General features: G+C 44.9%; 1 protein-coding gene across 2 annotated transcripts; it reads left to right on the plus strand.

The window, feature by feature from the left end:
* Positions 1-668: 668 nt before the first annotated feature.
* Positions 669-31,267, plus strand: ACBD3 (acyl-CoA binding domain containing 3). Of its 2 annotated transcripts, none has more exons than XM_063082746.1 (8): positions 669-1,007; positions 15,110-15,251; positions 15,854-15,994; positions 18,661-18,819; positions 20,499-20,673; positions 23,531-23,717; positions 25,929-26,225; positions 29,258-31,267. In XM_063082746.1, exons 1-8 carry the CDS (start codon positions 722-724, stop codon positions 29,467-29,469), a joined length of 1,599 nt encoding a protein of 532 aa, XP_062938816.1. In that variant the 5' UTR covers positions 669-721; the 3' UTR covers positions 29,470-31,267. The 2 variants fall into 2 exon arrangements, with proteins under 2 accessions (XP_062938816.1, XP_062938817.1); XM_063082747.1 differs by having other exon boundaries at positions 25,929-26,213.
* Positions 31,268-71,680: the final 40,413 nt, after the last annotated feature.

Here is a 71,680-nt window from a genome sequence, read left to right on the forward strand (position 1 = left end):
GATGTTTTTGAATTTTGTTAATTTTTTAAAATATCATTTATGATTTTTTTCTCATTCTAAATATATATTCTTCTCGTAATTTTTTACGCTTTTTCCTAACGAGGGTTCCACAAATCGTATGCGCTTCAGTTCCTGCAAAACCAGGATCTGCCCCTGTCTGCAACCTCAGAGAAGCCACTGAATTTCTCTGCAGCCTCAGTTTCCCCTTTAAAAAAAAAAGCATTTGTCCTGCGTTTCCTCAACGAAGACCAAACGAAACTGTGGTGGACACGAGCTCTGCCAACTGCACAAGTCGCTACAGAAGTGACCCGCAGGGTCGGGCCCTTGTCTGCATAGCCACCCTCCCTGCACAGACCCCACGCCTCGGCCTCCCCCGCCCCTGTGACACCGACAGCCGCGGAACAGAACACGGTGGGGGCGGCGGGACGGGGGCCGCTGGGTACAGCACCCGCGCACCGAGAGCAACTGGGGTCCCGGGGACCAGGGAGCCGCGGGGAGGGAGCTCCGGACCTGCAGGAGCTGGGGGCGTGGCAGGTGGCTGCGGAGGGGGCGTGGCCAATCGTTGCGGAGGGGGCGGGGCACCAGGCCTCAGCCTTTCTCGGGAGCCCTCGCCCCTCCTCAGCAGCGGAAGTTCCGGTGTCGGTAAGTGGAGGTCAGAGGTCAGCAGGAAGTCGATACGTGGCCGCCGCCTGTCCCCGCTGAGGAGGCGCAGAAGCCGGAGATGGCGGCGGTGCTGAACGCAGAGCGACTCGAGGTGTCGGTCGACGGCCTCACGCTAAGTCCGGACCCGGAGGAGCGGCCCGGCGCCGAGGGCGCCCCGCTGCTGCCGCCGCCGCTGCCGCCGCCCTCGCCTCCCGGCTCCGGCCGGGGTCCGGGTGCCGCGGGAGAGCAGCCCGAGCCCGGGGAGGCGGCGGCTGGGGGCGCGGCGGAGGAGGCGCGGCGGCTGGAGCAGCGTTGGGGCTTCGGCCTGGAGGAGCTGTACGGCCTGGCGCTGCGCTTCTTCAAAGGTGAGCCGGGCCGGCCCCAGCTCCGACGCCTCTGCCCGGCCTGGGCTGTGGTCCCCTGGGGGGACGACCAGTCTCACCGCACCCACCCATACTGGGCCGCGGTGACTCGAGCGGGGCTCCGTCCTTGGGGACACCCGAAGTTTGTCACTACCCGTTTGGCCGCCAGGTCACACCCCTGAGAGGCTTGGAACCTGGGTTTAGTAGTCCGAGTCCCGCCTCCCCCAGGTTACCAGGACATTTGACCTGATTCAGCTTCTCGGGTTTCCACGAGCCAGGGTGGAAGAATGAGCCTTCTCTCTCCCGGAGGACCCCATTCTGGGGTGGCTTTTTTAATCGACACTTTTGTTTTCCTGTTTCCCAGGGTTTGTTGGCACATCACACTTCACCGATTTTAACCTATGGAAGAAATCTTTCCATAGGTTCCATAATACCCTTTCCAGACATTCTGGGGAACTATAAACTCGAATAGGACTTGATCGCCTGGCAGTAGTGATGTGGCAAGAGAGGAGGAAGTAAAGTACAATATTAAATTCATTCATCCCCTCCGGCTTGTCAAACTCGGAAGAGAGGGCATGTCTGGTGACTTATAAATGGTTAAAATTTTACCTTGTAAGCAATGTGTAAGAATGAATTCTCAGAGAAAGGCCTGAAAGTACCGTCTGTCCTCGTCGCATAATTGATCGTTAACTGTCTCTTGTCTTAGAGCAGAATTGTGGGGGGGGGGGGGTTGTTTGGTTTTTTTTTTTTTTAAGTTGGATGATTCACTTAGTCAGATGGTAGAGAGACCAGTCACATGGTTTTGTCAGTGGGAAAGATTGATCAGAAGAAGCCCGTTGGTTTGATTCTTAAAGATATTTAGGTCTTGTGGGGCTGATGGGCAGGGAGAGACATGGGCAAATGAAACTTTAAGCGTGGTTGCTAAGTTCCACTTACATTCCAAGACAGCGTATTTATGACACTTTTCCCGGAGGGAGTAGCTTTTGGAGTATTTTGCTAGCTGAAGTTGAGTAGTTCAATGTAGTGATACACACTAAAGTTATTTGTATTGCCTCAAAATAACTTTAATTGTGCAAACTAGTGAAAGTCTCACTTTTATTTATTTATTTATTTTTTCGTTTTTTGGCGGCTGGCCGGCATGGAGAGCTGACCCCTTAACCTTGCAAGGTGGTGCTCTAACCAACTGAGCTAACTGGCCAGCCTAAAAGTCTCATTTTTGTACACTTTACGGAGAATTTGATCATTCCACATTCATGTCCTTTTTTATTAAAAAGTTTACCCTTGAAATACTCATTGTCGTTGCACGATGAGTTCAGCCGTCTGTGTACTAGCTTGGAGAAGGGATAATGGGTTTTGGACCACTTGACTTTTAGGTCACTGGCTTGAATTTAGAGTTTGCTATAGTGATGATATATTACCACTTATGTGAAAATCTGGTGGTTTCGGTACAATTCATATAACTACATTCTACCTTCAATTTTTATTAAAGTATATTTTTATTAAAGGGTATTGTAGCAGAGAGAATAAGAAAAGAACCAATTTCTAATCATAGCTTTTGCCACATGACTAAAAAAAGAAATAAATGGGTAGTTTCATTTTCTGAGGCTGTTCAAAAATAGTAGTACTGTTTTCTTTGAAACATTAAAACAGTGCACAGTGTGTGATAAACTTAGTATTGCTTTGAGAGTCAGTAAGCTCTGGATTCTAGTTATCATGTAAACTCCTGGACAACTTTTCCAGACTCAAAAGGAGTCTGGATTAGATGACAAAGGGAGCTGGATTATATGAAATTTGATGTCTCAGTTTTAAGGTTCAGTGGTCTAAACCTAACAGATTATTTTAATATGTTCTTGACTGGTAGGAATGCTGGGGAACCTATAACTTGGGAGTCTGGTTACCATCCCCTTAGAGAAAAGCTACATTGATAGGTATGGTTCACTCAGTTGCTAAATTAAGATCTCAAAGCAATATCCAAGTACTTAAAAGGATAAATTGCTGGGTAGCAATTAAAAGCTACCTTTCTGCATGGAACATTACATCAGTTAGCAGTGAAGAGACTGTTGGTGTATGAGATGCTAATTGAAAAAAAAAAGGATGTAAAAGCAGTCAAAAGAATTATGGAAAGTGAGCTGAGCCAAGTAATGCTGCCTTTGTTTTAATGTATGGATTTTTCTGTTGGAATACTTGGGGGTTTTATCAGTCTTGCAAGGACTTCTGATCACGTTTTTGTAGTTTTACACCAGTATCTCATAAGAATTAGAAATAACATATTTTTTCTTCCACGGTGGAATTAATATGAATCTTGAAAACATGGATTTTTTTTCCATTAAGAATAGCTTGGATTGGGAATCAGGAACCATGCTTATCATTCCATCTTTGTCACGATGGTCATAGGACAGTGACTGAACCCTTTGTGTCAACTACCTACCCTTTTAATTTTGTGAAAGTAAAAGTAAAATGACAGATGAAAATACATGTAAATATTAGTTAGCATATTACCATCTAAACTTTAGACATTGCTGAATCCTTATTATGGATAAAGTTTTATATTAGGTTACCACTATAAATGAATAGTACATTTTTTTTTGCTATTGAAGAGGTTAGAGTTCAGAAGACCCAGTGACAACTGCAATACAGTGTGGAGCATTGAGAGAGCAGGTGCCATTCCAGAATGGGGAAAGGCCAAGAGCCTTAAAAGGGCAAGACATGTGTGTCTGGGAAATGGCAAATAGGAAATAGTTTGATGGTGAGAGCTGGAAAGGTAAGTTGGGTTCAGATCCTAGAAGGTTCAGATCCTTGAAGGCCATTGTGAATAGTTTGACCTTTTTTGTCTGTAGATGGTGAGGAACCAATGAAGGTTTTTAAAGGGAGGAGCAAAGTTGCCCAAGTCTATTTTAAGTAAGGTTCCAGATACATTACAAGTAGTTGATATATTTCTTTCCTCTTCCTTTTTTTCTTGCATTTTGTTTGTTGAAGAAATTGGGTGGTTATTGGGTAGATTTTGCTGATTGCATCCCTGTGGCTTATTAACATATTCCTTTAATCTGTTTCCTGTAGTTGGTTCTGTTTTTTGGCAAGACTACTTCATATTCTATACTTTCCATGAGGCAGATACTGGTGGGTTGTATCTCTTTTTGTGATGCTATGGTCATTGATGATCTGGATTTGTTAATTCATTAGGGATTAAGAAATACTGATATTCTAATTGTCTTTCCTTTACTGGAATACTTTTCCTCATAAGCTATTTGCTTTGGGGTATACTTCACATAGGAGAGGAAAGGTAAGTGCTTCTTTCCTTTTATTTACTAGTTTTCAAAATAATGAGTTTCCCTGACAGCCTCAAAAGATGACAGTTTGGGCCAGCCCATGGCTCACTCGGGAGAGTGTGGTGTTGATAATACCAAGGCCCCGGGTTTGGATCCCATATAGGGATGGCTGGTTAGCTCACTGGGTGAGCATGGTGCTGACAACACCAAGTCAAGGGTTAAGATCCCGTTACCCGTCATCTTTTTAAGGGGAAAAAAAAAAGGGGGTGACAGGTTTTTTTTAATGCCATTGCATACTCATGCTTTTAAACGTGTATGATTTTTTTTGTCTTGTTATTAATGCTCAAATTGTACCATCTATGGCAAGTGGGAGCCTCTTCAGATTGGCTCCTGGGCTGTCTGGTTAGCTCAGTTGATTAGAGCACAGTGTTGGTAATATCAAGATCAGGACATCTACAAGAACTTTTATGAATGGCTTCATTAATGTTTTAAAATGCTGTACAGCTGTAATTTATTCATTGGTAACTTATGTATAATTAGGGTGTGCCTCCTGGACTTGATTCAAGTTTGTTACTGTGGAACATCTGTTAACTTTTTCTTTTTTTGGTTGGCTGGTCTATGGGGATATGAACCCTTGCCCTTGGTGTTATCAGCACCACGCTGTAACCAAGTGAGCTAACTGGCCAGCCCTTATAATTTTATTTTTCCCTTCGTTCTTTACTGTCTTTACCTTTAGACACAAGTGTGTAATAGTATAAGACGATATGTAGACCTAAAACACAGTTGTTAGACAAAAAAAAATTATAGCTACCAAGTTTGTATTAAATTTGAGCTGAACTAAAATTTTCCTTTGAAGATTGGATTCAAAGAGGGACTATGTGTGTGTGTGTATTTTTTTTTAAATATAAATGATTTTAACATTTGCCTGAGGCCTCCCCCCCTTTTTTTAATCATACATGCATAAAAGTGCAGAAATTGTGTGTAGCTTGATGAATTTTCACTATATGAACACTCTGTGTAGCCAACCCCCAAAGGAGATATTTACTTTTATCGGTTAACTGAAATACTGGCTCAATGTTTAGGAAGGTGGGCTCAAGAGTCTGTACTACCCGGGGTGTTTTTTCCTTCCCTCTCCTACTGAATTGGTTAAATGCTTTGTGTGTTCCTTTACTCAGAGGATTGTTTTAAGAATTATATGAGTTTCTATGTATGTACAAACTCTTAGCACTGTACCTGGATGTTTGGTATTCTGTGGCTGTTTATGTTGTTGAAAAGGAGGGATTAGTGAGAATTAATTATGGGCTGTGTTGAATTAATGTGGGAGAATCTTAAAACTTTTACTAAGCACTTAGTGCATGCTAGACTATTTCCAAAGTATTTCATATTCATTGACTCAGGAATACTGCATTGTATTATCCTTTTGTTTTTTGCCACTGGCCAGTACTGGAATCTGAACCCATGGCCTTGGTGTTTACCACACCACACTCTAACCAATTGAGCTAACCAGCCAGCCTATCCTTTCTTATAAGTGGTACAAGAATTTGTCAATCATGTTTTTTTCTCAATCCAACATAGGAGAGATGTGGTTTTAATTTTAATATTTATAAAGGATGGATTTTATTTAGTGTATTCTCTGTGAGGAAACAGTGTGATATGGCCATGAAAGAAAGCAAATTTGTTTGCTGTTTGGTGGACATATGGTATCTAGGTTGAGAGAAGGAAGAGATGGTTTTGATCTCTTGTGCACAGATCAGGCAAGCCCTGGATACTGCTTTCAGTTTGAGGTATCATCCTTTAGTGTTAAAGACAAAATGGAGCTCATTCAGAAGAGAGCAACTTGTATTGAGTGGGAATTCAAATCCCTGCCATCATTATCATAATGGCTGCTGTGTAGTCAGTGTCTGCTCTGTGCAGGCAGTGTACCAAGACTTTGGAACACATTATTTCTAACCCTTACAAGAATCCTAAGGAGAAATATTATTTCCGTTTTATTGATGACAAAATCCAGGTTCAGAAAAGTTAAATAACTTGTCCATGTTATATACTAAGTAAATAGCAGAGCTGGGATTTAAACTTAGGCCTTTATGCGTTGTGATTGAATAAGCTAGGGTTGTTCAGCATATATAGAACTCAGGGCAAACATGATGGGTATTTTGTTACTTTTATGAAGTCTGATCTGTTATATGTGGTTTATTTAACGCTGAGGACTAGAAATAGACCCTGTGGATGGAAATAGGAGATATCAACTCAATAAAGAACTAAGAATCACAGCTATCTAAAGATGGAATAGACTGCTTTGGGACAGTGAGTTCCCATCATCAGGAAGTATTCAAGCACAGGTTAGCAGTTGCTAAGTGGATATGTAGAGGGAATTTGAGGTTTGGTTTTGCAATTCAGTCATCTATCTTTAATACCCCTTCCAACACATGGAAAGGGCATTGAAATAACTTGGTAAATTTCTTTACCTTTACCTCCAGAGAGAAGAGAAGATTTGGTTTCTCTTATAAACTTCTAGCAGTTGAGGTGTGAGCCTAATAATCTTTTATATAATTAATTTTAGGTCGAAGGGGCTTAATTTTACTCTTGAAGTTTTGGGTTTTATACCTGATTATAAAACAGTGATTAAATTATTTATGCTGTTTTATTAGAACTGTAAAGTTAAATACTTACAAATGTAATAAGAACATAACTTAGATACCACATATGTTTTTAATTGCTTGGGAAAATGTGTTTTGTTTGTTATATTAGTTTCCTATTGCTCCTATAACAAATGACCACAAATTTAGTGGCTTAAAACAACACATTCTTACAGTTCTGGAGGTTAGAAGTTCAAAATGGGTCTCGCTAGGTTAAAATCAAGGTGTCACCCAGGATTTGTTCCTTCTGGAGGCTCTGGGGAAAATCTGTTTCCTTGCCTTTTCCACCTTCTAGGGAACACCTGCTTGCTTTGGTTTGTGGCCCCTTTCTCCATCTTCAAAACCAGTCTTAAAGCATCTTCAAATCTGAATCCTTTTTCCCCTTCCGTTTATAAGGACCTTTGTGATTACGTTGGACCCTTGTGAGTAGTTCAGGATAAGATCAGCTGCACCCTTAATTTCCCCTTCCCGTGTAATCTAATGTATTTACAGGTTCTAGGGATTAGGGCGTGGTCCTCTTTGGGGGACCATTATTTTACATACGACACGTGTCATAGTATCTTATGAACTGATTACTGAAATGGGGCATATGCATTTACTCCTTTTATCTTTTTATCAAAGTGGACACCAAAGCAATTGAAAAGGTCAAGTTGTATTACAAAATTTGTAGTGAAAAATTGCAATCTCCTGTCTCCATTTTTTCCCATCTCCTCGACCCTCTCCCCCAGGCAACCACTTTCCATTAGTTTCTTCTGGTATTTACTTCCATTTTCCTACTACTTCTTTAATTTTTTTTATTATTATTTTAACTTATATGTGTGTCTCTCTCCCCAAATTCCTAATTTTATGTCATATTTTGTGATTAAATCGGTGTTGGCTGTTTGTATTATTCATAGCTGAGACAGATCATGTATTTTAATTACATTTTGATTCTTGTGCAGATTGTTTTGTCTTTTGTGTAGTTAGAGGCAATTATTTGTTTTCTTTGTCCTTGGATAAAAATTTTTTTTGTTTTTAAATTTTGGGGGGATCAAACCCCGGACCTTATTGTTATCAACACCATGCTCTAACTAACTGAGCTAACTATCTGGGGTAAACTTTTCAAAGACATCTATCTTAGCTGTCCTTAAATTCTTGATCCAGTCTTGGTTTTCTGCCTTCTGAGTCTGCTGCCCAGCTGTTAATCCTGGAAATTACCTTCTCCTTTCCACTGTGTTGAATTTACATATTTTCCTTTGTTGTTGTTATTTATTCTCATACTTTGGAACTGCATACCCCCTAGTAGCTTCTGAGAAGAGTGTGTGGGGACTAAAATTTTCAAGACCATGCCTTTCTAAAAATGTGTTTATTTTACTGTCACATTTGATTTATTTGATTGGGCATAAAGGTCTAGATTAGAAATTGTTTCCCTCCAGAATTTTGAAGGCATTATTTTATTTATTGTTTTCTAGCTTTCAGTATTCATACTCTTAAGAAGTCTGTAGTCATTCTGATTTCTTATCATGTATACATGACTTATTTTTCTTTCCAGAAGTTTTTAGGATCTTCTCTTTATCTCCAGTGTTCAGAAATTTCTCAGTTATTGCCTCTTTCTTTGTTTTCAGTGATTTTGCTGAACATTTAGTAGTCTTTTCAGTCTGGAGACTTGTATCCTTCATTTCTGGGAAATTTTCTTGTATTATTTCGTTGATAATTTCCTCTTGTTTTTTCTTTTTTCACCCTCTGGTACTGGATTGAACTTCTGATCCTCTCATCTTATCTCCCCTATTTTCCATCTTTGTCTTTTTGTTCTGTTTTCTAGGCGATAACCTCAACTCTGTCTTCCAACCTAATAAAGATTTTTAGAATTTTTCTGTTTTTACATTCTTAATTTCCAAGTGTTCTTTATTCTTTGAATGGTCTTTCTTTATAATACCTTGTTTTGTTTGCTTCATGTATGCATTAGCTTCATTCCCTGAGGATAGTAAATATAAATTTTGAATTTTATTTTGTTTTTAAGGTTTTTTTCAGACTTTTTGTTTCCATGTTAGAAGCTTTCTTCAAATGTCTGGTGATCATTTGGTGTCCATTCATGTTAAAGGATAAGGTACCGAACACCTAATTGTACCTTAAGTAGAACCTTGGATTACGGTAAAGAAACTTTATTGTACGTTAATGAGACAGAGGTTTTATAGGGGAACCCTCAAACATCAGTATATTTCAAATCAATATCTGTAGGTCTTTTCTTTTAGGCCAGTTTTTCAAGAAAATACTCCTTTCTCCTGCATGGGGTATTTGCCAGCATTCAGGAACTAGGCAGGAGAAGGGAAGGCAGGTGGGGTGTACTTACCATTTACTAGGGAAAACTTCATTTTATTTCTCTGTTTGGCAATACACTCCCAGCCAGATGTTCTCACATCTGGAGCATCTCTGATTCATTTTCTCTAGTAAACATTCAACTGTCTGCTTAAGTAGGTGCAAGGTAACCATCTGCCTGCTTGGAGTTGCCAAACACAGTGGGAGGGAGAATGGGTACCTGCTCCCCCCCCCTTTTTTTTTTTGAGGCTGGCTGGTATGGGGATCCGAATCCATGACTTTGATGTTAGAAGGCTGCACTCTAACCAACTGAGCTAACCAGCCAGCCCTTCAGTGATAGGATTTAAAGGTAGGATTATAGAGCAACTCTTAAAACTAATAAATGAATGAAAGAGTCAATGGAAATACTAATACCATTCATTGCAAGAATGGATGTACTGTTTTGCTCATTCTCACAGAATTTGACCCATAAAGTCAGTTTCTTTAGTGTGGTTTGCTGGATGTGGTTTTGGTGGCAAGTGTCTGTGAACAAAGCATGGTGCTGAGCACTGGGGTTCATGGTAGTGAACAAATCTGTTTGACTGCTTGACCAGGACTAAAACTGGAAACACATTCTTCTTTTCAAAAATACTTTTTGTGTTGTTTGTTTTTTATCAGCTGGCCAATAAAGGGATCCAAACCCCTGACCTTGGTGTTCCCAGCACCATGTTCTAACCAAGTGAGCTAACCGGCCTGCCCTAAAAATACTTTTTTGATATACAGTATGTTCTTAATCCTGTCAGGCATAAAAAGAACAAACATTAAAGTAACATCTCAAAATCCTGAAATTTACCCTGCCTACTGATGAGTCACTTTTTAGTACTCAGGGTTAGACTCACACCTTGCTAAATCATGGGTACAGTTTCCTTGTTTACTTACTCCCATAGTCCCCTGCACCAAATGCTTGAAATAAAGAAGCAAGTTTATTATCTGTTAGGAAATGGACCCTCCCTCCATTAGTATAACATGAGTGGCAGTATTTCACAAATAACTTAATAGTAGTGATAGATTAAAATTTTTTTTCATGCCCACGAGCCCTATCCCTTAGATTCAAATCATCTACCTGCAATAAAAAAGAATTTGTGTGTGTGTGAAACCAGGATTTTAGCAAAAACACAAATTAAAAAAAAAAATTTATGTGTGTGTGTTTGAAAATTGCTGTATTTATTACATGACTAATTAGAAAAGTGTTTGATCTTCCAGTGAATAAAGTTTCCATCTGATTTTGTCTTTATTGACATTTGTTTAGGTCAAAGCAACCAATTTTATAGAATTCATACTTTAAAAAAAAAAAAGGAAAAAAACACTCTACCCCCACTGTTTCTCAGGTTCGCCACACCTTTTTTTTTTTCTTGAATCACCATCAGCATATAAGATTCAAGACGGGCCGGCCCGTGGCTCACTTGGGAGAGTGTGGTGCTGATAGCACCAAGGCCATGGGTTCGGATCTCTATAAATGGATGGCCAGTTAGCTCACTTGGGAGAACATGGTGCTGACAACACAAAGTTAAGGGGTAAGACCCACTTACCAGTCATCTTATTTAACAAAAAAAAAAAGAAGATTCAAGACAGAATGATATAGATTGATTCCTTTCTCATTTTGTAAAACAAAAACCTCCTGAACAATCTTTCAACTAGCAGGCTTGCATCTAAATTTGGAGCTGTTTTTCAAATAATCATCATTTAGTGAAAGTTGGAAGGAAATTGTTCTGGGCTGTGTTTCTCTAATAATTATCCATGACTTAATAGCATAATACATAGACTAATGTATCTAAAATTAAGGTAGATAGTAAAGGATGGCATGGGCACTTTTTAAATGGAGAAAAGCTTTTTGATAAGTAGTATCAGTATAGATAGTAGCCACTATTGCTTTACATATTTTAATAACACAGTATCTTAGAATATGGAGTTCTAGCTAGCTAATTTTGTAAGAAAAATCTTAACCACACTTAAAAAAAATATATATATATATATCTGTAAGAGCTCTCTCTGCTGTGCCGTTCTCACCATGTGACACCCTGTGATGCTAAGCCACCAACAAAGAAGGGCCCTCACCAGATCTGTTACCTGGACTTTGGACTTGCTAACCTCTGAAACTATTATACAGATACCGCTTAGGTTTATACAGATACGTGGATGGGTAAGATGGGCTTATTTTCATGGATGGATAATTAAATGTGCACTAATGAAGTGATTGCATGGACACCATGCTCAACTGAACTTTAGAGGATCTCTCTCTCTCTCTCTCTCTCTCTCTGTCTGGTCTTTCTATTTATAATTGATAAACAATATTTACCACAGTGTAAATATAAGAATTAAAATAGATGTTGAAAAGTTAGAGAAAATAAAAAGGAACTGGAAGTGTAACCAGTTATTCAAATTCTTAAAATTTCTTTCTACATTCTCTTTGGGCGTTTGGTCATATTGCAGGCATTTTTACATAATTGTAAACATATAATCTTCTATTTTCCTTATTTTAATTAATGTGACATAAATCTGTTCTCCGATATGCCTTAAAATTAGCCTCATAAAAGGCCTTACAATTGTCATTTTAATAGCTATATAATCTGTTCAGTGGATTACTGTAATTTAAGCAAAGCGTTATTGTCCAATAGGCTTTTTTCTGTTTTTTAATTTTAAATAATGCAACAGCGAACATTTTTCTTGCTATGATAAGTTTTCAAGGTTGTGTTTCAGAGAGATTTCACTGGGAAGAGAATGAAATAAGAGCAGGTCTTTTAAGCTTGTTGGTTTTTAACATGAACAATAATGTAAAGGTGTATTTTGGTTTTATAAACTCTTAATCCCTTTTACTTTGTTTTTATTATACACTAGGGAGGCACAACTACTGGCCTAACTTAAGGAGTTGGAACAAGTCTACTTCATTACCTTTATTTTTTTTTTCTAAGTCAGAATAAACTCTAAAATCACTGTTCCTTTATCTCAGTATAATTTTATTATAATTTGTTTGCAGTATATATATTACTTTAAATAGGTACCGAGAAACAATCATTTACTGTTATTGCCAAATTACAAATTTTTAATTGAGCTCAGTAGTTTGCAAGTTCCATGATGTCAATGAATTCCTAACACCTAACACAATGATTTGCACACAAACTCAATGAATATTTTTAAGTTGAATGGATATAAAACAATTTACATAATGTTCATCATTGAAATAGCATTCTAAGAGTTGGATTTTGAAATGAGAATTGCCTTTTAGTTGGTAAACATAAAACTATGATAATCCTATTCTAAGAGTTTTAGAGGAAGTTCCTGCTCTTGGTGCTTATTGTATTGTGATATTGTCTGCTCAAAGACATTTATGGCAGGTCCACAGGTTACTGAGTTGTTTTGATTTTTATTAAATAAGGTCAGTGCCACAGTTCTGTTTTTTTTTTTTTTTTTTTAAAAGATGACCGGTAAGGGGATCTTAACCCTTGACTTGGTGTTGTCAGCACCACGCTCAGCCAGTGAGCGAACCGGCCATCCCTATATGGGATCCGAACCCAGGGCCTTGGTGTTATCAGCACCACACTCTCCCGAGTGAGCCACGGGCCGGCCCCACAGTTCTGTTTTTTAAAAAATAGTTTTCCAAGTATTGCTTGAGTTTGTTCTTTATATATATAAGTGGGAAAACTCCTCTTCAAACACCTCCCCAGTTTACCCATCACTTCTCTAGAAGTAGTGCCTCTTGTTTAGCTTACCCTTCCATTTTCCTTAAAATGTTGCAGGTAGGCCCGTGGCTCGCTCGGGAGAGTGTGGTGCTGATAACACAAAGGCCATGGGTTCGGATCCCTATATAGGGATGGCCGGTTCGCTCACTGGCTGAGCTTGATGCTGACAACACCAAGCCAAGGGTTAAGATCCCCTTACCGGCTCTCTTTAAAAAAAAAAAAAAAGTGTTGCAAGTAAGGCTTAAATTCTCTTTGGTGACCACTTCTAATCCTAGCCTTCTCCCTCTTTCTCATTTAGTGTGACTCCTTCTAGATCTTTGTACATTTACATTCATATAAATGTGCCCGTAGACTATATATATGTGGGTATATTTAATGTGCTGTATTTCATCACTTCTAAGAGTATTATTTTAATGTGCCATTAAAAAAAGAAAAACTGCTATTTATAACTGTAAAATACCATAGATTGTAAAACCTAATCTGATTTTAGAGATGTTAAAATGTATGTGGGGGGGGGGTTGCTTAGAATTGATTTTATGTACTTTTCTGCAGCTTGCTTTTTTCACTTAACAGTATTTCCTATAATTGCTTTATGTATACCACAATCTGAATTTACCACATTATTTTGCTGTTCCCTTGTTGATGACCTTTTAAATCATTTCCAGTAACAAGAAAACAGTGCTATAATGAATGTCCTCGTATTCACCTCCTTCTATATATTTGGGAGTGCTTATCAAGAACAAATAATGAGAATTAGAATTACTGGATCATAGGGCATGCACATTTATAATTCTGAAATATATTGCCAAATTGTCCTCCAAGACAACTATAAATAACAATTTATACTTTCAACATTAATATATGAGAGTGGGTACCTGTTGCATTCTTCCCAACTTTTTTTTTGATCTGATGGGAGGGCTGGCCCTTGGCTCACTTGGGAGAGTGTGGTTCTGATAACACCAAGGCCGACGGTACGGATCCCTATATAGGGATGGCCGGTTAGCCCACTTGGGGGAGCGTGGTGCTGACAACACCAAGTCAGGGGTTAAGATCCTCTTACCAGTCATCTGATGGGAGGAGGGGTGTGTGGAATCTAGTGGTTTCACTTTCTATTTCCTTGACTGGTTTCACTTTCTATTTCCTTGACTAGTAAGGTTGAATATATTTTTGGATATTTATTGGCAGTGTCTGTATTTTTTCCTTTTCTGAATTTCGTGTTATATCTTTTAACCCATATTCTTCTAACTCATTAGTGATTTTATTTTGGTCACCACTATATACATGGATGAAACTTGTAGGGAGTATATACTATTTTCTACCCTTTTTTAAAAAAAATTGGTAGTTTGTTGTTCTCATTGGACTCAACCAATAATTAATGCTACCATTTATCAAAGAAGAAAAACCATTCTCTAAGGATTTCACATTTTACCAGCACCCAGTTTCATACAGCTTTTGAATGTTGGTGGTAGTTAAGTCTTTACAGGTCAAACTGGCTTCGCTCTTAATTGCCCATATGGAAGGAAACCTGCCAGTGCCAACCATAATATGAAGGAAGGCAAAGGATCTAATAGTTACTATTAATTATAATATCCTATTACTTCTGAAGTAGCTGTGTAACCCCCACTTTACTGATGAACAAACTGTGAGGTTAAATAGTCCCACAACTAGGAAGTTACTGAGATGAGATTTATTACCCAGCTGTCTATTTCCAAAACCTCTTTTACCACAATATACTGCCTCAGTGGGGTGGATACATTTTGAATACAGTCTTTCAAAGTATATGTAATCTGTTATGCATGATTATATTACAAGTGATGAATATAAAATTATTTTTTTAAACTATTTTTTAAAATGATGTTGCGTATTGTTTTTAATATGCATAAAAGGTGTCAGTTGGTAAACTTGTGTATGTGTGCCTGACTGCAGTTTGACAGATGGGTTTCTCAAGTAGCTTTAACATAAATATTGGTAGTTGGCTTCATTTAAAAATATATAATTCAGCATAAAGGGTTGTTGTCTTAAGCTCTGACTATTAACATTTAGTAATTGAAGTAAAAATCTCATTATAATAATGTTTATATCTATCACAGGCAGTTTGTAATATATCTTCTAGCAAAGCTTCAGTATATAATCCTGAAAATCATGTATTTTGCCAGTGCTAATTATTTTCTTTGTATTTCTTTATCTTATAGAAAAAGATGGCAAAGCGTTCCATCCAACTTACGAAGAAAAACTGAAGCTTGTGGCACTGCATAAGCAGATTCTTACGGGCCCATATAATCCAGACACTTGTCCTGAGGTTGGATTCTTTGATGTGTTGGGAAATGACAGGAGGTAATAGTGTTTTATTGTGTAGTGAATTTAATGAGAATAATGTTGGAAAAGAGTACGGTGTGACAGGGTTAAGATGTAAATAGTTGGCTCATTAGCTTAGAATGAGAACTGAAACAAACATTTTTGCTTGCAGCTTCTGGAGTCTTCACATGTCTATCTGTTTTTGGCTTGGAGATGTTTATGGCTAAATATTGTGGAAGAAGTTTACTCATCTGATTGTGAACATAAGACAAGTGCAACTTCATGTGATTCTTCCTAAATAACAGCAAAAGCAGCCATTTAAAATATATAGTAATTGATTCCCTTTTTGGGACATATAGAGAGTTGTGACAAAAAGGCACATATGATGTAAGGAAAATACAACATTGATATCCTTTTGCTATATAGGAATTACCAGTGCAGTTAAATTAAGTTCGGATTGTATGTGGTATATTTAGTAAGTCAGTACATGCCTGTTGAAATGTGAAGTTGTAAGCCTTTTGCTTTTAGTAGAAACATTCTTTATTTTAGTTATAATTGAGAATTGTTCGTATTTAGTTTAAATTAAATCAAACTCTTGTTTATTGAGAAGGGGAGGTAACTTTTCTTGTTATTCCTTACAGGAGAGAATGGGCAGCCCTGGGGAACATGTCTAAAGAGGATGCCATGGTAGAGTTTGTCAAACTCCTGAATAGGTGTTGCCATCTGTTTTCAACGTATGTTGCATCCCACAAAATAGAAAAGGAAGAGCAAGAAAAAAAAAGGTGAAGCTTGAGGGCACGGAACACTTTACCCCGCTGTGTAGCCCAGTAGACTGATGCTCTTGCTTTATGGAGTGTGTTCTAGATCAGGTGTCTTACTTCCCATGAGTCCCCACTTCTTAAGGCAATTATTCAAACTTCCTAATGTGAACAGTTATTTATATTATGAGTTTTGAGGGTCCATCCATCAGGGCAGCATATCTTTTGTCTTACTACACTAAGTTTTTGAACAAGCTCCACCATAAACTTGACCACTCCCTCTTCCTTGTCCTCTTGCTGCTGTGTCCCTTGAGCTTCTGGTATATTCATGCTCCATTTCATGGTTATCAGCTGTGCTACGTGGTAGGCCTTGTGTAGATACTCATATTGACTTTGGCTCCAAGATGGCTTATTAATTATTTCCATGGTTTGGAGGGGCTGCTGCTGAATGTACTGTTTATGGGATTCTCTGTTGTAAATGTGAATTAGAATTACAGTTAGCACCTTATTTATCTTGAGGTTTCCAGCAACTTTGACAATCTAAAATTTCTAGGTAATGAAAACAATGCTCCAAAGACAATTTTTCCTCAGATTATATTATACTTTAGAAACACTTGGTCCTCTTGTTGCCTACCTCAAGCTAGATTAGAAATAACAAATTAGAAGAAAGAAATAGCCTGATAGGGAGAAGGTAGAAACCATGAAAAATAGACACAAGAATTATAAAAGCATGGCAGTAAAGGGTCATTTATTATGAAGGTAAACTTCTTCATCACAATATTATGACATAGTACAATTTTTGTTGTTGTTGTTTGTGGCTGGATGAACCCTTGACCTTGGTGTTATCAACACAACTCTAACCAAGTGACCTAACCGGCTAACCCCATAGTGCAATTTTTGTTTGTAGTTATAACCCCTCAGTCATCAAGAGACAGAGCACTAGATATAATGTATTCCTGTTTAAGAGGAGAGGAAACAGCCTAGTTACATTTTCAGAAGATAGTTATCCAAAGGAAGATTTTTTTTTTTATCCATAGGAAAAGTTTTGATTCTTATAAGAATGGAATGAGGTTCCTTTAACTGGAAAATTGATTTATATGCTACAATCCATTGTGTAGTGATGTTGGATCAATATATTGTAGCTATAATGTCTTTGGAAGTATGTATACATTGCTTTTTTAAGTTCTTATTTTAATGATAAATACTCATATTTCTCTTAAACATCGTCAGAAGTTACTATTACTATTCATCTTAGCATATGGAACTGCAATTTTCCTTTTAAAAATATACTTCTGTCATGAAGTCCATATAGAATTCTTTTTTTTTTTTTTTTTTTTTTTTTGTCTTTTTCGTGACCGGCACTCAGCCAGTGAGTGCACCGGTCATTCCTATATAGGATCCGAACCCGCGGCGGGAGTGTCGCCGCGCTCCCAGCGCAGCACTCTACCGAGTGCGCCATGGGCTCGGCCCCATATAGAATTCTTTTTAAAGAGTTTTAAGACTAGATTTCATCCATCCTGAAGCTTAAGCTCTCATCTATGGAACTTCCTGCTCTGTACAAGCTGTGACACATTAAAAGTAGGTCATGTATCATTGCTGTATTTTGAGCCTTGGCTGTGTCTCAGGTATGTTGTTAATCACTTACAGGAGTTTGTGGGGTGAAAGTAGGGTAACCCAGACAGATCCCATGGGAGGACCAAGAAATGGTGTCTTCTCTGGAGAATCCTTGGAAATCTTCCCTTTTTCCTGTGTGCAATCTCCTCGTACTCCACACCACTCTTAGACCCATAAGGTGTATGTTCCTAGTGCGACAGTCTGTTCTTTTTGGAAAGGATCTTATAGGGTAGGCAAGAGCTGGGAAACGGCTGCACCTAGAAGTCCAACTGTTCTTTTTAAAATTAAAAGCTTTTTAAATGTTTAGAATTACAGAAATATTACACAAATACATGCAATATAAATGATTTTCCGTTAATGCCAGTATGTGAAGCACAAACTGAAAATCGTCCTTCTTACCTTTCTTTTAATTTTACTCTCTTTTCTATATGTGGTAACTGACAAATTTAGGGTGTATCCTTCCAGACCTTCTTCTATGTATTTACCTGCTTTTTTAATTAAACAAATGTATTAAATGTCTTTACTTATTAGGCCATGTAGTTCTACCCCTTTTTTTGTGGCTACATGGCATTTAGGGGTGGATTTTTCATTTCCACACCTGTTTATTGAGTGCTTGTTCTTTTCAGCACTGTGCTAAGCCCTGAGGACATAGTGGTGGGAGGTAGGCAGACTCTGCCCTGTGGAGCATATGCTTTAATGGGTAAGGCAGGTGTATTGCTTAATTTATCACAAATTTAGTTGCAGCTACAGCAAGTATTATGAAGGAAAAGAGTCTAGTGCTGTGAGCATAGAAGGGGATCCTTCAGGGTATAGGTATAAAGATTTAAGTACTGCCTTATTAATTGACACCCTTTTTTATTGTTGTGCAACAGTAATTATTCTTGATGTGATCTTGTATATTGTGAGATTGACTCCATATGATAAGTTTTTACTATGAAGTGTGTGTTTCAAATTTTGATGCATATTGCCAAATTGTTCTCTAAAAAGGTGTCACTTTTCGCTGGGGTACGAAGTGTTGTTATTTTTGAACAGGAGTCATTGTATAGAGATCATTTTCTCTGTCCTTTACCTTGTAGGAAGGAGGAGGAGGAGCGAAGGCGGCGTGAAGAGGAAGAAAGAGAACGTCTGCAAAAGGAGGAAGAGAGACGTAGGAAAGAGGAGGAGGAAAGGCTGAGACGGGAGGAAGAAGAGAGGCGGCGAATAGAAGAAGAAAGGCTTCGGTTGGAGCAGCAAAAGTAAGTTTGTTGTGTGGCTTTTATTTTAAAATGATAAATGGCCTACTACACTGTTGTGACTTGAGTTTTTACCATTGCATGCCTTAGAATAATTCTGTGATTTGTATGACTAGGAGGTAGACCAGTATTAGTTACTTGCCATTTTTACCAGTGATCTGTTACCAAAGAGGGCCTTGCCTTAAGCATCAGTTGGTTGCAAAAAGATGTATGTATTAGAAGGATTTGGGATTAGCTTGCAGAACCCAGGGACTAGAAGCAGGAGTTGAGGTCGGTTGGTTGTTCTCTCTGTCTGTGAGTCCACATGATCTCTTGTCTTTGCTTCTCCCAGCTTATGTCTCTGCTTCGTTCTCCTCTCTGCAAATTGTCACTGTCTGCTTTGGCATATGCAAGGCTGTCCCAGCCTGGATTTATGTGGTCTATGTTTCCATGCATCCAACAGAGACTGGCTGAAGTCTGTGAGACCCAGTTACAAATTCCCAGGACAGAGGATCTTGTTGGCCCAGTCTATGTCAGGTGTTCGTCCCTAGTCCAGGACTTGGGGGCTGAAACTACTTCTTTTAGTAAGGGCTGTGAGGACAGCTATCTCAGAAGGAACTGGTTCTTCAAGAGGGAGCTGTGGGTACAAAGAGGAAGTGATTAACACTGATAAAATGCTGGAAAGAAAGCCTGGCATTCTAGGCTGGCATGGCAGACAGGTTAAAACAGAGAACATGTGGGTCCATTGAGTTCTCATTATTTCCGAGTGTCTGCAGAAAAATCTTCAGTGCTAGCCTCAAACTGATCCAGGGCCTCATTCTACTGAATGTTCTTTGGGGGGGGGGGGGGGTGCCCTTGGTGGACCCAGTGTTGTGCTGTATTCAGAAGTCTGTGAGATTTTGCTTTATCTATTAATAGATAGCTTTGAAGTCTTTGTTAAGTTGGTAGCATAACTGAGTTAAGAGGTATGTGGATCCTCTGTGAAAGAAAATAAAAGAGAAATGTAATAGTATATAGAAATTAGTAGTTCCAAACCACGTACGTCTAGTCATTTCAGTGTTTTCTCTTTAAGGCAGACTTTAAATTAAAAGCTGTGGACCCTCAAATTTTCACTGGCTTTTATTTATACTCACCAGGGCCACCTGTAACACCTTTTAGCTATTCTTCTGCCTCTTACTGTTTTTCTTGTATTTAGGTAGAGAAGCTGTAGCCAACAGTTAAATACCTCATCTCTGCCTTACGTGACAGTCTATCATTGTATAGTATCATGGTTCATTGGGAGAGCTCTGGAGCCAGACTGCCTGGATTTGAGTCCTGGCTCTGGCATCTACTAGCAAGTTGCTGAACCTTATGAACCTCATAGGGTTGTTGTGAGGACTAAATGGGTTAGTACATGGAAGTGCTGTCAACACTGCATGGCACATGGTAAGGGCACAGTAAATATTAGTATGTGGTGGTGATGGTGGTCATGATGATATGCTTATTATTCTCCATTCTGAGTTTTTTTGAGAAAGCTAAGTAAAAAATTAGAGACCAGGTTTATCTTATTTGATCTTTTTTTCTGGGCCTGGGACACATGCTGATTGGTATACATTACTAGCTTAGTCATTTTTAAGAGTTAAAAACTAAATAACAAGGACATTTTATTTTGTCATGAACAATCACCTGTAGTCAGACTAGTATATATTTTTTAATGTTTTTAGGCAGCAGATAATGGCAGCTTTAAACTCGCAGACTGCCGTGCAGTTCCAGCAGTACGCGGCCCAGCAGTATCCAGGGAACTACGAACAGCAGCAAATTCTCATCCGCCAGTTGCAGGAGCAGCACTATCAGCAGTATATGCAGCAGTTGTACCAAGTCCAGCTTGCACAGCAACAGGTACGATAGACAACCCCAGAATTCAGCCTTAGAGAAGGTTTTTAGTTTCATTGGAACCCAAGTTCTTTTTTTAACAGTTGCCAATGAATTTTGCATTAGTTAGCTGCTAAGGTATAAAATTAACTTTTAGGTGATCTTTTAGGCAGACTAGCATTGCATTGGCAATCACGAGAGTAATTTGCTATTGAAACAACAAACGTTATTTTGTTTGTTATACTGTCATAAAGGTATTTGAGAGTTGTGTAGACTGAGTGTCATTACAATGAGTTTGGCATAGACCTTAATAGTTGTCCTGGAACTGTGAGGACCTGGGTAACTAGCCTTAGTTCAAGGGCGTCCTTTAGGCAGTGCACTGTCAGAGCTTCCAGTGGGAGGACTCCCTGCCCTAAGGCCATAGGCTACTTCTGCAGAGCTAGGTCGTGTCTGCCTTGACTTTTATGTTAGGCACTGTAGCTAGCAGTGTTTGCGACAATACATTGTTATTCTTCCTCCAACTCCCTACCCCCAAATATAGGACAGTATAGTTATTCAGCATTTCTTATTACATGATGTAATCCTGTGTTGTTTTTTCCCAAACTCTTTAAATTCTTTGAAAATATGTATTCTTACCTATAGTACCTTTCCCCCTGAGTCTTCGGCATCAGGGGGAAGGTAAAAAGCACCGCAGGTTTTGTGTAATCCTTAATAGGAGGAAGATGACAAACCAGTGTTTATTCAAGATAATTAGTGGTATTTTTGAGGGATTTCTTCTCTGCCCTCTAAAGCCTGTTTCTACTTTAGCGTTTCACTTCCCTTTTTCTGCTTCTTTGATAGACATTCAGATAATTTTTTTAATGGATAGCTCATAAACACTGTCCTGTTTATAGGTTCTTTCACTTAATGAGAAGAAAGTTCGTAGAGTAGAGCAAAACCAAGAATCTTTGAAATAGATGTAGAAAGCCATAATTGAGATTAGAAAGATCAAACTCAGTTTATCAAATCGATTGGTTGCCTCTGGAAGAGAGAAGGATAGGGACTGGGGAAGGAACAGAGGGAACTTCAGCCCAATAAAGTATTAAGTTTTATATAAATACTGAGCAAAATGACAATGGGAATACTTGTTAATTTGGGGGTGTAGTTACATGTGTGAGTGTTTGTTACATTGTTCCTGTACCTTTCTGTGCTTTTTAAAACTTCTAAAGTATAGAAGAGAGACTATGTAAATAAATAATTTACAATCTGTTATATGTAATAGATGTATATTCGTGGGCAGTGGGATCCCAGAGAAGGGAGTTGTTCATTCCGCTAGTTTCAAGAAAGGCCTAGTGGAGAAGGGACCATTTGGGCTGGGACTATTGATCATCAGCAAAAATGCTTTTTTTTTTTTTTCTTTGCTTTCCTGTCATGCAGTGAATGTTTCTGAGTGTGCTGACTTGTTTTGGTTGTGTGCATTTTTTCTGGAAACTGGTACTCCTAGAAAACTAATGTAGAAATTAGAATTTAGACCTTGGAAGAAGGTATTTTAAAATCTTAGGTGTGTTACTAGCCTGCACTAGCAACAGAGAGAGGTGTAGCTGTTCATTTAAGTAATTGGCTTGGCTGGCCAGTAAGCTTAGTTGGTTAGAGCGCAGCCTTATAACCCCAAGGTCATGGGTTTGGATCTCCATACTGACCAGCCGCCAAAAAAAAAAAAAAAAGTAATTGCCTTATAAATGATGTATTAAATGAAACGTGTTCACAGATATGCCAAGTATGTCATTATCCCTAAACCACAGGATTAGAATGACTTTTTTCCATATATATGTGTATATATACATTTTTTTTTCCTGCAGTGAACATATGCTTGACTTAGTGTTTTAGAATAAAAAGTTATTAATATGCCAAAATGCTCATCAATAGAAGAATGGATAAATTTTATATTTTCACGATGGAATATCCTATAGCAATGTAAACAACAAAATACAATTACTTATGACCCTATAGATGAGTCTTACAAAAGTGATGTTGAGTGAAAGAAGCCAGATATAAAAAACAGCATATACTATACAATCCATTTATATAAAGTTCAAAAACAGGCAAAGCAAGTCTGTAGTGTTATAAGTCAGAATAGTTTGTTAGCCTTGGGGGGAGGTTTCAGGAAAAAGGGGTATTAGGGAGGATTCTGGGATGCAGATATCTTGCTCTGGGTATTGGTTACATGGACATGTTTTATTTATGAAAATTGATCAAGCTGTATAATTTATGATTTGTGCACTTTTCTATGTGTATGTTAAAATCCAATTTAAAGTTCCCCCCAAAGTTACTTAAGTAATACTTAGGTATTTCAAATAATATCTGTCCATTTTTACTTAGAAAAGGAATGTCCCAAATAGTTATTCTTTGGGTTAAAGATGTTTTTATTCTCCCATTTTGACTCAGAGGATATTTTTAATTTCGTACATATGAATATACACATTTTAATCATGATTATATAAAGTGACAAATTCTATGTATTGAATTTTATAAAGAAGATTTTCTTCAATTTTAAGAATACATGTTACTGTGTTCAATTTTTGCCTTTAGTAGTTTTATTTTGGGTTGATTATTTTCTACCTACTTTAATTTTTCCTGATTGGTTTTTCTAGTGATTCTCAAATAACAGAAATGTGATTCCCAGAGTTTTTGTCCACATTAATTTTTATCATTTTTAGGTGTCAGTTTGATATTGTACTACTAATATTCATTGTACACAGGATAAAAACTGATAAAAGTTTATTAGTAATTTCTTGGAACAACTCTTTGGTGGGGCAAAAGCATGAGGTCAGAATGCAGTCCATTGCAAATGTCCCATTGGTTAGCCTTCCTGGTCAGCGTGTCTTCACTTTCTTTCAACTTGTAGGCAGCATTACAGAAACAGCAGGAAGTAGTAGTGGCTGGGGCTTCTTTGGCTACATCATCAAAAGTGAATGCAGCTGTACCAAGTGATATGATGTCAGTTAATGGACAGACCAAAACCCACACTGATAACTCTGAAAAAGAACTTGAACAAGAAGCCGCAGAAGAAGCCTTGGAGAATGGACCAAAAGGTATGGTTTACCATATGTGTTCATCCATCCAGATGTCATGAGTCATACTCCATGAAAAACAAAAACCCAGGAAGTCAGGTTAACTAGCTTTTGAGAGCAATTACGTGTTTGCGGCAGTTGAACACTTTTTCACTCTTTTTAGTCTGAAACCGATGCTTCTGGTGACCCTTAGAATAGTGTAGAAGAGCTAATCAGATCTCTTTTGAACACTTTTAAGACAAAATATATCTTTTGTCTTATTATATATATCAATTATCTATTACTGTGTGTAACAAGTTGCACCCAAATTCAGCAGGTTAAAATTACAATAAAAATTTATTATCTTGCACAGTTTCAGTGGGTCAGGAATTCAGGAGCAGTTTAGCTGGATGGTTCTGGCTCAGGGTCTATCAGGTTGCAGGTTGCAGTTGAGATGTTGGCTGGGGCAGTAGTCTTGTGAAGCCCTGACTGGGACTAGAGGATCTGCTTCCAAAGGTTCCCTTGCATGGCTGGCAAGTTGGTGCTGGCTGCTGGCAGGAGGCCTAAGTTCCTTGCCCCATGAAGCCTCTCCATAGGGCTGCTTGAGTGTCTTTAACACACCATCTGAAAAAGAGTAAGGCTGAAGTGGCAGTGTCTTTTTTGCCCCGACTTTGGAAGTTATACATCAGCACTTCTGCCGTATTCTGCTGGTCACATATACCATCCCTGAAATATTGTGAGTGATGGGTGACCTAACAAGTGCATGAAGACCTGGAGATGAGGGTCACAGGGGGCCTTCTTGGAGGCTGGCTACCGTATATTACAATGTATTTTTTGAGACTAACGTACCATGTTGCCCAGAAGATGATGTAGCATTTTCAAAGCTCTACTAGCTTTCCATGGGCAGCTCATTCATTCATTCAACAATTGGTTGAAGGTTTTTTGAGAGCTAGGGGCTCTGGAAAACAGAGGTGAGGCAAAATAACATACATAAAATGTAAATTGTAGCTGTGGTAAGTACTGCGATGGAGAGAGGAGAGGCACGTTGTAGTTTGAGAGAGTGTAATGGAGGAGTGTGACCTAGTCAGGGAGGTCGCCAGAGGCTTTCCTGAGGGACAGTTGAGTTGAGAGATCTGAAGCAAGAATAGGAGTTAACTAAGTAAGAAGGCATAGAAGAGCATTTCAGTGACATGACAGTAGTCAGGGATGCTGGTGTGGTTCATAAGAAATTTGATTTCAGAGATCCTCCTTGTCTTTTTAGAACAAGTGACAGAAAATAGCCTCAGAAAAGACCTTGAAAATCCCTTGGTTTACACCCCCTTCCTTTTTTTTCTTTTGGCAGCTGGCAGGTACAAGGGTCTGAACCCTTGACCTCTCCCTTTTTTCTTATCAAGAGTTTATGCCAGTACTTTCAAATGAGAGAAAATCTTTTGTCAAAGGCTCTGTGACTAACTGGAAAATCTAAGTAGTCCAGTGCACGTAGATACTGCTCAATAACAAGACTTCATACCCTTTTCTTAGTCCCTAATGGTTCTAATCTTGTCTCAGTTTTTCTTTGAACTCCTTTAGAATTGCCTCTAGAGCTTTGGGATACTCAGAGATCAACACTTTTTTTCAGCAAATAGACTGTCAAAGCCCTGTTTTCTTTGTTAACATCCAAAGGAGTAACTTATTCCTAGGTCCCAATCTCTCTTCCTTGCTAAAATGTTTCCTTGGCTACAGTTAAGAGAGTTTCCAAGGTCGTTCTTAAATCCTCATATGTAATTAGAGTGTTGAAAAACAATCACTTATAAGATTGTGGATTACATTTGTTGCTTGAAGTAGTATGATGACCTCTGAATACATGTGATATTGTTAAGTGTAGTCATCTGGGGTGAGACTTCGAGGTGAGACTTCCACGATAAGGCTTCTTTTTTTTTTTTTTTTTTTAAAAAAAAAAAAAGATGACCGGTAAGGGGATCTTAACCCTTGACTTGGTGTTGTGAGCACCACGCTCAGCCAGTGAGCGAACCGGCCATCCCTATATGGGATCCGAACCCGGGGCCTTGGTGTTCTCAGCACCACACTCTCCCGAGTGAGCCACGGGCCGGCCCACACGATAAGGCTTCTGTATCCCTTCAAGTCCTTGGTTTGAGCTAGATCATATTGCACTTGGAGCCTGAGTGTGACTGGGTAGGTGGTCCTATGCAAATATTGCCGCCTGAAGGGTGAAGGCTTTTTCTCTTTAGCTTTTGTAATTCCTGTTGCTTTTAGAATCTCTTCCAGTAATAGCAGCTCCTTCCATGTGGACGCGACCCCAGATCAAAGACTTTAAAGAGAAGATTCGGCAGGATGCAGATTCCGTGATTACAGTGGGCAGAGGAGAAGTGGTCACCGTTCGAGTACCCACTCACGAAGAAGGATCATATCTCTTTTGGGAATTTGCAACAGACAATTATGACATTGGGTTTGGGGTGTATTTTGAATGGACAGACTCTCCAAACACTGCTGTCAGCGTGCATGTCAGTGAGTCCAGTGACGACGACGAGGAGGAGGAAGGTAGAGCCATTGGTCTGTATTCAGTATCTTCTGGGTTGTGTGTTGGCACAGATGGTACACAGCTCATATGTCAGCCTTTTTTTTTTTTTTTTAAGTACATTCTAAGATGTTGGGGGGGCAGGGCGGGTCTGGCCCACAGCTGGCTCTGTTGCTGGCCTGGTTGGCGGGCCCACAGCCAGCTATTTTCAGGTCCCCAGGGGCTTCCTGTCAGCCATTCTTATGCTTCCGGATGAAGGGAACAAGCTCTTCATTAGCGGGGCATTGGGCCAAAAAGGTTGCAAGAAAGGCTTACCTCTTGTAGGAGACTGGGCGCTGAACATGAATTTTTATTTCTGATACTAGCTTTTTAGGTCATTATTCTCAGAATTTTCATGTAAATACTGAAACTCACCAGGACAGCTCACCTAAAAAATTTCAGTTGTTCTTCCCTTTGGTAATCCTTATTTTACTAAAGTGTAATTTTTAATGTTCTCTGAATAAGTAGACAAATTGGGTGTTTTCAAGGACAGCCCAAACTATTTTGGTCTAGAAAACAGGTTATAAAATGTAGTGCTTATTGTTACACAGAAAAGTTAGAACTTGGGGCATTTTTACAAACCTAGTAAGCACTTAAATTATTTGTTGACTTGATTGAGAGTCATATGGAAGGAGTGTCATGAGTGTGAGAATATGAAGAACACCATGTTTCAGTTCTTTGGGACTGTACTAGTCCGTTTTCTGTTGCTTATAACAGAATATGTGGAACTGGGTAATGTATAAAGAAATAGAATTTATTTCTTAACACTTCTGGAGGCTGGAAAGTCAAAGGTCTGGGGGCCACATCTGGTGATGGCCACCATCTTGGTACAGTCTTGTGGAGATGCAGGGTGTCACCTAATGTGGGCTGGGTGAGAACGCGCACTGATGTGCTCACTTGTTCTCCTTATAAAGCCCCCAGTCTACTCCCTGACAACCCATTACTCTTGACTGGATTAATCTGCTCATAAAGGTATAGTCCTCAGGATCCAATCAAATGCCATAATCAGATTTCCCACCTTCCTAACACTGTTACATTGGGGATCAAGCTTCAGTGAGTTCTGGGGGGACATTCAAACTGTAGCAGGAACTAACTGACCTTTCAGGTGACTTGTAAACAGACTGCTTGTTCTTGAAGAGGATTGGTAATGTTTCACAAGGATTGTATTGTGATACATTCAGAGAGGTATTGTTGGAAGTGCATGGAGTGATCTTAAAATTTAGAAGTTCAGTCAACTTTTGAGGTATGTGGTTGTTCAGTCATTATCACACCGTGCCACACTCTGGGGCCTCTGGAGTCATGTATGGAAACACACAGGAGGTATGCCATAGCATTTCTTGAACTTAAGTTTAATTTACTATTCAGTTTACCAGTTAATATTTAATTTAATACTAATCAGTCAGTTGTTCAGCTCCAATGACCATTTTTATTCTGTACCATTATCTTCTTGAACCATCAGAGTGGCCCAGAAATTCCAGTACATCTTGCAAATCGACTCTCACCCCAGAAGCAGATTTGAAATGCTTCATTACACTGCAGGGCCAGGTTTGAGCTGGTAAATCTCGAAGCATGCGCTGCTTTGTCTTACATGGCATTTTGTTTTCAGCAATCTTTATTCTGATTATCACCAGCAAGGTAAAGCATTGCCCATAAGTACTACTGACTGAACCAGAGAGTAAAAATACAAGAGTGAAAACAACCAAGAAGAGGTGAGAGGGAGCTGAGCCAGGTGTGACTTCTGTTGTCTCAGGTGCCCCTCGGCAACATCAGGACCAGAGGCCTAAGCCCTGCACTACCATGCTCATGCATCACAGGGATTCATTAAAATCGGACTCTGTGCAATGTCTAGGAAGGAAGGTTTTTTGTGTGTGTGCAAATTACTGTACTTATAAAGAGCTTTGTGAATAATGTAGGATTCTCTGTTGAGAAGTTGGTTGAGGTAATGTGTCCCTCCTGGGTTGCCTGCTAGGAGCTTCTAAAAGGAGGTTTCTTCCTAGTCTGAGCCCTTAGCTGGTGATAGTTTTTGGGTTATTCATGTTGGGAAGAACACTGGTAAAAGTGGCTGGGTCCATTTCTTTAGGTGAGAACCTTGTTATCCTTCACCTTAGCTCTAAAATATGTCCCTGAAATGGAAGATAGCATTACCTCCCCTTGTATCATTCCTAATCATAAAATGATTCGCAACTAAAACTAGACCATTAAAACCTCTGTGTTAATAGGAACAACAGTGAGGGTTTATTGCTCCCAAGGATTGTTTGCTAAGAGTGAGCATAACTTCATCCCATTTGAAAACTTAGTTTATAAAGTACATTTGTCCATATGCCGTAGGAGGCTACTCTGTCACCATGTCTTGTCCCTAATGTGCATTTTATGAGTAGTCCTGGCTTGATTGCAAATGGAAGAAGAGTCCGGTTTTTTTTTGTTGGTTTGGTTTTTCTCCCTATTAATGAAAATAATTGAATATTCATGGTGTTTCTGAATGCCTGCCTCTCTACTGTGGCGTTTTCATTTTACTCTTTATAGGAGAGTACTTCAAAAAGTTCATGGAAAAATAGAATTAAAAGATAATAAGAATCTTTCCATGAACTTTTTGAAGTACCCGCATATTTAAGATGACAGAAATAGTCCTCATAAGCTCCTTTCTCTTCCTAAAATGGGGAGGACCAATCAGAGCAACATTTTGCTTGATCCTATTCAGAGATGAGCAAGATTGCTCCTATTGGGGAGGAATTAGGAATTGAATGAATATGGAAGGAGAAAAATCGGGGCCAGAAGTAGGTGCCTGCTACCACCACCAGGTGTTCACCACTGGGCTCCCAGAGCCCGGAACAGTGCTTGGTACATAGCCAGTGCTCAGGAATTTGGATGAATGAGTGAGTGAATACATGCTCACATGCGTATAAGTTGTAGAATGTTTCCAGAGAATTCCTAACAAGCAATTTCTCAAAGAAAGGATAGAGTTTGGATGCTTGATTCAAATGTGGTTCCCAGGATCTGTTCATTGACTTGTTTCCATTATTTCTCATAGAAAACACCACTTGTGAAGAGAAAGCCAAAAAGAATGCCAGCAAACCTCTGCTGGATGAGATTGTGCCTGTGTACCGACGGGACTGTCATGAGGAAGTGTATGCCGGCAGCCACCAATACCCAGGGAGAGGAGTCTATCTCCTCAAATTTGACAACTCCTACTCTTTGTGGAGGTCAAAATCCGTCTACTACAGAGTCTATTATACTAGATAAAGATGTTGTTACAGAGTCTGGAGTCTAGGGCTGGGCAGAAGATGGCATTTAATTTGGAAATTTCTTTTGACTCTTGTGGAGCACTGGAGTCAGTGCTTACACTGTTGATTTTGGTCTGATAGTTTGTGAACTCTTTTTGGGAATCAGAATTTCCCTGAGACTCTTTAGCATTAATACTTTGGGGTCAAAAGGGATTCCTCAGACTCATCCAGCCCTTGGGTGCTGACCAGCAGAGTTACCAGTGGATGCTGAAGTTACGTGAGCTACGTGTTAAATATGTAAAGTCTCTAAAATAAAACATCCCAATGTTGACCTGCCTGGCTGCTGGTTAGCCCATTACTGCCTGCTCCATATGTTTTATGAGAGCCCATAATCACAATGCTCTCTAATTTGAAATCCTTGCGCTAATAATCTACATCAGGTGCAGCTGGCTTTGATTGAAGGCCACTGATTTTAAAACTTAAGACCTCACAAATTATAATAGAAAAAGAAATTGCGTCAATTTGATCTTGTCCTGAATGACCCAACTATTTTTACTTTGGATGCAGTTGTTGAGATCAGAGTTATATTACAGAGAATTATATTCTGAGATCATCTTAAACTAGAATGTTCAACCCCAATTGACAAAGTATCAAGATACGTAGAACACCTCAAACGTCCTCCTTAGTGAGCCTCCGCAAACTCTCAGTCCTTTATCTTCGTCTGGTGTTCATACTATCACTAGCAAAATAAAATTAATTAATTTTTGTTTTGATTTGGCTTTATAGAGCATCTCAGTTGAAACTTTTGTGCACAGAGCATACAGTTAGGGATTTTGTAAACTCAAATTGGCACCTACTGGATTAAAATATATAAAATCATTTAAATATTATTCAGTGTATGGGGAGTAACATTGCACTAATGTGGAAATCACTGCCAGAGACAGACCATTTTCTTTTGATCTGGTACTGCTGAGGCACAAACCCTACATGATTCCAGTTTGGAATTACTTATCAGAGAACTGGAAATGCATATGCCCTTGCTTAAATCTTACAGCTTTAATCTGTATTATGTCTTTATTAATGGGAAGAGGTAAATCTTTTCCATGCTGAAAACAAATGTGGATTAATTGCCTCAAATTTGTGTAAATGATTGGCTTCAAGAGATTCTTGTTTTCAGAAGGGAGAGTGGTAAGACGGCAATATACACTTAATGTTGTTATATGTTGTTACTGAAATACTTAGTTTTTTAAAATTTCAGTTCATAGTCACTTGTAGGATGGTTTCCATTGATTAGCTGCAATACACAGTTCACTACATATGGGCTGTTTGAGTTTTTTGTCTGTTGCATTTGTATTTTAATACCTGGTTTTGTACGTATCTAATTCTGTTCTCTTTTAGTTGTTCAGAAACTGGATTGTTTTCTAAGCAGTGCTTAATTTGTATTTTTTAATTTTGATTCAGAAGTAGTTCTAGCTCATAGATATCCACACCGTTAGATCCAGAACATTTGTCAGCTCTCACGTACATATGATATAGAAACCACGGAGTTAGGCACTTCCTGGCTTTTTTTTTTTAATGAGAAAAATATTTAAAATGTAAAATAAACTTTTAAGAAGCAGGCACTAATATATATTTCTTCCAGCCTTCGGTTACAGATTTGTTCTTGCACATATTAAGGTGAATTATCTCCTAAAAATATTGTTCTTGGGAGCAGTATATGTTACTTCATATAGCAGCGGTTCCTGTCATGTGTTCATGTCAGAACATTTTTGGTTTTAAACTTTTTTATTGCCTTTGGCTGTTGATTAGTACAGTACAAGTGCGATTTCAAAAAGATCTTGAAAATAATATATTTAATCAATTAAAATGTTTATCTGTAACTTGTTGATGTTTCATTAATGTAGTTAGTCTCTGAAGTATTAGTACAATATTCCTTCATTTGGGTAGGACAAGAAGAAATGTTTTAAATGATCTTTTCTGTTTATCTTGTTAAAAAATAACAGACTGTTCCTGGCTGATTAGTTTTTGCTGTGAATTACCCTGCTGAGTTAAAATCTTTCAGACTTCTTGATGTAGGAAAGCACTGACATTTCTTATTGAATATGTCTGGGTTATAAAATTGTTTCCCTACACCACCATGTACGTGGCATGTTCTGTAAAATACATGGAGACAGCCTCTTTTAAAGTGGCTCTTGAGGCATAGCCCCTAGTCAGAGTGGGTGATCGCAGAGTTAGTAATGGTGTGGGAGTGCCAGGAACGAGGCTAAAACTAAAAGTGACCCCTGGAAATGCAGGGTGACCAGGGTAGGGGACGTTAATTTTTTTTTCTTTTGAAATTTGGAAAGACAGAATGAGGTGATCGTCTTGGTATTTCTGCTGTGTGGGGTACCATGCAGCCAGACTGAAGAACAGTTGAGGAGAGCTGTTGATGCATGCGCATCTTGGAACCCATGCTGCTGAGTCCCGAACGTCTGTCTTATGGAAGAGGAGAAGCAACCAGGTCAAAGTGATAAAAGATTGCTAATAATTCATTGGGGCTTTGAGTGTGACAGTTCACAACCAAAACCATCTTTGCTTCTGTCCCCAGCATTTTCTCAGTTCAGCACTTCAATCAGCAACCTAAGAACGTGTGCCTTTGTATCTACTCAGGGTAGAGCAACTCTTAACTTCATTTCCTTTCACTAAATGTGTACGAATCACCACTGGACTTTTATTTCGCATATTCGCCTATGATTCTTCAGCTTATTGAGGATTTTTTTAAGACCAAGTGGATTATTGTCCTTCAGTGCTCTTACTTTGAATTTATTACACTGTCATTATTTAAAGTTATTATTTTGCTTGATTTCTTTTGTATTCAAAGGCAAAAGAACTAGTTCTGCTTTATTAGTTAATACGCCCCTTGAAAGTTGTGATTTGATTAGAGTACTATTATTCAGTACCAGGAAACTAAATGGCTGACTTTTCCAGGATTGACACTGGCTTTTGAACTCAGGCAAACCTGGGATAAAAGTGTAATTGGAGCATTTAACTCATTTCTTATACCTGTAATGTAAACTTGGGTCTGACTGCTCAGTTTAGCCCAATGGTGAACTGATGACTCGCAAGTTTTTCTGAAAAGAGCCCAGTACAAATTGGATTATATACGTTGATTTTTTTTTAACCTTTCTTTAATGGCATATTTATACAATAACAATTCTTATCCTTTTCCAAGAGCATTAAATATTTCCAGTTGAAGATAACATACCTTTTTTTGGCATGGCAAAATACAGAAATGTGAACGTGTTTTTCATAAGGTCCACATTTTGCAACCTTTTAAATTCCAGGTTATGTTTTGGAGAACTTTTCTTGCTAATAAGTATTGGTCTGTTGTGTTCTTTTAATCTGCTGTGTGTTCTTTCATAGAGTGGCTTTTTGGCAGTTTTTCTGTTATAAAACATTTAGGTTACTTCTGATTTTTTTTGTTGTTGTTACAAGTGGTGTTCCAGTTGTATGTTTCTGCAAATTTGTATGAGTAAATATTGAGAAGAGTAAATATTGAGAAGTGGGTGCTGAATCATAAGTTCTGTTCATTTTTAATTTTAATAGACACTTCCAAATTGTCCTCCGGGATGACTGAACTAATTTCCACTCCCATCAGTAGTGTATGAGAATACTGCTTTTCCCTCTGTCAACACTTGATATTATCAAGACTTAAACTTTGGTCAGTCTGATGGATGAATGAAATTTCACTTTAATGTGTATTACCCTGATAACTAGTAATAAGATTAAGCATCTCTCTTTATATGATTTATTAGCATTTAAAAAGTATAGTGTGTATGTATACTAATTGTCCACTATATGTAAGTATTTTCTCTCAGTTTACTGCTAGTCTGTTAATTTTGTTTATGTAGTGTATATGTGTGTGTCTGTGTTTGATTATCTTTGAAATTATGTTGTCAGTTTTATTCATTTTTTTCTTTTATGGATTTTGCTTATTTCCATATATGAGTCTGTTTCTGAACTCTGTTCCATTTATCTGTCCCTTTATGTGCTAATCTCTTACTTTACTATGGTTTTATAGTATATTTTGACACAAGGCAAATCTCCCGTTCTTTTTTAAATTTTTCTTGAATATTTTTATACCTTTATTTCATATGAATTTAATCATTAGCTTGACATGTTTCATGAAAAAAATTAATTTGTGGTGACTTGCCAACTGATTTTTTTTTTTTTTTTTTTTGCCTGATGGCTGGTACAGGGATTGAACCCTGGATCTTGGTGTTATCAGCACCATGCTCTAACCGGCTGAGCTATAACCAGCCAGCCCTTGGCGACTGATTTTTAATGTGAGCTTAGATTGCCTTTTTAAATGATTGACAGTTCTTTGTTGTTATAGTGTCTTCAATAGAAGAGATGGAAGGTACAGCCCTTAAGTGCTCTTTCCTACCGTTATTAGTTAGGATTCTGTATGATCTGGGGCAACAGAGTCTCGAAAATAAAGTGGCTCAAATAAGACAGTTTGCTTTCATGTCCAGGCCAAAGGAAGCAAGTGGTGCAGAGCAGGTGGCTCCAGCGCCCCGTGAAGTGGCTGAGAGCTCCAAATCTGTCATTTCCTTCCTCCATCATCCTAAGGGATGCAGTTGTTTCTGCATGTATAGTTAGAAGCTGGCTTGCCAGGATCACATCCCCCTTTTAACCCATGTAGGGAATGAGGGGTGCAGGGATGCAAGTCCAGTTTTAAGGGGAAAACTTACTTCTGTTTACATTTCATCATCCCATTAGTAAGTACTTAGTTACATGGCCTCCTCTAGTTGCAGCGTCTCTCGCTGGGCCGTTATCAGTCAAGTGTGCAGCTAAAACTCAGAGGAGGCTTCAGTGTCTATTATGAAAAGTGGATTCTGTTGGGCAGTTAACAGACTGCCTTTATCAGGTGAGTTTTAAAATATATAACTTCCATGTTTTGTTTTTTTTTTTGCATTATAGAAGCCGTACACATGTAATTGTAGAAAATTCAGGCTATACATAGGAGAAAAAAATAAAGCTAAAATTATAAGCCTACCACTAACAGGTAACACTTACAATTTTGGAACTTTCCTTCTCGTCTTTTTTTTTTTAAGTGTCAATTATGATATAATTGGAGCATATGTAAAAGTATAGAGCAGACTGAGTACTCGTGTACCTACCAGCGGTTACAATTGCCATTTTGCCTTTTTTGTTTCAGGTCTTGTCTAAGTCAGACATTTATTGAAAGAGTTTGAGCCATATGTGTCTTTTCCTGACTACCATTCCCCTTTCTTCTTCCTAAAGATAATCATTTTCTGATTCTGATGCTTATCATTCCATATGGTTTTTATAACAAGTATGTGTTGCTAGAAACAGTAGATAGGTTTTATAGAATGCTTTTGAATTTTATATAAAATTTTAATTGATAATTTTTTTTTCTGATCTATGTTTTTCTTTAACCTTCCTCTAGATGGTCTATGATTTACATTGTTTTTAATATATTCATATACCTCTACTGTTACATAGTACTCTATCATGTGGATACTGTATATATCACAATGTAGTCATTCCCCTGCTGTTGGTCACTTAGGGTTTTTCCCAGGTTTCTGGCATTATAAACATTTCTGTAGGTATCTAGTTAGGCTCATGTGCAAGAGTTTCTCTTGTATATATACACCAAGAAGCAGAATTAAGTCATAAGCTGTGTGGATCTTCAATTATTTTAGATAATGCAAAATTGCTCTTCAAAGATTGTGCCAATTTAAACTCCCAATAGCAATCTACAGTAGTCCCTCTGTTCCATATCATTGCTGACAGTTGTCAGATTTTATAATTTTACCAATTTGATGGGTATAAAATAGAATCTCATCTGTGGTTTATTTTGCATTTTCTTAATATCCAGTGAGGACTCATATCTTTTCAGATGTTTTTGGCCTTCTGTGAGTTGCATGTTTATATCCTTTGTCCGTTACTCTGTTTGGCATTTCTTGATTGGAAGACTACTTTAAATATTCTGAATACTGTGGTTTTTTTTGGTCATGTGCATCATAACTAACTGGTGCTGCACTTTGGGTTGTCTTTACTTTTGCTGGTTTTTCTGTGTGTGTGTCTGTGCTGACTGAAACAGGGATGGAACCCCAGACTGGTCTTACCAGTGTCACGCTCTCACCATCTGAATTAACCAGCCAGCCCCTTTACTTTGGCTATGATGTTTTTTATTGTTTAGAAGTTTTTACTTTTAATTTAAGTTTATTAAACTGTTACGGTTTGTGCCTTCCATATCTTCTTTAAGAAGTTTTTTCCCCAGCCCCAAAGATATAATCTTTTTTTTTTTTTTGTCTTTTTGTAACCGGTAAGGGGATCGCAACCCTTGGCGTGGTGTCGCCCGCACCGCGCTCAGCCAGTGAGCGCACCGGCCATTCCTATATAGGATCCAAACCTGCGGTGGGAGCACTACTGCGCTCCCAAGCGCTGCACTCTCCCGAGTGCACCACGGGGCCGGCCCTAAAGATAATCTTACTTTTTGTTGTTGTTTTGTTTTGTTTTTTTAAGGATGGTAAGGCAGACTTTGTTCAAAGGGACCACTAGGTATAGTGACCACTGCAGGAGGATTTTGCAGTGGGGAAGAAAGATTTGACTCAACTCCCAGTCTTCTTTTAAAGTGTTGTGCTTTGAATTTAGGTCTCACCCTAAATATACCTCAAACTCACTAATGTGTTTTTCGTGTGACATAGTATGATAATTTATTTTTCTATAGGGACAACTAAAATTATTCCAATATCATTCACAGACTAGTTATTTCGTACATACATATCATACATTTACATACGTGTCTGTTTCTGGGCTCTCTCTTTTCTGATTAGTTGTTTTTTGTCTATTCTTATACCACTATCATAGTGTCCTAATTACTTAGCTTTAAAATAAGTCTTAGTATCTGGGAGATCGACATTCCCTTCACCTCCCCAGTTATTTTTCAAAATTGTTTTGGCTAGTTGTGATCCTTTGCTTTTGTGTATGAATTTTATTTTAAAATTTCCCTTTTAGTTTTTTGAATGTTAATACATGTATATGGTTCAAAATTCAAAAGGGTACGAAGGCTTATATAAAAAAGAACTTCCCAGGGCCGGCCCGTGGCTCACTCGGTAGAGTGCGGTGCTGATAACACCAAGGCCACGGGTTCGGATCCTATATAGGGATGGCCGGTTTGCTCACTGGCTGAGCATGGTGTTGACAACACCAAGCCAAGGGTTGAGATCCCCTTACCGGTCATCTTTTAAAAAAAAAAAAAAAAAAAAGAACTTCCCACACTGTCCCCAGCCATATATGGACCCAAGCTTTCCTCCTTGGAGGCAATCACTGTTATCAGTTTCATGTGTGCATGTCCAAGTACATGTAAATATGTACTTATTTATAAATTCTCCCCTACCTGATACACTCTGTTGTACAACTTTCTTCACTTAAAAAACTTATTTTGGTAGTCAGTCGTCCTGTATCAATACATAAGAGCTTTTTCATTCTTTTTTATGAACATATAGTCTAATTGTTCTCAGCCATGTTTTGTAGTTTACCCCATACAGCTCTTGCACATATTTTGATAGATTTATTCCTATGTATTCATGATTTTTGGTAATATTATGAATGGTACTTTTTTTAGTTTCAATTTCAATTGTTTAGTTGACTTTTTCAATACGGAATTTATACTTGTCACCTTGCTAAACTTTTATTAGTTGTAACAACTTTTTTGTAGTCTTTGAGACTTTGTAGAAGGTCATGTCATCCACAAAGATAGTTATAATTCTTTCTTTCCAATCTGTATGCCTTTTAATTTCTTTTTTTTTTTTTTTTGCCTTACTGCACAGGGTAGGTAGGCCCTTTATTCCAGTGTTTAAAAGTAGTGGTAAGTGTGGACATCCTTGCTTTTTATTCCATCTTATATGGAAGACATTCAATCTTTAACCATTAAGGATGTTGATAGGTAATAGGTTTTTCATAAATGCCCTTTATCAGGTTGAGGAAATTCCCTTCCATTCTTGCTTTACTGAGAGTTTTTATCATGTATTGAATATTGTCAAATGCTTTTTCTACATCTGTGGAGATAAGATCATATGACTGTTGGTCTATGCATATGGTGAATTACATTGATTGCTTTTCAGAAGTTGAACCAACTTTGTACTTCTCGAATAAATCCCACTTGGTAATGATCCTTTTTATATATAGCTGGATCCCATTTTCTAATGTCTTATTAAGGATTTTTACGACTGTGTTCATGAGGGACATTGGTATGTAGTTTTGTTTTCTGGTAATAACTATCCGGTTTTGGTATCCGAGTAATGAAGTCCTCATAAAATGAATCGGTAAGTGCGAGGGTACATCAAAAAGCTCATGGAAAAATAGATTTAAAAGGTAATACTGTTCTTTTCTTTCCATGAACTTATTGAAGTCCGCTCGTATACCCTTTTCTATATTCTGTAAGCGTCTTTCTTTCTTAAAAGTTGGTAGAATTCTTTTGTGAAACTGTCTAGGCCTGGAATTTTTTTTAACTTTAAAGTCAGTTTCTTTGAGATATGTAAATATGGGCTGTTCTGGTTATCTGTTTCTTCTTGAGTGAGCTTTAGTAGTTTGTCTTTCTCAAGGAATTTATTCATTTTATCTAAACTATCATTTATTAGCATAAATTTCTTCATAATATCTCCTCTTGCCCAGTTAATTAGTCTGAGGATCTGTAATGATGTCTCCTCTTTCATTCTTGTTGGTAATTTGTGCCTTTTTTTTTTTATCTAAGTGGCTAGAGGTTTATCAATATTTTCAGAGAATAAGGAATTTGTTTCATTGATTTTTTTTTTATTGTTTTTGTATTTTAAATTTAATTGATTTTACCTCTTATTATTTCTTTCGTTTTGCCGTTTTGGGTTTAACTTATTTTAACCCCACCCCCAAATTCTTAAGGTAGAAGCATATGATTTGAATTCTTTGTTTTTTGTTTTTGTTTTTTTCTCTAATCATTTAAAACTATACATTTCTAAGTGCTGCTTACTCGTATCCATAGATTTTGATATGTTGTCGAGGAGGCTAGAGGTAAAGAGAAAGTGGATCACGCTCTCCATGTCCACCCACTGGGCTTCAGGATTACATTGAAGATTTGCTTCCAGAGTCAGTCTGGTGAGGACAAAGATTTGTTGTCACATTTACTTGGTGATTGTACTTCGATGTGTTAATTCAGTGCAGTAAAGTGTCTTGCGGGGGGTCTGTCTGCCTTTCTTTTTAAGGTCCTTTTTTCACCAATCTGTAAGGAGGTTGAGGGGTTTAGTCCTGTATTATCCCTCACAGTGATTGTCAGGGACTCTTCAGAGTTCAGCCTTTTTTTTTTTTTTTCAGGTGGCTAGCCGTTACAGGGATCGAACCCTGGACCTTGGTGTTATCAGCACCACGCTCTAACCAACCGAGCTAACCAACTAGCCCCAGAGTTCAGCCTTTTCTACATAAGGCAGCCAGCTTAATAGCCTGCACCCCCAGTTGTCTGGGGGCAGATACCTGTCCCCAGAAACCTTGCACAGTGAGCTGGCTAGGAGGCCAGAATAGAATCATAACTGGAGGAGAATCATTTAGCTCTTTAGTATAATGAAATCTCTCAAAGGATTGAAAACCTGGTGGCAATCACTGTCCTTATATTCCATTTATTAATATCCTATGAATACTGTTTCTGTTTAAGGGATTATATACCTGTGTAGGGTCTTGGGAAAATCTTCATGTTTTACAACAGAGTGTTGAGTACACATACTGACAGCCAGTCCTGGGAGATTGCATAAAACGAAAGTGAAGGTTTTTGTTTCTTCTGGCCCCAAAAATGGTTGCTTGGCCGCTCTGCCTAATGTTGACCTCTCCCCTCCAGCTCCTACCAGCTCCCACGCCCAGCTCCTAACTGGAAGAGGTGGGTGGTTCCCCTAAGAGGAGGGTGATTTCCCCAGAACAGGAAATGGAATGGACTTTAGCCCAGGGAGAGAATGTGCCAGCCAGAGGCCACCCAGTGCTGTGCGGGGAAGGGGCTGTGCATGGAAGCCCCAGGGTCAGCCCACTGCCACTCCTCCTCAGCCTGAGGCGCATCACTAGGTGCTGTCTTCAGGGACAGGGTTGCCACCAGGGTCTCTGCAGCATTTGATAACTGTTCATTGAACAAATACTCCCCAAGCATCTGCTCTCCCAGTGCCAGACACTGGCCATACTGGGGTATGGAGCCCAGCCACACTGTCAGAGAACTGACATCCTTTTGGGCAGAGACAGACCAAGTGATCAAGGAAACAAAATATATCAGAGAATGAAGAGTAGTGAAGAAAAGAGGTGACATGATACTGAGGCTGGGGCCACTAACTTACCATGGGGGTTGGGAAAGGCCTCTCTGCGGAGGCGGTGTTTTGCCGCAGTGAGGTGTCAGCGCTGTTCAGATCTGGGGGCAGGGCTTCCCGGCAGGGGACAACAAATACATGGGCCCTGTGCTAGGAACAGATTATGTGAGAAGAGAAAGGTGGCCTTGTAGCTGGAGGTGTGAGCTGGGGAGAGTAGCAGGGAAAGAGATCAGAGAAGGTGGCAAGGGCTTTTTGAAGGGCTGTGGAGACCTGGGTGCGGGGATTAGGTTCTATTCCAGGTGCAGTACAGGGGTGTGAAACCAGGAGGGACCTGATGTGGTTTATATTTTGAAAGGATTTCTCTGGTTGCATGCCGGGAGTGGGAAGCAGGAGTGGAGGCAGGAAACGCAGTTAGGCTAGGGCAGTGTCCCAGTGAGGCCGGTGAGGCTATAGGGGTTCAGACTAGCATGGTGCGGTGAGGACAGGGGAGTCGAATTTCAGAGGTAGGGCTGACAGGTGATAGCACCTGTCCTGAGCAGGTGGACCACAGTTCATACGGTCACCGCACCTGATGGGGGGCGGGGGCTGAGCAGTGTTAGCAAGTCCTTTGAGAATCTCTTGTGGCCATGGACACCAACCAGTATCCACCCTTTACGCTGAGTAGGTTGGGGGTCTTGGTCATGTGGGAGAAGACACCTGGGGGAGGGAAGGGAGGTGGTTGATGCCAGCAGGAGGTGGATGAGTGATGTATTTAACAACATAACGGGGAGCCACTGCTCTTTCTTAGTGGCAAAGGGAGATGTCCCCAGTTACACTGAGCTGTACTGGGTTCTATTGTGGCATATCGGCACCAAAGTCCTCCTGCTCCCACCTCCCAAGGGTCTCTCAAACTGGCTCCTCTCCCCAGGGCTGTCATCAGTTCTCAGTCACCAGGTCTCTGCTGTGTTACTGCCCCAGTCTCCCCATCCATCCAGTCTCTGCAGCTCAGCCAGAGCTTTCCAAAAGGCGGATCTAATCATGTCCCCTCCTCAGCTTAAAACCCTTTGTATCCCCAGAGAATTCTAGACAAAAGGCAAACTCTTAAGCAGAGCCAATTCCAAAGCTCACCAACATCCAGCTCCACCTCCTTCTTCCAGCCCCCTCTCTTACCGCTCCCCACTTGCCTCCAGGACATACCCCCAGAATTCATCCAAGTTTCCCTTCTGAGCCTTACCTTTGGGGAGGCCTCTGCTCCCCCGGCTGATCCCACTCCCAGCGGCCCGCATGCCAGCAGCACAGTGAGTGGCCCTCAGCCTGAGCCCACAAAGCTGCCCTGGAAGCATGAATTTGAGGGGGAAGGTGCAGAGTTGGTTTCCTCATCTGCTCAAGCCGGTGTCCCATGCAGTGTCCTGGCCTTTGTTCCTTGATCTTCATTCCCACCTAGTGAGGCCTCTGGGATCATCCAGGGAGATCCTGCAGGTGGAGTTGGGGAGAGACCACGGAGGTTGAGCTGCACTCAGGTGTTACCTGCTCAGGAAGGTTCCCTCGTGGAGTCAGAATTGAGCTCTGGGCACGCTTGCTGGCTGGAGGCCCCACTGGGCTCCCCTAGTTCAGAGGGAACCTTCCTGCCCCAGGGCCATGCCCTCCCCCAGCCTGGCCCACTTCCCTGTCGCTCTTGCCCTACCCCATCCACTTCCTCCCAGCATCCCGCAGTTCTTTCTGGGTTTTCTGAGCTCCACTGAGTGAGGATGGGTGGAGGGTAGGTACAGTCCCACAAGAGGCCAAACAGTCCTTGCCAAGTAAGGGCAGGTGGTTATCCAAGCCAATAAAAGAGAAAAAAGTGAAGAAAAGACTAGAGGGAGTCAGTGAGGGGAGCTTATTATCTGAAGTTCATTTTCACCTGACAGTAATAATAATGGCTAATACTGAGCATTTACTTCTATCAACTGTGTTGCTAAGTGCTTCAAACACTCATTTATTTTCCCCATTTTGCACAGGTGAACACTGAGACTTAAGGAAGTCATGTAATTTACCCAGTATGGGCAGTAATTAGCAAGTAAAGAGCTGAGATTCAAATTAGGGCTGCCTGACTCCAGATCCCCAAATGTAATTAAGATCGAGGTTTCTAGAATCAGCCTGCCTGAGGTCAAATCCTGACTCCATCATTCACCCTGTGAAAACTTGTTCAAGTCACTTAACTCTCTGAACTTCCATTTCCTTGTTTGTAAAATGATGATAGTAACAGAACCTATCTCAGAAGTTGTTGGTGTTTGGCAGAGGGCCTGGCATGTCGTCAGCCATGGACCTGGAACTCCTGCTGAGTTCTGTTGGAAGGAAGATGGGTGAGGGGACACCGCAGCTTGGCCCCCTTCTCCCCTGACACACAGGGCCCAGGGCTGAACCCCTAGGTCTAAGGCACTCCTAGATTTGCCTTCTTGCTGGAGCCAGGAGGTAGCATGTATATTTTCTCCCTGTCCAGTCACCTCTGAGAGGACTGAGCAAGAGTCACTTCTGTCCTGGGACTGTGACCTCCCAAACTCCTGGCAGGCCCCTGTACCTGCTTTCAGGACCAGTGTTGCTGATTTTTCTTTTTGCTTCATGCTCCAGTATGGCTCAGCCTGGTACTGCTACTGAGCCTGTCTTTATTTAAAATGTTGGTGTTTTGTTCATGAATTTTTTGCATTAATGTTTATTTTTCAATATTGAATTAAAATAGCTATCTTGATGACTGTTTTCGGCACCACCTTAAATTTTGTTACTGAGGCACATGGCTTGTCACCTGGCCTGCTCCACAGGGCTGCTTGAGTGTCCTTGCAATATGGCAGCTGGCTTTCCGCAGCGCCAGTGGTCCAGGAGAGAGCAAGGAAGAAACTGCAAAGTCTTTTGTGGCCTAGCCTTTGAAGTCACACTCCATCACTTCCATGGTGTCCTACTGGTTACCCAGGTCAGCCATGCTCAATGTGGAAGATGCTACATAGGGACATGAATACCAGGAGACAAGAATCACGGGGCCATCTTTGAGGCTGACTACCACACCAACTCACCAGCCCAGACCCTCAGCGGTGGGGAGACACTGCACAGGCTGGAGCTCCGAATCTGGTGAGGATTGGAGGGGCTGGGGGAGATGCTGGTGAAAGGATACAACATTTCAGGTAGGAAGAATAAGTTCTGGAGATCTAATGGATATGTTAATTCGATTGATTTAGCCATCCAGCAATACATACGTGTATCAAAACATGTTATACACCATAAATTTATAATTTTTATTTGTGAATCAGAAAAAAGAAGGAATCTGGTGAGGACTTCCTCCCTTCTCTGCCACACTTCTGTCCCTTAGCCCCTGAGAGGTACTGACCCAGGGCTGGCCTGCTGATCACAGTTCAGTGGTCCAGGGAGAAGCACATGACCCATTCAGTCCTCCCCCAGGGGCTTTTAATTTGGAAGCAAGTGAGTGGATCCCTCTCTGGTGGGAGATGTAGCCTGCGGGTGATTGTTTCCCGCTGGGTAAAGAAATGAGCCACAAGGAGAGAGGATGCATTCCAGGCCTTGGCTTCCATCGTGCCTGAAGCCCAGTCACATCTTTGCTCTGTCCACTGTCTGGGCTTTAGAACCGATAAGTGCCCCATCTTCCCGAGCCTACTTGAGTTGGGTTTCTGTCGCTTCATCCTCTTTGTGGGTGGCCTATCTGGGGAAGATGATGCTAGGAGGTGTTTCTCAGCATGTGGCCAGTGCTACCTGCATCCACGTCACATAGGGCTCTTGTTGAAAATGTCACTGCCTGGGCGTAAAGCTACGTGACTACGCCAGTTGTTGGATTGAGGCAATAGCTACGCTATTTGTATGGCTAGGCGTTTCATAACTAAAGCCAAAATCTTTCATTATTTTAGTTATAAGTTTCCATTTGTATTGGCAGGGCTAGGGCTCTGACCCTTCAAACCCATTGTACAGACCGGGTCACCAGACCCCTCACACGCAGGTCCACGCTAGGTAATTGGGAAAGATCCCAGGAGCCATTGGCAGACGACACGAGCTATGTCCTCAGCAGCAGTAGCTTACAGCAGCCTCCAGCTGCAGCAGTGGTGGCCTTCCGGAGGGTCCCGGGGGCCCTGGCAGCAACAGCCTCCAGCAGCAGTAGCAGCCTCCCCACGGTGCCCCCGGTGGCATCCTGGGGATGGGAGTAAGTGGAGCCACTTGTCCTTTGTACTTAAGTCATAACCCAGGACACCTGGGTGTACATGCGCAATTACATTAGACAACAAACAAGGGACACCTGGGCGCAGGTGCATATTCACATCAAATGCTCAGCAAGATTCTGAACATCTGATGGGCCCTGACCATTTTCCTGTATTTTCCCAACACCAGGCCCCACCTCAAGTCTACTGAATTAGACCCTCTGGGGGTGGGCCTCAGGAATCTGCAATTTAACGCCAAAGTTTGACTGTGACTGTGTTGGTTTCTTGTGGTAACTCACTGCCACCGCTACCTTTCCACTGCCAAGCCTGCAGTTCACATTGGCTGGTGCTGACCTGGGCTGAGAAACCCACATTCCTGAGGGCCCAGGTGGGGGAAGTGGGTTCCCAGCTGTGGGAAAGTGCTGTGGGCTTTCCGGGCTAGCTGGGGGCCGGAGTCGGGTAGGAGGGGCAGTCTCGGGAAGGAGGCTGGAAGGAGAACCTTGCTCTGGCTGCTCCTTGATCTCAATGGCAGACTTGGCAAACCACGTCACTCCCAGCCTGCTTCCTCCCCAGTTGGAGGCTGCACCAACAATTGCAAAAGTACCTTCCAGCAGGGACCCTGGGAGGTGGAAGACTCCCTTTCCCAGGAGGCTGGGCCCCAAGGTTGCTCAGGGCTGCTTGATGTGGGGCAGGCCCTGCAGGCACCCCTCCCCGGCCAGGGGCTGAGTTCTGATCTCTTGGACCGTTCACTTCACTCCTCCCCTGGCGGTCGAGGTTCCCTGGGAAGGAGGTTGGGCACTTCTGGACTGAGCCTTATTTCCATCGCGCCCAGCTACTGTGCCAGGAAGACACGAGTTTCCCCTGGTTGACAGCAAGAGGACCCTCACCCCCTCTGTTTTGCCACACTGCTGGGCCAGAGAAAGGAGGAGGTACTGGGACATGCAATAAATTGGGACTTGCAGGTCCCAGACCCAGCCCTTCATTCAGACCAGTCATTCTGGAAGTTTGGGCCCCAATCAGCAGCAACAGCAGCAGCACCTCAGCACCTGGAAACTTGTTAGAAATGCAAATTATTGGACTCCACCCGTGACCTACTAAATTGGAAACTCTGGGGCGGGGCCCAGCCATCTGTGTTTTAATAAGTCCCCAGGTGTTTCTGATACACACTGAAGTCTGAGAACCACTGCTTTATTGTGTGACCAACTGTACCAATTTGCCTGGGATTCTCAGTTTTTACACTCAAAGTCTCAAGTCCTGGAAATCTTTCAGTCCCAAGCAAAGCAGGATGGTTGGTTTACCTTTCGATCCTGGGTTTCATTATCTGGTGCCGTGAAACATCACCACCCTCACGATGTAGTGACATATTATTTTGCTTATCAATCTCCAATTTGGGCAGGGCCAGCTTATCTCTGCCCCACTCTGTGTTAGCTGGGGCAGCTCAAACTCGGGTGTGGAGTCACTGGAAGATTTGCTCACTCCCCTGTCTGGCTCCTGTCCCAGGATGACTCAACCAGCTGGAGACTGAAATAGCTGAGGCCTCAGCCATCCCCAGCTCTGGGTGGTTCCTCCAACAGGGAAGCCCAAGGTGGATAGAGTTCTTTGTTAGGCTTAGGGATGCCAGGGGTATGTCCCAAGACAGAGAATGCCATATGGAAGCTGTATCATCACAGAACATCACGTCACTTCCTGAGAAGTCACACGCTCCGCAGATCCCAGGGGAGGAAACAGACTCCATGTTCCATGGAGAATGTGGGCCTTGTGCTGTAAGAAGCGCGTGTAGTGGGAGAAGCTCACCTGCAGATGGTGCGGCCAACTTTGGGAGATCCACTTGGCCACACCGTGTCTCTTGCCCCAGCACAGGAAATTGGGTGAAGGGAACCTCAATCAGCTGGACCCCATTCTTCCTCCTCCCTTCCCTCTTCCTATTCTGCTGAGTTAATCGAACACCTGCAGCATGCTAGGAACTGGGCTGCGGGCTAACATATCTGCAAATCCATTCATTTTTAAGAAGTCAGGTCCTGGGAGCTGAGACAGCTTCTGACTCTGGGAGAGGATCAGGCCTGGGCAGTGCTATGGGTGGCAGAGCAGCAGGGCAGGGTGGGAGAGAGTGACAGATGAAGGTAGTGAGGGAAATATTGCTGCTGCTGCATTGAAGCTTTGCTGGGCAAATGGTGGCAAGGACCACAACCCTCCATTTCTGGGTGAGGGCTTTGGGGATTTCAAAGCAACTTTCCTCACATCACCCTGTTTGACTCTGAATTTATATCGAGGGCAGTTCCCATAACCTATATCACAGTTAGTCCAGTGTCTATTCCTCTGCCTGAGCATGAGCTCCTCTGAGTACTGTCCTGGCATTATCATCAAACCCTCAGTGCCCAGCATAGAGAACCCTTGCCCCGTCCTCCCATCCAGATCCTGCATGAGTATTTTCCACAGGAGCTGGCTCCTCTGCACATCCTGGCAACACGGAGCACAGGGACCATGTTTTTCCACCTGTAGTTTTCCTCCCACTCCGGCTGGCCACTGGGAGCACTTTCTGAAGTTGTGCAAATTAGAAGGAAGCAGTCTCTGTCGCATCCTGTCCCACAGCCTGCATTTCAGCCCCTCACCTTGGCCAGAGCCTTTGGCCAGGGCACAACCTGTGCAACTATTCATAGTGGTCCCGGCCCAACCCCAGCCTCCCAGGTGTTTAAGTGAGGCGGCCAGTGGTTTAGGAAAAAGAGTCTTCACCCATCTTCTGGGAGCTACTGGAGTCAGACCCTGAGCATCCTGCAGCAAGTTGGACTTCTGGAGCCAGAGCCACATCTTACTAGATGGCTTTGGCGCCATCTAGTGGATGCATCTGGGCCTGCAGGGACCACAGCCCTTTGTGTGGCCCAGAAGCAAAACCTGGCCACATATTGGGCCTTTGGACTTTTGAGTCCCAGATCCACAGCCCAGCTGCTCTCCCACCTAGTTCAGCGTGCACTGTCAGCTGCCTGCCCACCGCCAACACTCCTTCACCTTACATCAACAGGGACTCAGACTGAGCCTCTTCCCTTCAAATCCCAGCCCCAAACTCAAATTTGTGCCCAAAAGTGGGCAGTCGTCCTAACAGAGCAGAATGACCCAGCCCAAATGTACACCAGGATGGTGAGCACACGTTCCACGGAATATTATGCAATACATAGAGGAGTGTGCTAGATTACAGAGGTCTCCAGCAAGCGTATTAGAGAATATACGACTATACAGCATGATTCCATTTATTAAAAGAAACAAACCCAAACCCAAGCTATTGTTTACACATAAGTTTGAAAATGTATGGGGAGGGCTGGTCAGGGCACACACTAACGAATAATGGTTACCTTTGGAGAGGAACGGGGGTCCAGGAAAGGGTCGGGGAGCTCGTTCGTTTTTAAATTTTAAGATAAAAGGTAAACACTCCTATTGCCAGTATCTGAGTCCCTGCTGCTCTCCAGATGTTTCAAGGATGAGCAGCTCGGGTATTCTCACCCACCCCCCACCCCCACCTCCTAGCTACCTTCCTGGGCCACCAGGCTCCAGGCGTGGCTCCTCTCCTCTCCCATGACGTCCCTTCTCAGCTCTCTGCAGCCTCTTCCCCACATCACTCTCTGCCATGGGGGCCTTCCAGAAGCTCTGATTGTCGCTCCTCTGCTTAAGGCCCCTCATGGCTCTCAGCAGCGAGCACTTAGTGAGCTGACGTGCTTCCTTTTTCCGGGTGCCCTTTTTACTTGGGGGCAATCTCATCATGGGAGGCAGGGGCCCTCTTCCCACCTCTGCACCTGAAGGGGGCCAGCTATTCCTCCCCTGGGCAGCTGGGTGCAGAGCCCTGACCCAGGCAGAGATGCAGACGCACCAGCCTGTCTTCACTGCTGCAGTGGCCAGTGTCTGCAGGGGGGCCCACGCCACTAGTAGTGGTGACCACAGTCACGTCCCCAGAATGCCCCTAGCCATGGCTGCAGCCATCCTGACTGCCTTGGTCCCTCTTTGTTTCCCAGACTCCTTGAACTCCTCAGGACCCAATAACTTTTCCTGCTTAAAGTCACCAGGGTTGGTTTCGATTGCTGTCCCTCTGACACCCCCTCCCCCATCCCCCTGTTAGGCCAAAGCCAGGCCTGTGGAGCTCAGTCCCTTCCAAGTATCACAGGTAAATGACTGTGTGTGAGGGACACCTGGTCAGTGTCCACACAGTGATGTTAAGTGTCAGGGGATGGGACTTGCTATCGTGCGCAACCATGGGAGATGACTTTGCTGGGTTTTAAAGGTCGTTGGTACTCGGTTTCCTCTAAGCTTGGTGAGTGCCCACTTGGGCCTTCCCTGGCCTGGCAGGGCCTTGCCCTGGACGGGTAGGACACCTTCACTACCAGTGAGTGCGTCTCAGGGAGGAGCTGGACAGAACGGGGCCCACCAGACAGCCCAGCCGCAGGGCCAGCTGACATTTGCTGTGATGTGGCGTGGGCAGTAGACTGCCATTTCCGTTAGCGGTGGTCTCCAGTGCTCACTGCGACCCGCGTCTGCCCCCACCTCCTACAGCCTAAGCCTCGTCCCCACCTGACTAACCTTTCCAGATGCACAACCTGGAGCCTCTGCTCCTCTGGGGGGCTCCGCCCTGCCCGGCCAGAGCCACGGCCCAGGCCCCTCCATCATGCAGGGATGGTTAGACATTTACTAAGCAGCCCCCTCGTGCCAGGGTCTGGATCAGGCCGGCAGGCAGAGGCCCTGGGGAGGGCGCCTAGCCACCCCCACCTCTGGTGTGACCCTACCCATCTGCCACCTCCTGCCTCTGTGTCTGCCCTGTTCCTGCCCCGGGACTGCAAAGCCAGGTGCTGGCTCGTGCCCGATCCCCTCCCTGGGTCGCAGCGGCCCTGTGCCGGTCTTCTCAAGCCAACACCTAGGAGCGGGGACAGACCCCAAGCAGCAGCCACTGCAGCAAACAACCCTCTCTGAGCTCGTAGCCCGGAGAGCGGCGCCCTCCCCGGGTGGGCTCTGTGCCAGGGGTTCACGCACCACGCTCTGTCCCCACAGCGACTGGGGCGCCCCTCGCGTCCCCTCCCGGCCCCAGACCTCCCAAGGAGAGGGGACCGCGGGAGGGAGCGCGAAGCCGGGCCGGCCCCCCAGGCCTGTAGAGGGGGCAGCAGGGGACGGGAGGGGACGCGAGGGAACGCAAGGGACGGGAGGGGACGCGAGGGGCGCAGGGGTGGGTGGCGCGAGCGGTTGGAAGGGGGCCCTGGGCTCCGGGCCGAGCGGAGCTGAGCTGGGTCCTGGTCGTGCGTGTCACCTGCAGCCAGCCGTTCTCGGCGGCGGGCGCGGCGGGTGGCCGGGGCGGGGCCGCGGCCCGGAACAAAGGGGCGCGGGCGGGGGTGGCGGCTGCCGGGGAGCGGAGGCGCGCGACGCCGGGACAACAGCCACCATTTCCGCTCGGCGCGGCCCTCCCCGCCCGCTGCTCCCCAGGCCCGGGTCCGCGGGGGCGATTCTCGCCCGTCGCCTAGACCAGGTGTCCCTCCTGGTTTCTCAGAAATTAGGGGTGACCACAAATGTGCTTCCTTTTCGTGTAGAGGGAAACGCGGCCGCCAGGCCCGATCGCCCCGCGCGCGGGGTCCCCGGGCCGCTGTCACCCCCGCCCGGCGGCCACCAGAGGGCGCCCGGACGCCGCCACCGCCGCCCGCCGCGAGCCCCGAGAGCGGGGCCCGGGACGCGGCGGGGCAGCGACAGGCCGGCCACCCCTGCCCCTGCGCGGGGCAGCCAGGAGCTGCTGGCGGAGTGGGGGGACGATCGCGCTGTCCCTCTCCAGGACCCGCGCCAACTGGGGCCACCAGCCAGAGAACCGAGTGGGGTCACTACGTGACTCGGGGCAGGTGCTGGCCCCCCTTGTGCCTCGGTTTCCCGCCTGTGAACGGAGAGCGAGCACTGGCTGGCTGTGTAACGGGACGCCGTTCCGAGGCCCCCCCAGGCTGGCCGTCGGAGCCCCCTCGTGGGGACTTTCTTAGCTCAGGCTCGGGCGACGTCACACAAACTGCCTCGTCACTGTCCTTTAAAAGAAGGTGGGAGCCAGGGCCTCTAATTCCCGGGTGCAAACCCCCCCCCACCACGCTGTGATTTTGTCACTACTCGATATAGGCTTCAGGAAATCACCAGCAGACCTTCCTTTAAGCATACTCTGTCCCGTCCAGGGGACATGCAGAAGTAGATTAGAATCGCCACTCGAGGGAGGGGTTCCTCCACTTACAAAGTAACTTGCAACGGGACTTCTCCCAATTACTAAGTTGTTGGCAAATCACCGCTGTAAACAATATTTATAACAGGCCAGGGGACTTGGAAATGAGTCCTTTTGTAAAATGAATGCTTCCTTGGTAAAAATGGCTCAGGGACAGGCTGGGGACAGCTGGGGGCTCAGCTGGTGGGTGGCCAGCATGCTCAGTGAAGGCCCTCGGAGCCTGGTTCTCTCCCACTTCCTCTCTGTCCACCCCGGCAGGGACTCATGATTCCGCCCCACCTGGCCTGGAGACCCTGCAGCTGGGCCCTTTCCCACCTGTTTCCCCTCCTGCACCCTCACCTCCAAGGGTAGTTTCTTTGGCTCAGCTGGAAGAGCTCTGGAGACCATCCCGGGACCACCCTCCGTGGCCAGTCGACCTAGATGTGCTTGCTGGGCAGGGCCTCCCAGCTGTGGCACTGTCCAGAGCAGATGCTCCTTCTGGGGACTCTGGCTTTGCTCATCCTGCCTGGCGTGGGGACCCCCACTCATAACCCACTCCCACCCACACAAGCCCGCAGCGTTACTGAACTCAGCAGGGCATCTCTCTGGGCACAGGGGGATGGAGGAAATGGTGTCTTGGGCTCCAGGACAGCCCATGAGGTCTGGACAACGTCTCGGGCCCCCAGCCCCAGCCCACCCTGCAGCAAGGAAAGGCAGTGGGGGCTGCCCGCCCAAGCTTCGCTCTTCCCACCAAATGGGCCATTTGGTGCTGGGCAGGGGCCCGTCAGCAGATACCGCTGATCGCTCGCTGCTTTTAAATCTCAACTTTGTGAGTTTTTCATCGTCCAAAATGCCAATGAAATACAGGCTCACCCCCCACTTGGCTGAGGAAGGAGCAGAGGCCATCCCCCGGTGACACCACTGCCACCAAAATAGCCACTCCCAGCAGCCAGGGTCCTGGCCTCAAGAATCTGACCTTTAAGAAAAAGCTGGTCCCTCCTGCCCTTCCCCCCCCTCCCCTCCCCTCCTCTGCTCAGTGGGCAGCAGGTCAAGGTCAGAGGGGAGACGGACATCACAAAGCGCCCCCTATGTCAATGCTAGTTACCTTCATGAACCTAGACAGAGGCGGCCCCAGACAGGGAGCCTTGCGTGGGGACGGCCCCATGAGGGGACATAGGGCTCACCTGCCCACCTTAGCCGTGGCAGTCCTTCGTCGCCTGCCTGTTAGCTAAAGGGGCGTCTTCAGTGAAGCTTCTAGCTGACAGCTGTTACTGCCACCCCCTCAAAAGTGACATGCCCCTGCTGGAACAGATCACCTGACGGGAGGGAATCCTCCTCCCATTTCCCCACCTGACCTAGTTCCCCCACATACCAGCAGCCCCCATGTCATGTGGAGTATAACTGGCATTTGCCCCTAACCCAAATGGCAAGAGAGGACCCCACCCCACACCCCTCCCATGGGACGGGGTCCCGTCCTCAGGAGCTACGTGGTGGGGGGAGTCAGAGAAACCCAGTGCAGAGATTTTCCGATACTTGAGGTCCCTCATCGGCCTGAGGGGAGGGGAAGTGCTTTGGGACATTCTCGAAAGACGAGCCTAAACACCCCTCTAGGCCCAAGAAAGGGGAAGAGCTTTTATGCTCAGAGAGAGAGACAGGATGACCACAAAGCCCTAACACCTGTCCCCACTGGGTCAGCCTCTCCGGCCCCGCCCTCCTCTGGCCTCGGGGGTCATGGTCATGGGCACCCTCAATCCAGAGCCCTAAGGCAATTCCACCTCCAGCGCTGCAGCTGGAGAAGCTCTTGACAGGTGACCCATTGTCCCACCGGCAGGAAAGTGGTCACCGCATGCCTGGGAGCTGGAACCTTTCAGCTGGAACGCAGAACTGTCTGCCTCTGCAAATGGGAGCCGGGGTGCTGGCCACCAGGGAAGGGTGGGGTGGCTTGTACCCTTTTGCCCCTTTTGAGTTTTCAACTATGTGGATGGGTCATCTGCCCAACAGGTAAATAAGTGAAAGATTTGTTAAAAAGTGAGGCATACAGAGGGAAAAATTAGTCATGCACAAGAGAGTGACATGCAAATTTTTTAGAAAATCTGCCAGTGAAAGGACCAGACCGGGAATGATGCAGGCAGGGTTCTGGGGCCAGCCAGCTGTGACCTCCGCTGGTGGTGGAATTGGGGGGTGCACAGGGGGAAGCTGGGGTGCTTCAGGGCCGGTCTCTGCTCACCGACAGCCCTGCCCCTGGCTGAGCCCTCTGCTCCCAATTAACCTCCTGCCCTTCTCCGTTAAGTCCCCTGGGATATCGTCCCAAAATCAATCATTACTGGCTCCCACCCTTAGTGGAGTTTCTTGTACTTGACAACCACGTGTTTGTGTCTCTTTCTCCAAGGCCCAGCTGGTGGACTTTTAAGTGCATTCATGACGAGTCCAAGGCCATGTGCAATTGGCTCGAGAGCGTCAACCATTGTTCCTTGAGAGCAGAAAGACCCCCATTTTCCTCTCAGTACCTGGGCAGTGGAGCTCGGGCTCCTGTGCTGTGCCTGAGATCCTAACACACAGGCCTCCTTGTTGGCCACAGTAATGAGGGACCTAACACTGGTTACTAATGACCTTGCCCCTGAGGAGGAGGGATGGAGGCCTTCTCCTTAGTGGGCAAGCTTTCTGACATCCTCAGTGCTCTGGAAGGCTGCTGGTGGGCCAAGTCTGCATCACACGCAGGAGAGACCGGGGGGCCTCGCTGTCCACGCACCCCGGGCTGAACCTTCTGCCTCACACCCTGCAGACACAAAAGGGCCTGGCAGGAAGCACAAGCCACATAAGACTTATAAAACTGCCTAAACTTTGAATCTGCACCCCCCCCCCCCAGTCTGCACACAGACCCGTCAGCAAAGGGTGGAAGCCCAGCTCAAAATATTTGGGTGCAACCTCTCACCAATCGCTGGTTCCAGGGACAACCCCTAGAAAGGCAGGCTTAACAATAAAAACAAGAGGGCTGGCCATTAGTTCGGTTGGTTGGAGCACAGCCTTATAACACCAATGTCACAGGCTCAGGCTCGGATCCCCATATTGGCCAGCTAAATCAAAACAAGAAGGAAAAAAGTGAGATCGAGGCCTAGAAAATAAAGATAGCTAACATTATATTATACATTTTTTTATTAGAACATTCTGATTACAAGAAGAAAGCTTGTTTTCTTTAAGAAAAAAAAAAAAAGAAAACGGAGCAGAGCTGTATCAGCAGCTGCACACTGGGGAGCAGGACAGACAGACTCCACAGAATTCATCCAAGCAAACAAAATACAGCAGTGACAATGTGGGGGGAAGGGAATCGGAATGCAGAGTCGCTGAGATATATTATCTAAAATGGACATGTTCCAACAAAATATTACAAGACACACAGAGAAAGTGTGACCCGTAGTCTCAGCAGAAAGGAGTCAACAGAAACTCACTGAGGAGCCCAGAGGCTGGGCCTGGCTGTCTCCTTCCATCTCTTTTTCCTGCTCCAAAAGAGGCTCTGGCTGGGCCAAGTGTCCGTCCCTGATCCTATCAATCGTGGGGGATGTGGGGTGCGGGGGGCAGAGAAGAATTATAGTAACACGGTAGGTGGAAGCGACCTCTTCGACTCCATATGGATGAAGACAAGTTCCCAGAGAAAAGAGGGGTCACTGGTTCTGGTCTAGGTAGACACCCCCAGTGATATCTGTCACCCTTGACTCCTTTCTGAAAGGTAAGCAGAGATGTCCCCGGAGTCCAAAGGCACTCAGATTTGTTCTCTCCCATCAGCAGGAGGGTGTCCCTCATGTGCTGCCATTTTGCAGGCTGTCGTGCAAACATCCCTTCTCCCCATGACGGGGGTCTGCAGAGCTGGAATGGGGGAGGAGTGGTGTGGGAAGAGCACTCACCACCCTCACTCCTCTGCAGTTATCATGTCTCAGAAATGGTGCCGTCGTTCCATTTCGTGTAACTTGCATTCAAAGAAGTGGTACTTGGAACTTCTTGCTTTTTCTTCTCTCTGTTCCCTCTGACGCTTTCTGCCAATGACAATGATCAAGACTGGGTTTGTGTGTCCAGGACATGGGTGGGTGCCCTGACAACGCTCAGGGTGGGCCCCTGTGAAATGCAGCTCCAAGTAGCTGGGCAAAGACAAAAGAACCAGGAACAAGAAAAATAAAAGGTATTAAAATAGGCTTAGCTACTTTGGGGTTTTCCTTTGTATTTATTTTTAGCAAGGATTGTGTGCCTAACTCTGCATTAAAATAGCTGATGCTACCAGTCATTGTTCCAGGCCCTTGTGTGCTGCAGCCTGGCAGGCTTTCTGCAGCCAAAAAGGAAGGCAGCTGCCAGGGCCTGGCCCACCCAAGCCGAGGAGAGGGCCTTGACTTCGCGGACCCCCCTCACCGGCCCCTCCTGAGCGTGAACACGCACAGAGGCGGCTGCTCTCGATGTGGCTTGGAGCTGGGCAAGCTCCTTGGAGACGCCATGCTGGAGGACTTAAGTCTGCAAACGCATCCCCTGCTAAAGGCTCCACTGATCCTAGCCTGTCCCCAGATGCCAGAACATCTACTGGAGACTTGCCTTTGAGCGTTTTTCCTAGGACCGGGGGGTCAGGGAAGACTTTCCAGTCAGCAAGTCCTCCCCTAAAATGCCTGAATCTGTCCCATCCTCCCCTCTGACCCACTGGCCTGTGGGGCTTATGCCATTCAGGAGGAACACGTGTGCCTGGAGAAGGGGTAAGAGGGTAGAGTGGGTAAGGGGCCAAGAAGGGGAGGGGACCCTAGAGCCTGGCATGTGAAGGCTCATGAGACAGGCTTTCCACTTGCCCAAAGGTTTCCAAGTCTCGGCCCTGGTGGCCACCATGCAGAGCTGGACAGAGTCCCTGAGCAGGAAGTTTGCCATAGTGTCTGCAACTGCCTGCCTACTGACGACTTCCATTTACACCCTGGGGACAGGTGGTTAGCCTTTGAAGTGCTTGTCAGGAGCCTAAAGTCCAGAGATAACTACGTCAGCTGCTTCAAATGTCTGTCAATCTGCACCTGAGTGCTCGAAATAGTTTGTTCTGCAAGATGATTGAGGTTCCAGATGTGACTGGCGGGGAAGACTGAGCAGGCACTTCTGCTGGCATGAAGGAGATCATGAGAATCTGGCCAGCTCCCAGCTGCTTAGGGGAGGATTCTGTTGGTTGGTCCTTCAGGAAGAACACAGTGGCGTTGCTTCCAAGGGACACTTTCCTGCAAGACGTGGGGGACCTCGCGCAGGTGACTGAACGTCTCTGGGCTCCAGTTTCTGCTTCCACAGCTTGCAGACAGTGATGACCTTGCACGGCGGTGTGAATAGACGCGCAGCGTTCAAATGTCAAGTTTCGGCTGCAGCGTGGTCAGGGCGAATGTCCCCAGCCGAGGTCTCCCCGGCTCCCCGCGCCGCTGCCTCCTCCGCCCCTGCGCCCGGGGGGTCCAGCAGGTCGTCCTCCCACCGTGGTGGCAGCGCTGGGGGGACCGTGGTGCGGGCAGCAGGTGCAGGCTCTTCCCTCTGTCTGTCCCGCAGCATTGAACTTGACCCTCCCCGCGCCCCCCAGCGCTGCAAAGCAGCTGCCAGGAACTGAAATATTAATAGGGACGAACTTCCTGGAAAGATCTTCGTCTTTAAGGTAGATGACCCCGCCGTGACCAGCGACACAGATCACTCAGGGACAGCTGCCAGGTCAGGCGGACTGGGTAGGCCCCGCCGCTCCCTGGGTGGCCCCGGGAAGGGACCCGCGACTCCCCTTTGGAAGCAGGGCCCGGGCGCGCGCCGGCCTCGGGGACACCCGCGGGGCGGGGGCAACGGTGGCCGAGCGGCCACGTGACGCGCGCGTCCCCAGCCACAGCGCCTCCTCCCGGGACAAAGCCGGGCCCGCCCCTCCCTCCGGGCACCTGTCACTCAGCAGCCTCGAAACAAACCGCCACCTGGCGTCGAGGGACGCGAGTGGCTTTTCGGAGTTCTTTGACGTTCGTGTCTCAGGGATTCCCTGGGCAGGTGCAGCCGGGGAGGCCACCGCCTGTCCCTTACTCCCAGACTGGGGAGCGCCACTGTCCCCGCCGATGCGACAGACGCCGCGGCTCCAGCGCCCCTGCCCTGGTGCAGGTTGCAAAACTCCCGGGCAAGGAGGCTTCAGGGCCCACGCCCGACCCCACAACCCGGGCCTCCCACCTCTGACCTCAGGCTAAGGAAGGGATAAGCTCCAGCTTTGCTCCATCCCAGGAAGCCACCCATTCATTCATTTAAAATATTCATCGAGGGCCTCCTTGGTTCCAAGCACTGGCGATCCAGCCACAGAACAAGCCCCCCTGCCTGGCTGGCCCGTTAGGCTGCTTGGTTAGAGGTGGTGCTGGCAACACCAAGGTCAAGGGTCCAGATCCCTTTACCAGCCAGCTGCCGAGAAAAGAAAAATCCTGCTCTCTTAGAGCTTATATTGTGATGGGAAAGACAGAACAAGGTAAGGAAGATCTGTAAGACGTTAGTAATAAAGTCGCTTAGTGACAAGGTCATACATAAGTAAAATACATAAGATGTTAGTGATAAAGTCTAAAGGGGAGAAAAAGCAGGGAAGGAAGATAGGAGGTGTGTGTAGGAGAGATGCTTCAGGTCTGGGTCAGGTGCCTGGGAAGGCCTCACTGAGAAGGTGACAGAAGGAACTGGACAAGCCAGCCTTGCAGATCTGGGGCGGCCTCCTGTGTTCCAGGACCAGGGAGGAGGGGCACCTGGAACCATAAAGCCAGGGCTGGAGAGGCGAGAGGGCCTGCCGGCCATTGTAGGAATTGGGCTTTTCTACTCAGGGAGAGGGGGACCCAGTGTGGGGTTCTGAGCAGAGGAGGGACCCCGTGTGACTTCTCTGAAAAGCAGCACTCTGGGGACGAATAGGCACAGGAGCAGGCACAGAAGCCCAGTCAGGAGGCTACTGCAGGAATCCGAGGAGAGATGGGGGGCTGGAGGCTGCAGAGGTGAGGAGAAGCGGTGGGATTCTGGAAATATTTTGAAGAAAAGGCTGATGGGATTTATTGCCGAGCCAGATATGGGAGGGGAGAGAGAGGAGTCAAGGAGAGGATCAAGGTTCTGGCCCGAGCAACAGGAAGAAAGAGTTGCCATTAATCCACATGCAGAAAACCGGCCTTGCTTGTTTGGTGGGTGGGCGTGGGTGGCTCCGCAGCACAGTGTGGACAGGTTGGGTTTGCGACACCCATTAGACACCAAGTGGAGGGTTGGGCAGACGCTGGTTAGGCAGGTCTGCGGTGCCCAGGCTGGGGAGAAATTCCGGGAGTCATCAGCACAGACCTGCTGGTATTTAAGGCCCCAAATTGCTGAGATTATCTAGCTCTGTGCTGTCCAGTACGGTAGCCACTAGCCACATATGGCTTCCAAACATTCGAACTTAGAGGAAACTGTGAGGCTAAAGAACTAAACTTTAAATTTTGTTCATTTCAATGTTAAAAACTGATATTTGATTCGGTTATTGGGATTTTGTTTTTTTTTTAAAGATGACTGGTAAGGGGATCTTAACCCTTGACTTGGTGTTGTCGGCACCACACTCTCCCAGGTCTGCAAACCGGCCATCCATAGGGATCCGAACCCATAGCCTTGGTGTTATCAGCACTGCACTCTCCCAAGTGAGCCATGGGACAGCCCTATTGGGAAAATTTTAAGTGTGTTGGGAACAACTTGGGTGTGTTGATCTACTTTTTCAACTGTGGAGTTTATGAAACCTAAATACAGATCAAGAATTTCTGATGGAAATTGAACACTCAAATTGACATGTACTAGAAGAGTAAAATACACAATGGATTTTAAAGATTTAGTACAAAAAATATAAAATATCTCCTTAATTTTATATTGGCTATATCTATAAATGATGTTAATTGGCTATGTTGGGTTAATATAATGTGTTATTAAATTTTACTAATTTTTACCAGTTTCCTTTTCACTTTTTTAAAGATGTGGCTACTAGGAAACTTTATGTTATACACGTGGTTCACATTAAATTTCTGTTGGATAGTGCCGGTCCAGGGAGAGACCATGGGTAGAGAAGAGTTCCATGGGTAGATCGAGCCCTGGGGCACACCATTCCATGAAAGCCAGCAAGATGTAAGAACGGGTAGAAATACCTGGGAAGGAATAGCCAGAGAGGTACCAGCAAAACCAGGGAGGTCTGGTGTCCAGAAGCTCCTAGAAGACAGTCTAGGAGTGTGAAGGATGCATAAAGCAAATGCACTTCACAGGGCCTGGTTTTCCAAAGCCTTGCAGTTTCAAATATTGACCTTGCAAAGGACAGGAAAATTTCCCCAGGCTATATAGTCTCTGTTGTAAGATAAAGAGTTGTAACACAGCAAGGTTGCTGGCTCAGAGACAGACAGGTTACTGACTGATATGTAAAGATACTGGGAAATTGCTGTAAGAAGAGAATGTTTGCTAAAATCAAGCTTCTGTTGCAAGTTGCATTATAGAATGTCACCTTACTGAATGTTACCAGCTTCTATTGTTAAACTTGTTAAACTGTACTTAGCAAAAACTCCACCTATGTTCTCTTCCTGTAACTTCCTGGTCTGGAGAATAAATGCGGAAAGAGAACCCCAATTTGTGGTTAATTTCCCAACTGGAAGGAATGCCTTGCTCTTGAGGGTTCTGGGAGATTAACCCCTTTTGGGGGCTTCTCACTGCTCAGAAGAGATGGGCTTTGAGTAATCTTTGGAGGCTCCATCACCCAGGGGAAAAGGGGTGAGAGGCAAAGCAACACAGGAGGAGGGAGGGATTATCTGGTCAGATCTTGCTGCAAGGTCAAGTAAGGAGGACAGAGAGTGAGCACTGGGTTTGGCAGTGGGGTGGTCACTGGTGACATTAGCAGCAGCAGTTTTGGAGGAACAGTAGGGGCCGAGCCTGAGAGAACGTGAGGGGGCGAACGGACAGCCCTGCAGCAGAGCGCTGCTATCAAGGGACAAGAGAGGCTGGAGAGGGAGGTGAGACAGAAAAGGGTCTTTTATAGCTGGGAGAAATGGCGGCATGTGTCCCTGCTGCTGGCGATGACACCGTGGACAGGGGAGGGTGGCTGGAGCAAAGTCTTGAGTGGGTGAGAGCTGGACCGCATGCAGGGGGAGAGCAGGAGCCTTTGCTGGGGGCCGAGAAGGTTCGTCTCCAGGTACCAGCCAGGTGCAGGGAGGTGGGTGAGGAGCTCATGCAAGTTCTCTCCAGGTTGCTGCTATTTGGAGCATCTGATTTGCCTCTAAGCGGGTGTGTCTGGTTTGCAATGATCCTATTTCCCATCCCTCCACTGGAACTCTTTGTTACAAGACTTAAGGAAACAGCATCTCCTGTGTTTCCTGTACACACTGGGGCCCGGGCAGTGCTGTTTCCCTGTCGTTCCTCTGATCTGGGTCAGTTCCTGTTCCTGCCACAGGGTCTGGCTCTCCTGGGGACCCAGGTGAACACCTGCCCCATCCTCCCTCTTATCCATGGGGAGCATGGGGCGGAGAGCAGGTTACTGAGTCCTTCTCTCAACGAAGATGTCTGCATTCTAATCAGCCCTGCTCTGGCCTTGCTCTTCTAGGGGTGCTGAGTGCTCGGGTTCATGCCTTACTCCGTTCTGCCCCCCTTCCTCAAACGAGATCCTAGAGGACTGGCCCGAAGCTGCTTCTTGTCCATTCCCCAGAGCCCAGCGAGTATGTTCCACAGGGGAGGTCAGGGAGGTGAATGAATTTGAGGATGTGCCCACCCATGGGTCCTTAACTGTGAGAAATTGGCATTTTTCCTACATGGCTTTGACCCAGACCCTTTTAAGATCAGAATGCTTGTTCACAACACCCAAGGCTATGAATGTACTTTGGAAAATGCAGTCTTTTACCCCTGAGCAGAAACTCCCCCGAGGGAAACATTTAGGGCAGCCCTGGGAGAGAAGGGCTAGAGATCAGGACTTACTAACAGCCCCTCTCCCAGCCCCTCCCCAGGGGCCACGGAGTCACATCGCACTGCTCAGGGTCCCGCCCTGGCTGCACCTGCTCTCGTGGCTGCCTCTGTGCTAGTCACCCCACTTTCAACTCCAGTCTGGGGCGGGGGAAGCTACCAGAGGACTGAGGTCCTTCTAGCCAACCACTCATCCTAGGTCCTTGGCCAGCAGGGCCTGCGTCTGGGGCCATCTCTGTCCAGGGCACTGGCCCCTCCATCCAGGGCAGATATGGGGTCTCGTCCCGTCCCATCCACCTTGGGCTGCTACCATGTCTGCTACTCTAAGAAATGCAAAATCACAGAACACATTAGGGGTGGTTATGACCTCGATCTTCCAAAAGGAAGATTCTTCTCTTTCATGTGGCTCTTTGGGATTTTTAAGTGCTGTTTATTTGTCGGTACCCAATTGACTGAGTGGCTGGCCAGTTAGCTAAATTGGTTAGAGTATAGTGTTATAACACCAAGGTCAAGGGTTCGGATCCCCGCACCAGCCAGCCACCAAAAAATAAAAAATAAAAAATACCCCAAACAACAACCACAACAAAAATCCAACTAGCTGTGGAGTGAAAAATTTGAAAACTGGAACCCTGGTTTGGGTCACCACCAACTAAATACTGAATATCAAAGTCATCACTAAAGGTCATAAAGTAAATCAATGACTAGATTGGTAAAAATCTGGTTTGCACAGGATATTTTAGGAAAACATTGTTGAGGACCCAGTATCCTCCGTTAGTGTGGAAGTCAATGAATGAAAATTTTATTTGACAAATAGTTTTTTAGGAAGACACTCCTTATGTGAAACAAAATCAACTTAAATCCAGCTAAGTGTGTCTGTCTCTTACATGAAAAGTCCAGAGGCAGGAATTCCAGGGTTGTATGATGCCATGTATGGCCTGAATATTTGTGGCCCCCCCAAATTTATATTTTGACATCTTAACCTGCAGGTGATAGTATTATGAGGTGGAGCCTTTGGGAAGTGATTAGGTCATAAGGGTGGAACCCTCATGACTGAGATTATTGCCCTTATAAAAGAGGCCCCAGAGAGCTAACTGGTCCCTTCCACCACTTGAGGACTCAGAAGTCACTGTCTATGAGGAAGCAGCCCTCACCAGACATTGAATCTGCCAGTGCCTTGGTCTTGGACTTCTAGCCTCCAGAACTGTGACAAATAAATATTTGTTGGTAAGCCATCCAGTTTATGGTATTTTGTTATAGCAGCCCGAACAGACTAAGACAGATGTCAACTCTATGGTCACAGGAACCCAGGCTCCACCATTATTAGCTCATGGCTTCCATTCTCAAGGTTGCCTTATGGTGACAATATGGCTGCTGTTGCTCTGACCATCACCTCCAAGTCCCAAGAAGGAAGAAGAGGGGAGGGGAAGGACAGAAGGGGCTAAATTCCCTGTTGAGTGAGCCCCTTTAGAGAGTTTTTCCAGAAGCATTGCCCAGTGATTTCCACTTACATATCCTCAGCAACCCTTATGTGCAAGAGAGGCTGGGGAATGTAGATTTTTAGTCCTGCCCCTCACCAGCAACACAAGGGTGAGTTACCAAGAGAGAGAGGGCAAGAGGCGATTGGGAGGAAACAAGCAAGTTTAGTCACAGCGTCTGAGGCATATTCTATCTGTGGTTTGTCTTCTCAAGAGCCTGGAGGGGGGTGGTTCTAAGCTCAGCTTGTGCCCTCGGACCTCCTGTGCCATCCTGGGAGCCAGGGACAGAGCCAGGTGGGCACTGTGGTCTTGGGCCTGGAGAGGGGTAAAGTTCTGGAGGCCAGGCAACTATGAAAAGGAGGAGGGACTGAAATGGTGGCAAGTGATTGGGACAAGGGAGAGAAGCAGGCAAAGAGCTGCCTGGGTCAGGTGCGACAGGAGCACAACAGCCAGTGAGAGGGGCCTGGAGACACTCGCGGCAAATCCATGCTGTGGGCCTCACCCCTGCCTCTCTAAACAGGAGTGACCACCTGCTCAGCCTCTGTCATCAAGACCTGAGATCAGAAAGGCGACAGAAAGATATAAGGACATAGAGATGCTCTTTGCATGCAGAAAGCAGCGAATCCCTGCAGCAACCCGATGTAGCAAGCAGACAACTATCATTATCCCATTTTACAGATGTGGAAGCTTGCTTGCATAAGAGGCAGTGCAAGGACATTGAGCCTGGGTCTTGGGGTTCCTGCTGCAGCAGGGTAATGACAGGTATCGGGCAGTGGTTGCTCCAGGGGCCTGGGGACAGTGGCAGGAGAGGGCTGGGCAGGTGGGCAGCTGGCCTCTCTGCGTTTGTGCCCAGCTGTCTCTGGGGCCTGTGGCTGAGGAGGCGGTGGCAGTCCTTCCCAGCTGTGGGTGAGGAACGCGCTGTTCCAGCTCACCCTCTGCTCTGCCCAGCGAGCCGGCCTCCTTGGGTTGCCTTTGATTTCCCCTTTCCAAATGCACCAGACTCTGCAAAGTTATTTCACGCCAGCGTCCCCAGCAGCACAGCTCTGGCAGGGATGCCACGCAGCAACCTCCCTGGGGCTCCCTGGGGTGGGGGATGGCAAGGGGGCGGTGGTGAGCTTCCTCCTTCCCATCTTGCTCACGGTCCTGCTTCCTCAGTTTCAGCAGGTTGGTCCCCACTGGGTCCCACCTCTCCTGTAGGGCACCCCCGATGCGTTCTGTTGGCTCCACTCCTGCTGCTATTGCCTGTCCCCAGTGAGAACTCTGTAAAGAGAATGCATTGAGCTCAGCTCATAGGACACTGCCCAGGCCACAGACTGGCCATCGGGGGCCATTGGACTATTGGGGGAGGAGGGAGTAGGGTCACATGGCCTGCCTGGGGCTGCCCTTCGATGGGGAGCTGTGGGCTGGGCAGTTTTTTCTTTTCTTATTGGTAAGGGGATCTTAACCCTTGACTTGGTGTTGTCAGCACCACGCTCACCCAGTGAGCTAACCGGCCATCCCTATATAGGGATCCGAACCCGTGGCCTTGGTTTATCAGCACCGCACTCTCCCGAGTGAGCCACAGGCCGGCCCAAGGGCTGGGCAGTTTCTCTTGTAGGAGGCTGCGGAGGTGAGAGGAAGTCAATGATATATTGTGGGAAGAATCTTCATGGATGAGGGAATATCTGAGCTAGACCTGGAAGAATGCATAGGATTCCAGGGAGCAGAGATGGGCTAGAACTTTCCAGGAGGAGTAAAGGAAATAAAGCAGATGTTCTCAGAGCAGCAGGGAGCCTTGAGTGGCTGGAGGGGACGCATGGGGGGGACAGATGGGGCAGGGAGGCAGGGCTGTGAGGTGGCTGGACTGGGCAGGGCTTGTATGTCACAGAAGCAGTGGGGCTGTGTCCAAGCTGCGCTCCAGGCATCAGGGAGCATGTGGAGTCATCCAGGAAGAAGCCACAGCTCCCTGTGTCCTTTGTGTCCTTTGTCATCCATCTGTCTAAGCAACAGCCTCTCGGCCCCTCCAGCGGGCTCTCCCTGGGAGCTCTGAGCAAGACAAGCTTGATCACGTCACCTTCCCACTTAAAAACCCAGATAAGGTCCACATACCCTCGTAGAGATTCAAGGTCTTTTGCAGCCCGGCCCCTGTCCACGTGCTTGGCCCTTTGACCCTCGTCTGCTGCGGCCCCTCCCCAGGGCTCCATCTGCTCCACCTTTCTGATAGGCTCAGGCCTGCAGACCAAGGCCTGTGCCCTCCTGCAGACCTAGAATGCCCCTCAAATGTCGCCTTTCCCAGCCTGCTCTCTCCCTTGCCACCCTCTCTGACCCTCTCCTGTTGTCCTGCCTTGACTTGGCTCCTGAGCCCAGCGCGTCCCTCCAGCTCCACGTGGCCTGGCGGTCCCGGCCTGCAGTCCCTCTGCCTCTCTGAGGTCCAGACAAGGGATGGTCCCCAGCCCCAACTCTGCACCAGGCACGGTGCTGGCTGCTGCATTCAGAAGCGAGCAAAATGGACCTCCTGGAGCTGACCATCTTGGGGGCGGGTAATCAGACAAATAGATCAAGAAATCTTGCCTGGAGGGAAAAAACTGGGTGAGGGATCTACTCTAGATGTGGGTTGGGGGTCACTGGGGAAGGTCTCAAGGAGGTGATTTTAAATGGTGGCCTCCTGGGGGTGGAGAGACCTTGCCGGGCAGGGACCGGGGAGTGAGAAGCAGGCAGAGGGACAAGTGGGTGCCCAGCCCCGTGCAATGGTGGGAAAGGGTCAACGACCACCCTAAGCTGCAAAACCCGAGGCACTCTCTCCACGCCAGCATTTCCCTCTCTCGATTCTCTTTCTCTCCGCCTCCTGTTCGCCCACCACCCCACCGTTCCTTAACTGGGCAGGTGCCGGGATGCTCCAGGCACTGTACCTGTACAGGTGCACTGTACCGTCAGAGCGACGGTGTGTCCCTTCACTCCCATCCCCTAGCAACCCTGGGAGTCAGCCGTGAGTGCGCCCATTTTACAGGTCAAGTGACTGAGGCTCAGAGAGGTTGAGAGAGCTGCGCAGGGTCGCTGGCCAGCAGGTGGTGACGCGCACACTCACAGCCGGGCCTGGCACGCGTGCTGACTGCTCTGTACCCCCAGACCCCGGAGCTTGGCTTGTGCCCGCCATTGGTCACGGAAGGCCGTGACAGCGCTGAGCCGTGGGTGGCTAAACGGCTCCAGCCCCAGACCATTCAATGGGCATTGTTCTTGCCGCTGCCAGCATCTCAAAGAAAGTCAAATGTCACAATAAATGAAGGGGGCAGCCTGTCACCAGGCCCGCTGACTCACTAACATAATTCCTATGATTAAAATGGAGCCCTGGGAACCCTCCTGTACTGTTGGTGGGAATGTACATTAGCGCAGCCATTATGGAAAACAGCATGGAGGTTGCTCAAACAACTGCAGATAGAACTGCCATAGGATCCAGCAACCCCACTGCTGGGTGTGTACACAAAGGAAAAGACATCATCATGTCGAAGGGACACCTGCCCTCCTGTGCTTATCACAGCTCTACTTACAATAGCCAAGAGTTGGAACCAACCTAAATGTCCATCGATGGATGACTGGGTAAGGAAAATGTGGTGTATCTACACAATGGAACACTACTCTGCCATAAAAAAGAATGAAATCCTGCCATTTGCAGCAACATGGATGAACTTAGAGAACATTATGTTAAGTGCAATAAGCCAGGCACAGAAAGAGAAATACCACATGTCCTCACTCATAAGTGGGAGCTAAGAAAATAGACAAAAAAAGGAAGATACAACAATCACAATAATTCACTGAACTTTCAAAAGGAGAGAACAGAGCTGAGGCCACAAGCAGTGAGAAAGGGGTGGGGGTAGCAAGAAATTGGTAAAGGGCCACAAAAAATGATGACCTTGTGTAACGGTGAATATACTAACGATCCTGATTTGAGCCTCACATAACGCACACAGGTATTGATATTCGGTGCTGTACCCCACAGATATGTACAAGCAATTATGTTTCAATAAAAAAAAAAAAAAAATAGGGCTCCAGTAAATACGACGCAGCTGGATGCAACTGCAGCCACGGTGCACACCAGGAAGAGCCGAGGGCTGGGATCCGCCTTTGCTGGTGCCCGCTGTCGCAGTGTGGTCACCCGGAACATTCCAGGAATCCACAGCAGCCTGGAGAGGAAGGAGTGACTGATGCTGTCATTGTAGTGCTGAATGATCTGTGGCTCCTGAAGTGCAGTCACATGCCCGAGGTCACACGGCAGGTGTGGGGCAGCAGGACATGGAACTCAGGGCTCCCCGACCCTCGGACCCCACTTCTTTCCAGCCCACTGTACTTCCAGCAGGCCTGGCAGGGTGGGGAGCGAGGCCAAGGCCTCCCGGGCAGTCTGGCAAGGCAGTGTCCTGCCCACTGAGTCCCAGAAGACTCTAGAGAGTCACCTGCAGCCTTCCAAGCGCCTTGCTGGAGAGCCCTGTTAGAAGTGTTTTTCTGGATCACGGGCAAATATTTTTGGCAGTGTCTGCATATCTTGACAGGCCCGACGGTCGCCTTCCTGATATCCAGCTCTCGAGCCTCGTGACCTCCAGGGGATAAGGAGGGAAGTAGAAAAGCTCAGTGTCAGGCTGAGCGGATAGAACTGGTTTCCCAGGAGGTGAAATTCTTTCTATTTCGGTGACCTTTTCCTGACTCTAGGACAAATCTGGGAACCTGTAGGTCAGTGACTCCTATTTTGTGTGTGCGATGGCGGTGGTGGGTGCAGGGGTGCAGAGGGTTGGGTTGCCCAGCCTCCCTGTGGACAGAGGCTCCCCCTCTGCTGTCTCCCCAGAACCCTGCACAGCTTAACTGACTGGAATAGTTTCTAGAAGTAGCGATTCCTCTTGGTACCCTGCAGGGAAGTCCTGGAGCAGAAGGTGAAGAGAGAAAACTCCTCCTGCCAAGAGACCAGGAAAGGGGGGCTTTAGGGATTTAGGAATCTGGACCACGAGAAGAGTCACCATTTTTAAAAAATTTTTATTTTATTTTATTTTTTCTAAAAGATGACTGGTAAGGGGATCTTAACCCTTGACTTGGTGTTGTCAGCACCACGCTCTCCCAAGTGAGGTAACCGACCATCCCTATATGGGATCCGAACCCGTGGCCTTGGTGTTGTCAGCACCGCACTCTCCCAAGTGAGCCACGGGCCGGCCCAGAGTCACCATTTTTTAAGCACTCACCGTGTTGAGGAACGAATCTGGACATTCATGCATCTGTTTTTTTAATAACGTTAGTGACATTTATTTTACATATTGTGTATTTCACTCATTTAGTAAACTTATAAAGTTGCGCAACCATCACCATAAATCAGTTTTAGAACTTCCATTGCCCCATAAGATCTCTCTTGCCTGTTTACTGTTTGTTTTTTTTTTTTTTTTAAAGATGTCCGGTAAGGGGATCTCAACCCTTGGCTTGGTGTTGTCAGCACCACACTCAGCCAGTGAGCTAACCGGCCATCCCTATATAGGATCTGAACCCATGGCCTTGGTGTTATCAGCACCGCACTCTCCCAAGTGAGCCACGGGCTAGCCCTTGCCTGTTTACTGTTAATCTCCACTCTCCCCCTGCACCAGGCAGCCATGAATCTATTTTCTATCTATTTATGTTTTCTGGATGTTTCTTATACATGGAATCATGCAACATGTGGTCTCTTGGGTTCTGGCTTCTCTCACTTTGCATAACGTTTTCAAAGCTCATCCGTGGTGTAGCACATATCAGTACTTCATTCCTTATCAGAGCTCAGTAGTATTCCATTGTATGGATATACCACATTTTGTCTACCTACTTTGTATGGATATACCACAGTCTGTCTATCCACTTTGTATGGATATACCACAGTCTGTCTATCCACTTTGTATGGATATACCACAGTCTGTCTATCCACTTTGTATGGATATACCACAGTCTGTCTATCCACTTTGTATGGATATACCACAGTCTGTCTATCCACTTTGTATGGATATACCACAGTCTGTCTATCCACTTTGTATGGATACTTACCATTTCTCTTGAGGACAAGATATAGCTCCAGGTCCCAGGCTCCTTTGGAGCAGCCCCCCTGCTGAGGGGAGAGGCTGCCTGCCTCCCCTGCTCACCAGGCCACCTCCCAAGTTCAGTTTGTCTATCTGTTCACCAGCTGATGGACATTTAGGTTGTTTCCAATTTTTGACTATTATAAATAATGCTGCTAAGAACATTTGTGTGTAGATAGGTTAAATCTATTCTTTCCAACCCTCACAACAATCCTGTGAGATAAGTATTGTCATCCACGCCTTACAGAGAGGACACTGAGGATTGTACAGTTGGAGTAGCTCACCCAAGGGCACACAACTACCACATTTCAAGAGGCCTAAAATGCATTTTTTTAATATATATTTTCATATTTGTGAAACCAGGAGGCATCTTGTAATCAGTGGTTTGTCATAGCTTATTTGGCAGCATTTTCCTCTTTCTTGATGGTTTCTAAAAATAACAGCATATTTTACAATCAAGGGCATCTTAAATTTGATGATGTGACATTAAGTGGCTGACCCTAGTAGCCTCCTTTACAGTTCACTCTTGTGTTAGTTGGGACTCTTGGTTGCAAGTGAAAGAATCCAACTCAAAGGGGAAAGGAAATGAGGTCCTTACTTCTCTGTGCATCAATCCTTGGGGAGAATTCTGATTGTCCCTGTTTGGGTCACATAACCATCTCTGTCCAATCACTGTGTCGTGGGGAATGGGCTGCCACGAGGTCCAGCCCTGGCTGACATTTCCTTTCTTGTGGCCAGAAACTCTGTTACCAGAAGGTAGGTTGAAGTAAATGAGCTGGGCAGCCAGCATCATCACACCCGCAGGCCACTAACACACAGCATCTCACCGTCGCTGCAGACATTACAGACCAAGAGGGTCCTTGGAAAGAATATCTGAAATTGATGGACTGTTCATTCGGTTGTGAGGTAATACTCTAAAGTGGTTAATTATACCTCTCAAAACTATGTTGTTCAAAGGATTTAATAAAGTAATGAAATATGCATGTAATATACTAGATGTAATTATCCTTAAACTTCTCATCAAGTAAAGATTTGTTTGCAGACAGTTCTGTAATAGAAACATGCACAGTCTTTTAGGAGACTAAACCGGTGAATTTGCCACATTGAATTTAAGCCCCCAAATATTGGCTCATATTTTTGCTCTGGCCTTAAACTGTGTCACATCTTTTCTGCATCCTCCATCTCCAGGGCGTTGTCCTCATGTGCACGGTTGCAGCTGGGACACCATTCCATTTGTGTTCCAGCCCCATGGAAAGGGGAAACAGAGTTCAGAAATGCACATGCCCAAAGTTTAATGGCCAAGGCTTGGAAATACCACACAGATCTTCCACTCACATTCCACGATCTGGAATCACACCATATGGGGCTGGCCGGTTAGCTCAGTTGGTTAAAGCGTGGTGTGACAACACCAAGGGCAAGGGTTCGGATCCCTGTACCGGCCAGCTACCAAGAAGGGAAAAAAAAAAAGCTTCAAGTCGAATTATGTCACGTGGATACACATAGCTGCGATGAATGCTGAGACACGCCGTCTCTACCTGGAGCCGCATGAGCTCATCTAAAACCTGACTACCACAGAAGGCAGTGAGAAGATATTTTCAGGCATAACTAGCAGCTTATTGCATTTTCCCTGCTGGTGTCACAGAAGAGATGAGGCTGGTGCTCTGGGGGACAGGAGAGGGGTGACAAGCAGTAAGATCCAGAGGAGAGAGGCTGGGAAAAGAAGAGGGGTCCTGTTCCAGTGATCTCTGGCTGCATAATAAACACTCCAAACTTATCAAGTGTTGGGCACTGACGGCGTTTATTTTGCTCACAGGTCTGCTGTTTGCACAGCATTTGGCAGAGACACCTTATCTCGCCCCACTGAGTATCAGCTCAGATGTTTCAAAGGCAGGGGGGCTGGAATCACCTGAGGGCTTGCTCAGTCATGTGTCTAGTTGATGCTGGTTGCTTGTGGGACCTCAGTTGGACTTGTGGCCAACACACCTACACGTGGCCTTTCTGTGTGGCTGTATGGCTTTCCCACGGCATGGGGCTTGGGTTCCAAGGGCCAGCAACCTGAGAGGGGGCACAGAAGCTTGTTGCTTTTCTACTTAGCCTTGGAAGTCGGGTGGCCTCACTGCTGCCATATTCTGTCCCTTAGAAGCAAGTCGCCAAGGACGGCTGGTGTTCAGGGGAAGGGGAATGCGATCATGTTTTTTTTTTTTTTTTTTTTGTCTTTTTCGTGACCAGCACTCAGCCAGTGAGTGCACCGGCCATTCCTATATAGGATCCGAACCCGGGGCGGGAGCGTCGCTGCGCTTTCGGCGCCACACTCTCCCGAGTGCACCACGGGCTCGGCCCATGCGATCATGTTTTGATGGGAGGAGTATCGAAGAATTTATGGATTTGCTTCAAAACCACCATGGGTGCCACCTGCTGCCAATGCTTGCAGAGGAGGCACTGTCTCAGAAAGTTGGATACTTGTGACACCAAAGACAGATCCTAGACATGGGAGCCCCAGCCTCAGCCAAGAACCCCAACTTCATGTTGGGGTTCATGGAAGCAACAGAGCCTGCAGATCTATAGGGACCATGTGGGCTGGGGTCAAGGGAGTCTCAGCTGACACTACCGTGGTGACCTATGACAAAAAAATCAGAGACCCTGTGACACCTGGGTACTGCATAATCCCCTACGACCTGGCGAGATCCTATTTTTAGGATGCTTTTGGTCTCAAGTAACAGCAAGTTTAGCTTAACCTGACTTAAAAAATAAAGGGACCCACTCCTAGGTATTTACCCTAGAGAAATGAAAACGTATTCGCACAAAAACCTGTACACAAATGCTTACAGTAATCTTATTAAGTCACCAAAAAGTAGAAACAAATGTTCTCTAAGGAATGAATGGATAAACAAACTCACCCATCCGTACCGTGAAATGTTGCTCTTCAGTAGAAAGGACCAGACGATTGATACATGCAATGACATGGACGAGTCTCAAGGCACTGTGCTGAGTGAAAGAAGCCAGTGTCAGAAACTTACATGCTGGTCGATTCCATTTATACAACACGTGGAAACGGCAAAACTTTAAGGGATGGAGAACAAATCAGTGGTTGCCGAGGGTTAGAAGTTGGGAAGAGAGGTCAGCTACAAAGAGAGGGCATGAGGGAGCTCGGGGGTGATGAACTTGGGCTGTTTCCTGATTGTGGAGATGGTTACATGGATCTAAACATATGTTAAAACTCTCAGAAATCTGAACGGTACAGCATCCCCCAAAAGTCACTTTTTACTACATATAAATTCAAGAAATAAAATAATGCTTTTCAACAAATGCTGCTCGAACTACTGTATATCCATGTGCAAAGAATACATATACAGACTTTAACACTCATCACAAAAATTAACTCAAAATGGACTGCAGACCTAAACACAAAATGAAAAATTATAAAACTTCTGGAAGATAACATAGGAGAAAATGTAGGTGACGTTGGCTATGGCAATGACTTTTTCGATATAACACTGTGTTAGTCTGTTTTGTGCTGCTATAACAGAATACCTGAGATTGGGTGATTTATAAAGAAAAATGGCATTCGTTGCTTACAGTTTCTGAGGCTGGGAAGTCCAAAGTCCATCTGGTGGTGGTGACAGTGACCCAAGGGTCTCACATTGCAAGATGGTGGAAGCAGAGAGAATAGAGAGAGAGACAGACAGACTCCTCTCTTCTTTTAAAGCCTCCAGAACCACACCCTGACCACCATTATTAATCCATTCACTACTGTACTACAATCCAATCACCTCTTCAAGGCTCCACCTTTCAATTTCCATAATAGGATTTCCCACCCTCTTAACAGTCACAGTGGGGGCTAAGAATCTAATACATAAAACTTGGGGAACACAATTCAAATTTCAGGGAGTTTTGGGGGGAAATAATTCAATCCACTACAAACACCAAAGGCACAATTCCTGAAAGAAATAATCAATTAGCTGGACTTCATTAAAATTGAAATCTTCTCTGTGAAAGACATTATTAAAAGGACAAGAAGACAAGCCACACACTGGGAGAAAGTATTTGCAAAAGACGCGTCTGAAAGAAGGAGAGAACAGAACTATGGTTAGTAGAGATGGGGAAGGGGGAAGGAAGGG

The sequence above is a fragment of the Cynocephalus volans genome, chromosome 18 (genome assembly GCF_027409185.1).
Source record: "Cynocephalus volans isolate mCynVol1 chromosome 18, mCynVol1.pri, whole genome shotgun sequence".
NCBI classification, from domain to species: Eukaryota; Metazoa; Chordata; class Mammalia; order Dermoptera; family Cynocephalidae; genus Cynocephalus; species Cynocephalus volans.

Excerpts from the sequence above, each read along its gene's own strand:
- ACBD3 (XM_063082746.1), top strand. The coding sequence starts at position 722 with ATGGCGGCGGTGCTGAACGCAGAGCGACTCGAGGTGTCGGTCGACGGC. Across the intron at positions 15,252-15,853 it reads GTGTTGGGAAATGACAGGAG|GAGAGAATGGGCAGCCCTGG; the intron begins GTAATAGTGTTT and ends TATTCCTTACAG. Across the intron at positions 26,226-29,257 it reads GGAGGAAGGTAGAGCCATTG|AAAACACCACTTGTGAAGAG; the intron begins GTCTGTATTCAG and ends TATTTCTCATAG.